The following is a 53,069-nucleotide window of genomic DNA, read 5'->3' on the forward strand; positions in this document are numbered from 1 at the left end:
GGTTGCTGAACTCCATCTCCACACACCTAAAGGATCAGATCTGCAGTCCAGAAGTGCTAACTGATCCAGCACTGACACATGATTAATAATAATAATAATAATAATAATAATAATAATAATAATATATTTATGCCCCACCCATCTGGTTGAGTTTCCCCAGCCACTCTGGGCGGCTTCCAATTGAGTGTTAAAACCAATACAGCATTAAATATTAAAAACTTCCCTAAACAGGGCTGCCTTTAGATGTCTTTTAAAGATAAGATAACTGCTTATTTCCTTCACATCTGGTGGGAGGGCATTCCACAGGGCGAGCGCCACTACCGAGAAGGCCCTCTGTCTGGTTCCCTGTAACTTCACTTCTCGCAATGAGGGAACCGCCAGAAGGCCCTTGGCACTGGATCTCAGTGTCTGGGCTGAACAATGGGGGTGGAGATGCTCCTTCAGGTATATAGGACTGAGGCCGTTTAGGACTTTAAAGGTCAGCACCAACACTTTGAATTGTTATGTGACTTGAAGCACCTTTTATCTGCTTTGGCTGATATATCAGCTTCAAACTGGGTGGCAGTAGCTTAGCCACAATTACCAATGCACTTCTAACTTCCTGCTTAAACTATTGCATGACTATTGCATGACGTGTTGCATGACATTTCCTTTAAAATGGTCTGGAAACCGTGGCAGAACCCAAGCAGGAACACAAGATTTTTATGAGTGCCCTTACTTTCAACCAGGAAATGATGGAAGGTTTGTACTCCTTTTATGTGATCAGAAGTTTACATGAACAGGACAACTAATGGCAAAGTTATGAACACACCAGGTTTGTTTTCAAATGATTTTCTTGGCTAGAATCATGAAGCTTCCTTAGAGATCATGGCAGTCATATTACAAAGGAGTGGAATGTGTAACCTGAGATATGGCAACCTCATATATTATCATCTGACTGTTCTTTTCCTCTCCTGAGGTGCAATATTCTAGGGCTGTACACAACTCCACCCAGGACAAAATGGGCATGCTGAACACACAGTGACCTAGCTTCAGAGAGAATAGCTGAAAAAGGCAACAAAAGTGGATGTTTTAAAGAGCTTCTACTAACGAATTAAAAGAGAGAGAGAGAGAGAACAGTCATCGTTTCTGCTTCTAACATTTATTCACATCCGTTTTTTCTTTTGGAAACCCATTGTGCACTTCATAACTAATGCAGTAATGTAGGGTTCATATATTTTGGTTGTAACTTTAGGTTTATCCATATATTTATCCATATAAGTGAAATCCCATCTCTTAACTACAAGCATTTATGAAATTAAAGTTATAAAACCAGGAGATTAAAAAATGTGTAAAAGTTACAAGTCTCATTTTAATCAGTTCATGACAATATTTAAATTAAAATGTGATGTGATGGTTTTGCAGGAAAGCAAACAAAATAGTTCAGCCATGGTTAAAAAGTTGATGTGGTCAGGATCATGGCTACAAATCAGTTCTTTGGTATAAATTTCAAAGAGAAACTGAGCTGACATCGTCACAGTAGCTCATGTCTCATGGATGGACATGGGAAGAAGGATGTTTTGCATGACTTGCGGCTATGCTGTCATGGTGAAAAAATGTGACCCTCCTGAGGCAGTAAAAAGCTTGGAAACCAAGACTCCTTTCTCTCGCTTAACGGCAAAACCAGTCAATGCACTGGTAAATCTGTCAGGATTATTTTGTTCAGAGTATCACAGTCCATTAGAAACTTGGCATAAGGCTACCTAGATATTAGAACAGAGATTGAGAGAAAAGAGGCAAATGAAGAGTGACGGTTGGAATTTCCCATAACGCTGGAAGGTTCCGCAAGACATTTTGACAGAAGAGTTTGGATTTGATATCCCGCTTTATCACTACCCCAAGGAGTCTCTAAGCGGCTAACATTCTCCTTTCCCTTCCTCCCCCACAACAAACACCCTGTGAGGTGAGTGGGGCTGAGAGACTTCAGAGAAGTGTGACTAGCCCAAGGTCACCCAGCAGCTGCATGTGGAGGAGCGGAGACGCGAACCCGGTTCCCCAGATGACGAGACTACCACTCTTAACCACTACACCACGCTGGCTAAAAGAACTCCCCATTTAGAAGGGGAAGTGGAGCAGCACCCAGGGGTGTAGGAAGGGGGGTGCGGTGGGGGCAGGCTGCGCCGGGTGTCATCCCAGAGGGGGGTGTGACAAAATCCCCCCTGGGCCAATCACGCCAGCGTGCCACGATCGGACTCCCACCGGGAGGATCACACTGCCACACCACGATTGGCCACCCCCTGGGAGAATTGCCCCACCCTATGGGCAGATTGCCTCGCCCCCGAGTGCACGGCATGTGCGCCACTCCGGGTGCTCGAGCAGCTAGCTCCACCCCTGGAGTGGCCATAGCATATGAAAAAGGGAAACCTACATCCGAATATTTTTCCATGCATAGGCTTTTCTGCAATCTGGAACCTTGGCAGAATCAGGGGTCCGGATCAGGTAGCACTATATATGTGTAGGCTTCTCTTATTCAATCAACTACACTCAACGTATGGAAGTTGGTGGTGAGCCAAAGGCACACTAAATGCAGCCCCACTCTGCTCATGGGGTCATCTTTGACATATAAGGCATTAAAGAGGCTTATTCGTTCTGTTTTAGCTTTTTTTTATTAATGGCATTGAACTTCATTATATTTCTCAAAGGGACACAGGATGCTACCTTATACTGAATTAGGCTGCATTCATATGCTAGTTTATTCTGTTTCCATAACTGTTCCCTTCTGCATTATATTTGAACTTTCCTAAAAGCCACTTCCAGGAATACAGTGCAAGTTTAGTGCTATTTTTTGTGATAGTTGAAAATTGATTTTTTTCCCTGGGGTTTTTGTTCACTAAAATATGAGAACTGGAAGAGATTTCCTCCCCCTGTCCTCATAGATGAGAATAACCAGGAAGAAATTCCAGTGCATGTATGGTAAGAACAGAGGAAGAATTTGTTTTGCAGTGAACTCAACCAATCTGACAAGGCTAGGGTTGCCATAAGTCCATAATTTCCCAGACATATCCAGAATACTGCAGTCACAAGCAGTGTCCGTGTGGAAATTGGCTAAATATCCTGGAAAATCCATGTCAGCAAGGTCATTTTTGCTGATTTCCCTCAGGAATAGCTCAAAACTTTGCCAAAAAAAGTTCAACAACTTTTCTGTCTGGATTTTCACTTTTTGAAACATGGCAACCCTAGACAAGGCTGGACTTGCTTGCAGATCAGAATACAACTCCCAGTCAGATCGCAGCTTTATAAGGATTCTGCAGTACATTATTGGTGCGTGTAAAGGGCACACATATTTTAAATTTAATTTTTTTACAAAATTCACATTTTACAGGCAAATGCATTGAAAAGTATTGGGAAATGCATATTTGATGAAAAGAGTGTGTCAGTTTGACATAAGAGGTGCATACAAAATGTGCCCAATTTAAATAGAAACTTTTTGTCCATCCTTTGAGCAACAAAAAAAGCTATACAACAACCGCATGGAACAGACCTATGATTTGAAGCCAGCGAAACTGAGACAGGACAGAATCAGATTGATCAGTCTATCTCTGGCTGAAGAATGCTTGAATCGCGACAGGTAGGTTGCTTTACAATGGGGAAGCTAGGACATTGTACCAGCAACAGTGGAGTTTCAAAGAGACATGCCTTCTTATTCCCAGGCCTTTCTCCCAAAACTATGTACATAACACAGCAGAGACACATCTGAAGTTTGTGATTGACTTGGCATTCCAGAAGACCTGAATTGGGTGTAATTGTTCTTAGGAATCTCATCTTGGCTTTTCTATTCTCCCTGGCTTGAGGGTTCATAGCACGGATTGGCATATGCTTCATAAGATGGAGGAGGACCTATTGGCAGAAGATTTCCTTGGTGTGGTATGACTGCATCTGGCACATCATATATTGCCTGGAAAGTAGATTACAATGAACAATTAGAAGGTCTCAGATGCTATTATTACGCTTTACATCCTTCCAGATGCCACCACTGACTTAATTTTCTCCCAGTAGCATCTCCTCCTCCTTTTAATTCTCTAGAGGCCACCTGGTTCCCATTTTCCCAAAGCAAACATCTTCCAAGTTTCACCCCCCTACCCCAGAAGAAGTCCCATGGAGATGCTTACCTCTTCACCTCGACGGAATATTGCTTCATACCCAAAACTTAGAGAGACCATTCCAATGAAGAACTCCAGGACGGCAAAGATCAAGATGACATTTAAAAGTCCTAGGGCTACTCTCTGCCAAACATAAAGCCATGCCGTCAGATCATATTAAGGTTACACAATTAAGGATAACTGAATCACCACAGAAAACTACTAAAGTAATAGATGATAAAATAAAAGACCCAGTGTTTGCCTTCAGATAGCAATACTGTTCAATTGTAATAGTAAATAATATTTTAAATATTAAACATTTTAATTTAAGATTGATCAGTATTTTGCCTTAAACATTGTTGCAACTTCAGATTCCCAGGTCCTATGGTTCTGAAACGCACTCATAAAGAGGTTCTGACAACACCAACATCTGGATCACCAATTTTTAGATTTGGCATTTGCTAATGTGTGATGAATCCGGCACCCAAAGGGAGAAAAGTAATTTCCTCGTTGTCAGGGTTGCTTCAAGATCCTAGCTCACAGAGGATCACGCTAGCCAACGGTCATTAAGTAAAAGTCTTTATTGAGTTACAGTTTCCATTCTCAAGCTGCTGCGTGCAACCCTACGTCTAGTAGCTAGATCGGCGAAGCTCCGTCTGAATCTCCGCCCCTCGTACACCAACTTAATATCCTAGCCCTGCTCCACCTTTTCCGCCTGACTGTTCTTCTCTGGGTCCCTCTGCCCCCCTGGGTCTCTTCCTTCCGGGATTCTTCGGACGCTGACCCCCCGGACTCTCCTGTCTCCTTGCGCCGGGCTTTAGGACCCGGCTCTCTTTCCGGGCTGCCTACTGCGCCTCCTTCCTGTGCATTTGAACTTGGCGCGCGCGCCCAACCTTCCACCTTCCGTCTAACCGTTTCTTCGCTCCCAGATGGAGGTGTGGCCACCCCTGACTCGTGCCCTCCCTCCTGCTGTGAGCTGCCAGCGCTTGCCCCCTGGCTCCTTTCCTCTTCCCTGCTCTCTGGCGGTGACGCTGGACCCGATCTCCAACTGCTCTCCTCTGATTCCCCTCTGGCTCTATCTCCCTGGGGTGCCCCCCTAAACTCCCCCCTTGCCTTGGCCACTGGTGCTCCTTTCTGTGAATCCTCCGACTCACTGGAGAGACTCGGAGATCTCGGGTCGTCGTCATCGCTCATCCTTTCTTCTGCCTCCTCCCCTTCGCTCTCTGTTTCCTCCCTTGCCCTTGCCTCTGCTCCTGAACCCCTGACATCCATCCCCCCCTCGAAGCCCCCCACTCCCCCTTCCCCTCCTTCCGGTGCTGGAGCTGGGTGCTGCTGCGTCAAGGAGACGAATGTCGGGTACCGTTCGGTTCCCGTAGCGGGCCTCCCTCCGAAGTCTTCCGGTTCTTCCTCCCTTCTCTCGTCGACGACGGTCACCTCTGCTTCCATCTCTGTGCCGCCGTGCTCGAAACCTGGATCGTCCCCGAAAATGTCCATGTCCGTCTCTCCCTCGCTTCCTCCAGGCGGCGTTGCTCGGCCTGGACCTTCTTGCCACTTCCTGCGCCACTGTTCCTCTGGTTTGTCGTCCCACCAATACGAGGGTTCTGAGGCAGATCCCGAGGGCGACCCCTCCGGGGAACGGACGTCTCGTATCGGGTCCTCGTCAGAGTCGAACCCCCGGAACGTGCTGCCCGAAAGCGTGGGTGTGAAAAGCCAGTCGTCGAAAAAGTCTGCTGGCATCGGTCTATGTGGGAAGAGGGCATGAAACTCGTCTTTGAGCAGAGGTTCGTCCAAGGCGTAGTCCGGCACCCAACTGTTCGCACTGGCCGGGGTGCCCTCCCTGGCGAGAAAGTATTCTACCCCTTCTTCCCCCCATCTGGAATCCAAAATCTCTGTGACTTCGTTGATGCGCTCCTTCTGTGCCACTCCTGCGTGCCCTGTTCTGTCTCTGGCCGGACTCTGCGCCGTTCCGGGTTCCTGAAACCTGTGCGGTGCCTTGTAGGGAGTGAGCACCGATCTGTGGAATACCGGATGCATTCTGGAACCCTCCGGAAGCGCCAGCCTGAAGGCCACCGGGTTGACCTGCTCTTCGACTTGATAGGGCCCCAGTTGCTTATGCCCTAGTTTCTTCTTGGCCAACGACCTGGCCGGCACTGCGTGGGCTGCTAACCAGACCCAGTCCCCCACGTGTAGCTCTTCGCCAACCCTTCTGCGTTTGTCCGCTTGTACCTTGTATGCGTGCTTGGCCAGCTCCAGGTGGCGCCTCAGCTGATCGTGGACTTCCTGCAGTTCCGACGCGAACGCATCTGCCGTCTGCGGCTCCCCTTCCCCCAGCCTTTCCAGTCCCGGGAAGGTTCTGGGGTGCCTCCCGTTGTTGGCGAAGAACGGTGTGACCCCCGTGGACACGTGCTTCGTGTTGTTGTAAGCGAACTCGGCGAGCGGCAGGTAATCCACCCACGTCGCAGGCTGTTGATTTGCATAGCACCTCAAGTACTGCTGCATGATGGCATTGACCCGTTCTGCTTGCCCGTTGGTTTGCGGGTGTCTCGCCGACGCCAGGTTGATCTTGACGTTCAGGAAGCCCATCAGCCGCTGCCAGAAATTTGAGATGAACTGCCGCCCCCGGTCGGACAGAATAGACCGTGGCAGACCGTGAACCTTGAACACGTGGTCTATGAACAGTTTGGCGGTTTGTTCCGCCGTGGCCACCTTCGCACACGGAATGAAATGTGCCATCTTGGAGAACAAGTCCACCACCACCAGCACTGCCGTCTTGCCCCTCGAGCTGGGCAGATCCGTGACAAAGTCCAGGGCCACCCTCTCCCAAGGTTCGGCCGGAGTTTGCAGCGGTTCCAACAGTCCGGCCGGCGGTCTAAGCACTGGCTTCGCCCTCTGGCAGGTGTCACACCTCGCCACGTAGTCCGCGACCTCCCTTCTCATTCCAGGCCACCAGAAATCCCTGGCTACTAGTTCCACCGTCTTCTCCTTGCCGAAGTGCCCTGCAGTGGGCGCGTCGTGCAGCTGCTGCAGCACCTTGGCGCGAAGTTCGTCTCCCGGCACGTAGATGGCCCCTTTACGGATGAGCAATCCATCTCTTAGCTGGAAACCGTCGGCCGCTGCTTTGCCCCTTTGCACCTCTGAGATCTTTGCTTGCGCGAAGGAGTCCCCTTGCAACGCTCGTCGCACCGCCTCCAGATCCACGGTTGCCGCGGCGCACGCCCACACTGTTGGTGCGAAGATGTGCATGGCGGCCGCTGGCGTTGCTTCCTCCAGATACTGTGGCTTGCGGGAGAGAGCGTCCGCCATGATGTTGGTGTCCCCCGGGACATACTCTATTCGGAAGTCGAAGTTCGCAAAGAACTCAGCCCAACGTATCTGCCTCTGGTTCAGGAACTGTGCCGTGCGCCAGTGCTCTAGGTTCTTGTGGTCCGTGCAAACCTGCACCGTGTGCTTGGCGCCGATCAGAAAGTGCCTCCACGCCTTGAACGCTGCATAAATGGCCAGCAACTCCCTGTCCCATATGGTGTAGTTCTGCTCGGACTTGCTGAGCTTCCTGGAGTAAAACGCTCCCGGTCGCCACACCCCCTGCGGGTCTTTCTGCAGCAGGACCGCCCCCACGGCTCTGTCCGAGGCGTCAGTCTCCACCCTCATCGGCTTGCTGGGGTTGACATGAAGCAGCTGCTCTTCCGACGCGAAGAGACGCTTGAGTGCCTGAAAGGACTGTTCCGCCTGCTCTGTCCAAATGAACTTCTTTTTCTTGGAGCTAAGCGTGTCAGTGATGGCCGCCGTCTGCATAGCGAAGCCCTTGATAAACTTGCGATAGAAGTTCGCAAAGCCGACAAACCGTTGGACCTCCTTCCGGTTGCGCGGGCTCTTCCAATCCAACACCGCTCGAACCTTGGCGCTGTCCATGGCGAGCCCCTTGTCAGACAGCTTGTAGCCCAGAAAATCCACCTCCGTCACGTCAAATTGGCACTTCTCCAGCTTGGCGTAGAGCCTATGGTGCTTCAGCCTGTTCAGTACTTCCTTGACGTGTTTGTCATGCTCCTGTTGCGACTCCGAAAAGATCAGGATGTCATCTAAGAAACAGACGCACGTCTTGTAGAGGAGTCCCGCCAACACGTGATGCATGAATGCTTGAAAAACGTGGGAGCCATTTTGCAATCCAAAAGGCATAACTCTATATTCGTAGGTCCCCAGTGGCGTGAACATGGCTGTTTTCCACTCGTCTCCCTCCCGCATGCGAATGAGGTTGTACGCACCTCGCAGATCCAATTTGGTGAACACTCTGCCCTTCCGCACCTTTGCGAGGAGGTCGTCAATTCGGGGCATGGGGAAGTCCGACGGCTTAGTCACACTGTTCAAGATCCTGTAATCCACTACGAGCCTCTTTTGGGGCGTATCCCGCTTCTTAACGAAGAACACCGGGCTGCCTCCCACCGCCTTGGACTCTCGGATGAAACCGCGCTCCAAATTATGATCTATGAACTCCTTGAGTTCTTGCAGCTCGTCCTCTGACATGGAATACAGTCTCCCCTTAGGCAGCGCCGCCCCTGGCAGCAGGTCAATCTTGCAGTCATATGGCCTGTGAGGGGGTAGCCTGTCTGCCTCCTTCTCGCAGAAAACTTCCAAAAATTCTGCGTACTTGTGGGGAATCGCTTGCAGCGTGCCTAGCAGTAGCTGTGACTCCTCTTCCTCTCCTTCCTGCCTGGGCACGATGCAGTGTTCAGCACAAAAGGAAGAGCCGAAGGTCAGCTGCCTCTGGTACCAAGCCAGCGTTGGGCTGTGTTTGTCCAGCCAACTCATGCCCAACACAATGGGCGTGTCCGACAATTGAGTGACGTTGAAGCTGATGACTTCTTGGTGATTCCCAAGTCGCATCACCATCGGTGGCGTCTGCTGCACCACTTGCCCTCCTAGCAGCTCCCTGCCATCCACCGTGACCACCTGCAGGGGCAGTGTGGCCGGCAGCAACTGTATAGCATGCTGGTTGACGAAGTCCTGCCCCATAAAGTCCGCATTGCTGCCTGAGTCAATGGTGATTGGCACGTCCATGGTGATGCCATTGGGCAGCTGGAGCGACGCGGTGAGCCTCACCACTGGTTTGGGCGGGAGGGGGTTCACGGGCTGTAAAATCTCTGGGGACTGCATCATTAATACGTCTGGCTGGGCCCCAGTGCCTCTTCCTCCAGCCAGACAGCGTCGTTTCCCTGCTGTGGTTCTCCTTGCTGCGTTGCTGCAGTCGCCATTGCTGAGGCTGCAGTGAGCTTGTGGAGCCTCTGGGGACACTCTTTCGCCATATGCCCTGGCTCCTCACAGACGTAACACTTCCTGTTCCCTCTAGGAGGCTTCGCTTTCACTGCTGCTGGTGCTAGGGCTCTGGTTGCTGACTGAGCCCTGGCACCTCCAACCTCCATCGGTTCAGCTCCTCCCCCTGGCGGAGGCGTGGATTGCGTACGTGCTGCTTCTCTGGGAAAGAAGGAGGAGCCCCTGGCTGGTTCGCGCCCTCCACGCCCTTCGTCCCTGCTCCACGGACGTCCTTCCAGCCGTACCCCCACTGCCAGCGCCCTCTGCACGACCTCCTGGGTGGTCCGGGGTCTCTCCCCCCTCGCAATCTCATCTTTTACAGAGCTGTTTAGTCCCTCCCAGAAAAGGTCTCTTACAGGGGTCGCATCTCTGTCCCATTCTAGGGCACTGGCCAAGGCGAAAAAGCGGGCATGGTACTGCCGTACGCTGGCCCTTCCCTGCTTCAGTCCATGAATCTGTTGCCGAGCAAGATCCACGTCAATGCTTGATAAAAAACACGCATCCATCGCTTTAATAAAGGCATTCGCATTTTGGAGCGCCGGATCGTTATCCCTCCATAAATTGCGCAGCCATGCTCTGGCATCCCCATGCAAATAAGACATGATGAACCCCACTTTCTCTTGCTCATCTCTAAAATCTTTACTCAGCAGTTGCAGTGCACACAGTACGTCTGCTTTAAAATTGGGATACTGTTGCAGGTTCCCATCGAAGTGAGAGACCAGACCGCCTGTGCGTCTCCCCAACCCAATCCCCTCTGGTTTGGGTGTCTGTTGCCCTTGCTTCGTAAGCACTTCCAACCTGACCTGGAGATCCCTGTAGGCGGCAGCTGCGTCCTCCTCTCTCTTCCTGGATGCGAGAGCCTCGGCATTCAGCTGTGACACTGCTTCTCTGAGTTCCGCTATCTGCTGTTCAGCCGTCATGTCGGCTGCCGTTCGTGAGCTCACTAGTAGGCACCTGCTTCTCTCCTCTCCTCGAGGCTGTAGATGCCCACAATACAGGAGACGGAGCTTACTGTCAGGGTTGCTTCAAGATCCTAGCTCACAGAGGATCACGCTAGCCAACGGTCATTAAGTAAAAGTCTTTATTGAGTTACAGTTTCCATTCTCAAGCTGCTGCGTGCAACCCTACGTCTAGTAGCTAGATCGGCGAAGCTCCGTCTGAATCTCCGCCCCTCGTACACCAACTTAATATCCTAGCCCTGCTCCACCTTTTCCGCCTGACTGTTCTTCTCTGGGTCCCTCTGCCCCCCTGGGTCTCTTCCTTCCGGGATTCTTCGGACGCTGACCCCCCGGACTCTCCTGTCTCCTTGCGCCGGGCTTTAGGACCCGGCTCTCTTTCCGGGCTGCCTACTGCGCCTCCTTCCTGTGCATTTGAACTTGGCGCGCGCGCCCAACCTTCCACCTTCCGTCTAACCGTTTCTTCGCTCCCAGATGGAGGTGTGGCCACCCCTGACTCGTGCCCTCCCTCCTGCTGTGAGCTGCCAGCGCTTGCCCCCTGGCTCCTTTCCTCTTCCCTGCTCTCTGGCGGTGACGCTGGACCCGATCTCCAACTGCTCTCCTCTGATTCCCCTCTGGCTCTATCTCCCTGGGGTGCCCCCCTAAACTCCCCCCTTGCCTTGGCCACTGGTGCTCCTTTCTGTGAATCCTCCGACTCACTGGAGAGACTCGGAGATCTCGGGTCGTCGTCATCGCTCATCCTTTCTTCTGCCTCCTCCCCTTCGCTCTCTGTTTCCTCCCTTGCCCTTGCCTCTGCTCCTGAACCCCTGACACTCGTTTACTTGAATGCTTTTTTATACAGGCAATGGCCGATTTACATGTGTCCAATTGATGTGCAACCGCAAGCACATGCATCATAGCAACCCGGAAGTGGCCAGAAAGGAGGCGGGGTGCGGTGGGCTTATGTGTGCTCCGCCAACATGCGTGGGAGTCAGGAACATAACCCCCACACTAAACAATCATTGCCTGTATATATATAAATATAAATAATGGAAACAAGTTAAAATTAGCTCTGATCTTAAGAAATCACCACTGTGGGCTTTTACACACTTCTGTTTGCCCTGCAGCTCCCCCCATGGTTCAGTGCTGAATCAGAGCACATGGCAATCAGGTTTTCTGCGGATTGCCATTTGTTCCGATTTATCACTAAAGAGTGGGTTTTCCAGGGGGTGGGGAAAACACAAAAGCACTCGGACCCTTGCCTAGAAAGCACAGGCCAAGCAGAAGCACAGATGAGCCCTCTGTCATCTATTAACGTCCGTGGCTGATTCAGGCTCCACACAGGTATTAGGAAGTCAGGTTTATTTGCAGAGCTTGTTTTTTTTTAACACACCAGCCTGTAGCAGGGTTTCTCTGCAGTCCAAGTGATGTCTGAGGGGCTTGGCTGTACCTGAGAGCAGGGTACACGGTTAATTCACTGTCCCTGGTTCCAATATATTTGCCATTGAAGAGCCAAACTAGTCCCTATGTGGCTGAAATGTTAAATTCAATTGTTGCTAGACGACTTATTAGCATTAGCATTAGCCTTATTAGTATTATTAGTGCAGTCAATGATATAACTCTACCTCTGCATGGTCTGTGCAGTAGTGTTGGTGCTGGGATCTAGTTCATCTTGTGAACTCCTTTCCTGCCCCATCTACAAGCTGGCAGTGGAAGGAGACACAGCCTTAAAAAGTTGTGAGGTTGCCGTTATATTAAATCAAGCTCCGCCTGATTCCTTTATGGCTCAGGTGACTAAGAAAGGCCTATTTTATCTCCCTGGCTTAAACTACCCTCCTGCCAGATCCTCCTATCCAGTAGCAGTTTTGCTTCACACCACTTGGTAAATGGCAAGGGATATAATGAGGGCAGAGCAAATAAAGGATGAGGATTACAGTGGAAAACAAAAAAAAATCTCAGGAGTTTGGCAGCCAACCCCATCCAGGTTAAGGGAGCTTTCAGATGCCGCCCATTCAACTGCTGCTAAAATAAGTTCAGAACTCAACATTCCCCAAAACAGGCTTACCTGGCGTATTAAGTCAGAGGGCGTATAATAAACAGAAAAAACATTTTCATCTATGAGGAGAACAATTATCCCAACAGTTGCAGCAAGAGTGCTCACAATGTTCAGGCATGCGCTGACTTTCATCTGTAAGAAACAAATACACCCTTAGGGTACAAGCTATTCTGGTCATGCTGCATAGCAACCTGACAAAAGCCTTATTCTAGGGATAGCCAATACTGTGCCTTCCAAGTGTTGCTGGCCATCCCAGCATCCCTGAGCAATGGCCCTGCTGGCTGGGGCTGATGGGAGTTGTAGTCCAACAACATCTCAAGGGCACCATGCTGGCTACCCCAGCCCTATTCAGATATTCTTAAACATGGTTTGGGAGGTGGGCTGTGCACACTGCTCCCAGCCCCACCACCCGCCCCACATCTTCCTGAGTTGGGTGGGAAGGTTGAAAGGAGGAAGTGCTTTGACCGGATGCAGTGACTGTCCTCCCTGTGAACAAGAACCTAGGGTTCCTTGTGGTGGAGAGAATTGCAAGCATGCAAGCCAAACATGGTTATATCCCACTTCAGATCTTCCTGTACACTTCCCACTACCCTTCCACAGATGCAGCTTTAAAATGCATGACTAGAACTTTTGGCACCATCTCTATTAATGGAATTGCAAGAGTTTGGCCCTTTTTTTTTTTACCTCCTTTTGACTATGTGAAAACTAGGGCTGTCTGAAAATGGCGCCCCAAAATTCCCCCATGTTATTTGTGAGCATTAAAAGAAGTGGGAATTTTGCAGGTATTATCCGTGGGTGGACTGAAATTCTCCAGGTCTTCAGGAAGAGCTTGGAAAAAGAAAATGTGGGGTTTTTTTAAGTATCAAAAAATTGTTTTTTTGATAAATTTTGGACAAGGCTACTTCCTAGATCAATTATGCAGGGATGAAATACTGCTTCAGTCCAAGGTCAGACCTTAGAAACAACTGCCAATAGAAGTCAGATTATTTCCAGGAATCTCTCTAAGAAAACGCCATTTTATTTTATTAGGATATTTGCACAGTAACTGCAGAGAAGGCTCAATGATTAAAAGAGTCTCAGCTTTTCCATGCTATTCCAAGACCTCTCTGAGAAGTCCTCTGGAGGTTTGGGACTCCAATAAGAGTTGGCTGCTCTTATCTGGGGGGAAATTCAGAACAAGGAGGATGCTACAGATTCTGTAGCCCTGAAGTCCTGACAGGAGGATTTTTAGAAGTCTTGTGTAAGCTGTACTGAGCTCCCAAAGAAAGTGTGCAATATATGTGCAGTAAATGGTGGGTTGAGAGGCAGGGCAGGATGTGAGGAACCAGACTCACCTGTAGGGATGATCTGTTATGCTCAGTTATCGCCAATGCAAATCCGGAAATGATGAACTGGGTCACACAAGAAAAACAAATCAGGATTAGAGTAAAACTTCACTCCAAATTCAGGTGGGAAAAGACTTATGCAGATAAAAGAGGATGCTGACAAATGGGGCAGGCTGTCTACAGGAGTTATGAGGCAAAAGTAAGGGGCCAGGGGCAAGATAATTAGGACAGGGAAAAATGCACTACGTGCATTTCCTGAATGTGATTTTTTTCTGTTGTAGTTACCATTCCTGTCTTTGATGCATAACCCACCATCTCCTGGAAAGCATAGGAAATTGGAGTTCAGCCTTGAGCTAATAAGCTGCGATTCCTCAATGTAGTGTCTGAGCATCCAAATAAATTGAACACACACATACACATGTTATATGTTGGTATCCCTATCTGCATTAAATTGTCTGAACTCAACCTGGCAAATTATCTGAATTCAGTTTGGTATCCCTAAGAGAAACCAGCAATTTGGGTTTCTTATACAAATGACCGCTAAATTTAGGCTCAGCTTCAGAGCTGCTTCCATGTCCGTTCCAAAATGCACAGAAAGCATTTGATCCCAGAAACCATGTGGACAAGGCCAATTTTCCACCTAGTTGGTACCTCCCTGCTGGTCAACTGTTGGATGTAAAAAGACTAGGCAATTAGTCATCGAAATGTCACATTCAAGTGCTATTGAATTCATATAACATCTAACTGCTATTTAATTCCCTATTCTTAGGGTTTCTTGAATGGTGAGGTTCTCTTTCCCTTAGAGGAAAGGTTGCCTGCAGCAATCACTTGTCAAACGGGGAAGTGGCTGGCATAGTTTGAATTTGTTTGAATTGAACTGGTCCTACTTACAATGAGTCCGCCCCAGTACACGTATCCAGAGAGCACAGTGTATGATCGGCTTCTGTCCAAGAGAAGGGTCAAGAGGCTCCCAAAACTAATGTGAACCAAGCCAATCAGAATCTGGATAGCCTGTAATAATACAATTGAATAGAATAGGTGAGATGAGTCCCAGTATCTTCGACAGTCCTTGTTTGGGGAGACAAATTCTGTCAATTTGAAACTGAAGGAACTGTCCAGAGCGCTGACCAACTTATGTGTCTTCATAAAACACCCTCCCCATTCCCAAAGAGCAGCATTTCAGAGTTTCAAAAATCCATTTTTTAGACACGCCCTATATATCGTGCAAATGTATGGTTGTAAAAACGACATTTAAAACAAACGAAAAGGTACGCAGCCAAAAGAGGAGTGAGAAAATTGCCACGGGTTGGTTTGTTTATTTTACAGTTTCATATCCTGCCTTTCCACCATTTAGGCTTTGCTATTGAAACAGCTACATGTGTTGTTTGAGGGGGGAGCTAAGCTCACCCGACCCGGGCCAAAGAGGTGCTACCAGCTCCTGGTTTGGGGTACATCCACCCCACCTAGTGCAGCAGCAACTCTCACACAATGCCTCATATAAAGTTCCTCCCTTCCTAACAGCAGCCAGAAGAAGGATTGTGGAAGTGCGGCGAAAGGGTGTGTGTTTATATAGATGTAGATATAGATATAGATAACTTTAACACACTTTGGGAAGAAGTGGCATTCAGAAAACATTGTTTTGTGTGTCTGTGGGGTGGGGGAATTCCACTGCAACTCAGTTTTTAAAAGTACTGCTGAAAACTGGCGGGGGTGAGGGGAAGAGGGAAACCTGGATTTCCCCCCAAAGCAGATGTTTCAGGTGTTAAGCTTAGTAAAGGTAAAGGGACCCCTGACCATTAGGTCCAGTCGTGGCCGACTCTGGGGTTGAGGCGCTCATCTGGCTTTATTGACTGAGGGAGCCAGCGTACAGCTTCTGGGTCATGTGGCCAGCATGACTAAGCCGCTTCTGGCGAACTAGAGCAGCACACGGAAACGCTGTTTACCTTCCCGCCGGAGCGGTACCTATTTATCTACTTGCACTTTGACGTGCTTTCAAACTGCTAGGTTGGCAGGAGCAGGGACCGAGCAACGGGAGCTCACCTCATCACAGGGATTCGAACCGCTGACCTTCTGATCGGCAAGTCCTAGGCTCTGTGGTTTAACCCACAGCGCCACCCGCATCCCGCATCTGCATGAAAGCAGATATTTCAGGTGTTCAGCTTAGATGGGACCATTTTTAATTTCTCTCCGTTTCTCACTTTTCCAATCTTAATTTCAGTTCTCCACATTTCCCTACAAATCACAATTTCCCTCCCTCCCCAGAAAGTTTTCCTTCAGGGTGAATTTATCTTACCACACACATTTCAGCATGCAGTTTTGCCAAACACACACATATAGCACAGCAATTGTACCCAAATAGAAAACATTTTACGGTGAAGCCTATTTCAGAGAAGTGTGCATTTTGAAAGATGGCTACATTTTGGTGCGTATAGTGTGCCAGAGAGTGTGAATTAGATGAGTTGAGTTCACCTTTCAATGCCGAATTAGTTCCCCACATCCCTTGATGTGAATCAGAATATCAGAGCTGGGGTGGATGAATTGTGACAGAGAGGCAATGCTTGGTGTATAAGCTAGTCCACAAAGAAACCATAGAGGAAGATACTTCTGTTCTTTACATAATTATTTTTGCTATATAACTCTTTATTGGTGATCACAATAATCCCCAGAGACCATAGTATGAGATGGGTCACTTACCCCTAGCACCCTGGGTTCTCCATTGCGTTCTGTACGTAAGTTACCAGCTGGCTCAGTTCCTACATAGAGATTGCCCCCTGGATAGCCTGTTCCAAGCGGCTGGCCACCCAAATGCATGGCACCAGTTGGGTACAAAATCTGGTTTGGGTGGCTGGCCATCACACCATGGTGAGGAATAGCCACGAATGCTTGGTTGTCCATGCTGAGCAATGCAGCTACTGTAACAGAGGGGAAAGAGAAAAGAATCCATGAATTCGTTCATGAAAAGTGCACATTGTTTTTCCTTGCTCTGAGTTTGATATGGGCTCCCTCGGGCATATGCAATGACAGGAGACAGTTCTATGTTGCTGGTAGAAACAAGCTGGCTGGGGCTGGTAGGAGTTGTAGTCCAAAAACCTCTTGAGGGCATCAAGTTGTGGAAGACTGGTATACAGCAGGGGTGGAAATACTTTTTCAGCCACATTTGTAAGCAGCCTTCTGGGAACTGCATGCTACTGGCAGGCAGGGCCAGAACCACAGAGCAATGGATGTGGCTTTTACCTTTGTACAGAGGTTTGTACACACACACACACACACACACACACACACAGTCTCCACTCAGGCAAATTAAAGGCATTATCACCTTTCATGGCCACAGTCTAGCCAAACAAAAGTATTCAGGGAGAAATCACAAACTGATGCAGAAATGGGACAGAACAGGTTTATGAACAAATGAATGAACGAATGTACAACTGACACAGACTGGTTATAGACTGTTCTCTAAATACATCAGAATTGCACGCTCTCCAGTGCAGTAGTAGTAGCTCCAGTGATTTTTACAGATACACTTAATGCCGGAATCATATATATACAGTAGATTAGGGATGGGCGGTTCTCTCAATTTCATTCTCTTGGTTTCTCGTTTTCAAATTTCAAATTTAGTTATCCACATTAGTTTGCCATATTTTTAAAAAAGTCCTCATGAAAATTCATCAGCATTGTACAGAGAGGCAATGCTTGGTGTAGAGGCAAAATTGCTTCTAGTAAGCACATTTTGGGTTCAGTTGTGCCTAACGCACACAGTTATGGAAAGCACTTTCGCCTTATATTATGCATTTTTTTACGTTATTTTCATGAATATATGTTAACTGGCTGGAAAACTACACTGCAAAATTTGGAGAAGTGTGAATTTGGAAGGTTGATTACATAATGCGTATTGTTTTCGAAAGTGTAGATTAGGTAGGTAAAGGTAAAGGGACCCCTGACCATTAGGTCCAGTCGTGGCTGACTCTGGGGTTGTGGCGCTCATCTCGCTTTATTGGCCGAGGGAGCCGGCATACAGCTTCCGGGTCATGTGGCCAGCATGACTAAGCTGCTTCTGGCGAACCAGAGCAGCGCACGGAAATGCCGTTTACCTTCCCGCCGGAGCGGTACCTATTTATCTACTTGCACTTTGACGTGGACATGCTTTCGAACTGCTAGGTTGGCAGGAGCAGGGACCAAGCAATGGGAGCTCACCCCGTTGTGAGGATTCGAACCTGCCGACCTTCTCATCGGCAAGTCCTAAGCTCTGTGTTTTAACCCACAGCGCCACCTGCATCCCGCAGATTAGGTAGATTCACCTTTAAATACAAACAATTGAAATTCTCCCCCATCCCTAAAAGAGAGTAAGAAATAGGGGTGGGATTTAACTATGTCGTTGTATGGGTGAGATGAGGTATATGTGTGCAGTTCCCTCCTTTCCCCTGGCCCATCCACCCTTATGCCCCTTAAATCATCGTTGGAGGGTTAAAGGAACCTCCAGAACTGGTTCAGGGGATGCAAGGGAGGAAAAGGGGTGGGATTGTTCCATTGTGTGAGTTGAGCTTGTTCCCTATACCCCACTTAGTGCTACATTGAATCTCACCCTAGGTATTCTATTGCCTGTTTCAAGGGCAAATGGGTTCGCATCCACTGCCACCTCCACCCCACCCCTGTCTTCCCCATTTGCCCTATTTCTAGCAGCATGAAAAAGATCTAATTCTTTACCCTGGAGACTCTCCCTCCCTGTCTTTCTCCGTACCCCTCCCTCCTTCCTGCGAGAGGCCTCGGCCACCAACAGTGAGCAATGATCCTCCTAATAATGACCCAAGCTACCGAGAGGTGATAGGACTCACTGTATTTCCCGACCCTGCAGATTCTGCTTTCCCTCTCGGGTGTTCGAGTTCTACTCAGTCAACCAGGAAGCTTGCTCAGAATTTTAAAGAAGTGTCATTCGTTGCTGTTGGACCTTTGATCTTATTTGCTTGGTCATATCCATCCACCCCGCCCTTCTCCTGCAGGTACGTCCCAGTTCTACCTTCATCAGGGTTATGGTTGCCATGGTCCCTTCTATTAAAGAGCTTCTCTATACCCTAGAGTTTTCCAAACTTTTCATATTGGCGACACACTTTTTAGACATGCATCATTTCACAACACAGTAACCCAGTTTTACTAGCAAACCAGAGGTTAACTAATCCCTTTCCAGCCCCGGCAGCAGTGCGAAGAGCGTTTGGGTGACACACCTACATACTGCAGCCGACACTAATGTGTGTCATGACACACAGTTTGGAAAGTTCTGCCCTAGAGCATTATTTTTATTTCATTTAAAATATTTCTATGCTGCTTTTTTAGTCGCTGGATGTTTTCCAGCACCTCCTTAAAACACTGTTGTTCAGGCTTACGGTAGCTTAGCTAGACGTCTCCTGTCAATTTGTCTTTTTGTCTACTGTTGATGTTTATCATGTCAATGTTTTAAAATGGCCGCTCACCCACTCCAGCGGTGGGCATCGGTTGCAACCCAGCATGGGGCTTCCTCATCCTCCCGCAGCCATGCCACGTCCCCCTGAGCATTGCTCCTGTCCCCTGGCCATTGTGGTGCCTGGTGGGTTCCCGCCAAAACCAGATTCAAATTCTGGCCTATCTGTGGCAGCCTGGGGGCGGGGCAACAGGAGCGGACTGCATTTGGTGAGGCTTCTCTCCAGTCCACTCCCAGAGCTTAAAAGGGGGGGTCTGAAGCAGCCACATTTATTAAGAATTAAAATATTTGAGGTGGGGTGTAAGCTGCCTAGAGGTTTTGTTACAATCAGAGCTTTCACTCACTTACACACACACACACACACACACACACACACACACACACACACACAAAAACACACTAACCGTGCCTTAAGTAGTTTACAGCAATTCAGAATAGCTGGAGTGGGGACAAGGGTGCCAGCTTGAATAAAATATTGGGGGGGGGGAGCCCTGCCCTGCATAATCAATCCCATGACACAGTGCACACGCCCCATTTTAATGGCAATGCCAATCAATAGGGGGGATGAGCCCCTCAAATATTTTAGTGGGGGAGCTGAAGGGACCTTGGCTCCTAGGAGTTGGCTCCTATGTGTGGTCACAAGCCCTTGTAGGAAACCTTCTGAGCATGGCAGTGGATTGTGGGTCAAGAGCAGAAGTAAATAGAGAAAATGACGTGGCTCTCATTTTTATACAGCAGGCTGGCCAGGTTTTTTGCCCTGGGTGAAGAAGAGAAGAAGAAGAGTTTGGATTTGATATCCCGCTTTATCACTACCCTAAGGAGTCTCAAAGCAGCTAACAATCTCCTTTTCCCTTCTTCCCCCACAACAAACACTCTGTGAGGTGAGTGGGGCTGAGAGACTTCAGAGAAGTGTGACTGGCCCAAGGTCACCCAGCAGCTGCATGTGGAGGAGCAGGGACACCAACCCGGTTCACCAGATTACGAGTCCACTGCTCTTAAGCACTACACCACACTGGTGAAGCCTCCAGAGGGGTGCCATTGAAACTCCCTGCTTGTGTGTGTGTATGCAAATGCACGCGGGTGGGTGTGTGCCAAACTGGGTCTTTGACCCAGGTGAAATAAAAGCTAGTTTTGCCCCTGCAGAAAGCCACAAGTTCCATCATGCGGAAGTCAGGTTTCTATACACAAACCACCATGCATTTCTCTCAGTTTTCCATCCAAACAAGCAAAGGGCATGATCACTGCTCAAGGACACATTTCAGCCTGGTAAAACCACTCAAGGAGCATGGCCAGTGAGGGGTCCTGGTCTGGGGCAGAAGGGTGATCCTAGGAAGAGTCCCAGGGCCCAGATAGAGACACCTAGAGAACATATTCACCGCTCAAGGCTGAGGAGCCCCACCCTTGGAACACATCAATAGCAATAGCAATAGCAATACACATCATAGCGATTACAGTGGTACCTCGGGTTACATACGCTTCAGTTTACAGACTCTGCTAACCCAGAAATAGTGCTTCAGGTTAAGAACTTTGCTTCAGGATGAGAACAGAAATCGTGCTCCAGCGGCGCGGCAGCAGTAGGAGGCTCCATTAACTAATGTGGTGCTTCAGGTTAAGAACAGTTTTAGGTTAAGAACAGACCTCCGGAACGAATTAAGTACTTAACCTGAAGTACCACTGTACTACTACACTCTTTAGAACACTGTACTGTATATCCATAGAAATGGGTGAGCCCCAGCTGCAATTTAGAATGGAACTGACACAAATGAGTTAATTTGGGCCTCACTAATTAATTTACAATTGGGCCTCCTCAATGGGACCCTCTACTACCCCTTCCTTTCCCTAACATACGCAGCGATGAGAGTAGTGAGGTTTGCAGGAGAGATTTTGTCAGGCCCACATACCACTGGAAGTGTCGTTCCTGTGGTTCTTTATTGACAACTCTGGATGCTGATGCAGCACACTTGCGGCAGCATTTGGGATCCTCCTGAGAGGGCTTGATGCCACCGCATAAGTTTGAGTAGGCAGTGGAGCAGTGGTGAGGGCATGACAAACTGGGTGGACCCAGACCTTCAATGAGTCTGGGGCTGGCTCAGCAGGGGCTTGCAGAAGCCAGAATGCAAAGGTTGGAATTCAATGTCACGCTAAGGTGACAATTCCGTCAGCCCAAGCATTTCTGCTGGCCAAACCGAACAATCTCCCTGCCCTCATGTGCTGTTCTGGGGGTTCTCCTGACCCTCCTGAGCAGATTTGGAGAGGACATGAGGATCACATGGGGTTTGGGTTCCACAAGGGGCTCCTTGTGCTGGCTTTGCTCTGCCCATTAAGGCAGAGGGTCATCATCAGTAAGGAAGATGCACGGGGTCATCATCAGTAAGGAAAATGAACCAAAGTGTCAATGTCTTATAGTAAAACCTGCAGGCTGCTTCACCTTAACTTTTGCCAGCTCCAGGCTTAGGTTACCATTGCGTGGACAGGCGGAGTCCCCCAAACCCTGGGCGGCCCCCATGTGGAAAAATGACTCAACACAATGTGCTATGCGATTAAAATTGGCCACACCTTTATTATGTTTCAGATGTAGGTAGACCTTGGCTCAGGCATTGGGCGTTTAGCCCTCCCAGTCCGCCGCCGGGGATCTGGGGAACATCAGGGTTATCCAATGTGAGTGGGGGATGGGCTGGCTCTGGAAAACATTTGTTCAAGCAGAGAGAGCCCGCCCCCATTACGCCGCCACCGCAGGGGAGAGCAATGATGACCTCTAGGCGTACGGCCAACACCTCCCCTCAAACAACCCTTTAACGGGGAACCGCCGTGAAGAGGAGAGGGGCGTGGGTCACCGCTGCATGCCCCGCCCCCATTTAGGGAAGATAGACTAAAGGATTCCGTCCAAGGCCTGATACCGCCAAAGGTGTGACATTTTGCTACGGGAAAGGCAAACCTGCCAATGCAGGAGAATTCCTTTCCGGCCCTTCAACAGCGACCTTGACGTAGCAGCGCCCGCGTGCCTGTGGAGAAAAGGTTAACCTGCAAAAGAAGTCTTAACTGAGGGTGGGTAGGGTGGGAGAAGCTCTGGAGCCAACTGATGATTCCCAGGTAAGATCCTCCCCCTATTGTGTGGGCAGGTAGTCCCTCCCCCTACCTGGCCTGATCACCTTGGCAACGCCTCCCCAGGCGGGATTGGGCAACTGGCTGAGGTAGGCGGAGACCTCCAGGTATCCCACCTGGGGGAAGGCGAAGCCAAGCATGTGCTAATGGTGCCGCATAGGGTCCAGGGGGCTGCGTGTGACCATGCAAAGGGCGCCCCCCCATTTAATGTGGGGAGAGGTCATTGTCACATGTTATCATTCTCTGTGGCAGCTTTTTCAATATCTGAAGAATGATATAAAATTATTTCTTTACACTGCTTGCTCCAGCTTTCCTGCAGCTAGCTGGCTTGTATCCTAAGGCCACTTTCAGTGATGAAGCAATTTCCCACCGTTAGTAGGAGAGGCTGAGTTAGCACCATTTATGTGGCGAAGCTTGTCTGAGTGATAAGAGATGAGTGCCAGAAACAGAAACATCTCATTGGGATTTTAATGCAACATTTCACAGTTCTATCTCTGGAACAGCAGAGGGCAGAATATCGTTTTCTTTATTCACGTATCTGCATGAGAAATGCAATGTTAATAAACACGTTTGCCAACAAGTACCCTTTTTATCAACCAATGTAGACTTTTATCAACCAATGTAGGAGAATTTCTACTGTATAAAGGTCACAGACCATGGAGAGAGACCATAGCATTTGCAGAGCCCATGGCAGAGCAGACACAGACCCATTTTATGCATGTTTACTTGAAAAAAGAAGTCCCACTGTCTGATTGAAAATGAAAATGGCCTCTTCAGGAGAAGGCAATTAGAAGCTTGGGCTTTAGAAATTCTGTAATAAGTAGATGGATCAGATATTATTGTCCTTTTGAACATAATTTATGATAAGATTTGATAGAGAGCTTAAAAGCTAAAGTTTTAATAACCTCTTTGTCTCAGAGGTTCTCATTCACAGAATGTGAGAAATAAGGGGGGGGGGGAGGCTATGGTTTTTATAATGCCTTACTTATTGTGATACAAAAGTTCTTTTACTGTCTCCCAACTTTATTTCATAATTCTTTTCCTCCTGCTAATGGGACTGATAGGGCAATCTTTGCAGTTTTCAAAAATCACATTGCATCTTTAACTGGATTACCAGTGCCAGGATTTATGCTTTCTCCAAAACTGCTTTGTTAATTTGTAACAATGTCAATAAACAGCAACGGAATTCACTCTTTGCATTTTCCGCCTTTCATTTCCTTCTGACCTCACTGTTTACAGTTCCCTCCCAGCAGCCATGCCTATCTGAAATCACATGAATGTGAAGAATAATTACTGAGCTTTTGGATTAGATGTTACAGTTTTGGCTAACAGCAGGGGCACTCTGCATTAACATTCAGTGCAAGTCTACACACGTCAGAGTCACAAGTTAGAGAATGCATCCTTCAGATGGCACTGGATATCCATTTCAATGTTTCATTGACAAAGAACTATCTGGATGGGCACAGAGTAGGGCCATCCCCATATGAGAGGAGGGGAAAAGCTTAATGAATCACACAATTGAATTGAACAATCTGTTAATCTGTTTCTACTGTAAGTATTTGTATGGTTTTAATAAATTTTACATTTTATATCATTTTATTCTACCAATATTAAATTGTTTTTAATGATTGTTTTGTCTATGTTTTTAGCAGTTCTTGTTCTTATTTGTAAGCTGCCTTGGGTCTCATCAGGGGGAAAGGTGGGGGGGGTCATTCCATGTCAAGTGATCCAATGACTTTTACCTTACCATTTTATATTGCTTTCAGTTTCCTAAAAGTAGTATAAGAGAAGGTCCCAAATCTCAGTTTTTGATTTTTTATCTCATCCCGTTTTTTAATTATGGGGGTTTGAAATTTCAAAAAAAATGACGATTTTGGCCTTGCCGGACTACACAAACACCTTAAAATCTCAGCCCATAATTGAGATATTTCAAAACTAAAAATGCCAATCTCTTCAGAATGCCATGGGCTTTAATATGATACAAAATATTAAATTTAAGTACAAAAATTTTCATCTTTATGCGCCTGGTAATAATAATAATAATAATAATAATAATAATAATAATAATGGGGGCAGAAAGGAGGCAAGTATCCAGGAATAAAGACTTTGGCAATCCCACCAACCATTGCACCCAATGTGTTTTGACTACATGCAATTTTGGCTTTAAGTGTGAAACGTAACCCTCATTGAGGGCTGGCTGTACATGGCTATCACTCCCTAGTTTTTTTCTGCATTTCATTTCTTTCTGACTCTCCCGTTTACAGTCCCACACCTAAACCATGTGTGTGTGTGTGTGTATACCTGCAACTCAGGATAACACTTCATGCATCTGATGAAGTGGACTGTCATTCACAAAAGCCTCTGTCATAACAAATTGGTTAGTCTTTAAGATGCCACACGACTCTCTTGTTGTTTTGATTTTGCTATCACTCTGTATTTGGATTTAGTCTTCAACTACATCAATGACATGTTCTACATTTTGTGTTAAACGGTGGGTGAAAATACAATACAAACAACTGTAGCTTAACATTTCATTAAGAACTTGCATGCCTAAAAGCCCAATAATGAATCTTGAAGATCTGTAAAAACATCAATGCCCAGAAGCCCAATAATGAACACTCCCTTGTCTGAAAACCTTCTATATATTTACCAGCTGAAGTTAGCATAATGAAAGGTATTGCCTTACCATGTTTTTGTCACTGGAAACCAGATGCAATTTCAAGGCAGAATGGGACAAGCAGAGGGTTCTGCATTATGCATTAGGGTATCACAGCACTGACTGGGGAATGAAGACCAAGACACGTGGGCTAAACACTGTTTGTTTCATGTGTTTGGCACCACAATCGACAGAAAGCACTGTGCAATATACCACTAGAACTCAGGTGTTTGCATACATGTGCAACATAATGAAACAGGTGGGCCTCTCCCCCCCCCCCACCTCCAGTTTAAATTATCGTCTGAAGCCACTTCTCTGCATATCCCAAATTAGAACCCACACACCCCATGGTTTGTCTTTCCTTCCATTCACACCTTGTCATCCCTGCAGGTCGCATTTCAACCCCTTCTAGACTGCCGGCTCTGCAAAGAGATTAGATTGCGCCGCAGTGGCCTGCTGCCGCACAGCTAAGCTTCCATCTGCTTCCCTTCTTTCACCAGTGTTGGTGGCAAAGTCAGCCATTGAGAGAGAAATATGACCATGCACACGGAACACCAGCTGGGCTCTGATGAGATCTCAGGTGAAGAGAGATCCCTGCAAAGAACCCAGGGCAAGTTCTGAGGCCAGAGGAAGGATTTCCTGTATCGGGCACGGTGTTGGAGCTCCAGATGGTCCACGAGGCCTCCTCCAACTGGATGATCTGAGTTTATTTATTCTAAAAAATATTTACATCCGGCCATATCATAAAATATCAGGGCAGTGTGCAGCAACAGGTATACAATAAAACATAAAACACCATGAAAAATGGTAAAAAATAATCACTGAAACGACCACGTTGGCCTGTCAGCATTAAAAGATCTACATTAAAAGAGATGGCTGAACATCAAAAGAGAGGGTGCCTGTCAAATCTCTGCTGGAGAGTCCCTGGAGCGTCAGGTGTGGCTAGGAGAGACTTTTAGCAGCTATGGCTGGTAAATACATTCATGGCCATTCCCTGATCAGGATTGTTTGAGACCACAGTTGTCCAGGCATTGGTAACCTCATGGCTGGATTACTGCAATGTGCTCTATGTGTGGCCACCGCTGTGACTGGTCCAGTGGTTGCAGCTGGTGCAGAACAGAGCAGCTAGGTTGTTTTTGTGGGCAAACTACTACCACCACAACAACACTTCACTTGCAGGATTTGCACTGGCTGCCAAGTTTGCTACCAGGCCAAGTTCAGGGTGTTGGTACCAACATATACTGGTAAGTCCCTATACAGCTCTGGACAAGGTTGCTTGAGAAGTGCCTTATACACCCAGTAGATTGCTGTGTTTTGCAGGAGAGTTTCTCCTGTGAGTGCCACAGACCTCAGTAGCCCTCTTCACAGTAACTCAGAGCAGGGCTTTTCATGTGGCTGCCCCTGTTCTGTGGAGCAGCATTTCTGTCAAGATACAGCAGGCAATCACTAGCTGCACTTTCCAGAAACAATTGAAGATAGTTATTGTTCTGACAGGCTTTCCTAGCTGGATAAATGAGCATTCAGCATAAGTGTCCACTAGTTAGGATTTTAGTCTTGCTTTAAATGTTGTTTTTGTGTTCTTAACTGTTTTTAATTATCTTATGTGCACATTGCCGCGAGACAGTGGGTTCAGAAGGCAATTAATAAAGCAATACAGTGGTACCTCGGGTTACATATGCTTCAGGTTACATATGCTTCAGGTTACAGACTCTGCTGACCCAGAAACAGTACCTCGGGTTAAGAACTTTGCTTCAGGATGAGAACAGAAATTGTTCTCCTGCGGTGCGGCGGCAGCAGGAGGTCCCATTAGCTAAAGTGGTGCTTCAGGTTAAGAACAGTTTCAGGTTAAAAACGGACCTCCGGAACAAATTAAGTACTTAACCCGAGGTACCACTGTAATAGTAAACTTACAACAGGCTCTTGCTGCTGATTGTAATAACCAGAGAGAAGCGCAGCCAAGATATGAACACAAGCAGCAATAAACAATACCTGAGCCTAGATCAACAAAAACGTAAGCCATTTTTAAATCAAAGTCAGCAACTGGTGTTGCTGCTGTTTTTCAGTTCAGGTGAAAGAAGAGCAAATTATTTGAGATCACAAGGACTGAAGGAGAAATAGTCTTATAGGTACAATGAAGCAGGATGTATACTTTTTCTCTTAAGCAGTGGCGTAGCGTGGGTTGTCAGCACCCGGGGCAAGGCAAGTAATTTGCGCCCCCTAACCAGTGGATTTGCGCCCCCTAACCTGTGGATTTGTGCCCCCTAACCCGTGGATTTGCCCTAACCCCAGATGTTGCGCCCGGTGCGGCCGGCCCCCCCTGCACCCCCCACGCTACGCCACTGCTCTTAAGTAGTAAATGAGGTACATGAAAGGGGCCAGGGCAGAGACAATGTGACCCCCCCATGAGGAATCTCTGGCAGCCCCATATTTCTCCTTTTATCCCCAGAATGGTAGGCACACACCTTAGGAAACTTTAGCACCACCTGTGCAACTCCAGCACCATATTTGCACCAAGTTCAAACCGTAAGGCTGTGTAGAAATGCATCGTCAATGTCTGGTTCAAAGTGTGGCAATTCCCTTTTCTAGGGCATTCATCAAAACCTCAAGCCAGATGGAACACAAGATCTTCTTGCTCATCTTGGCATTCAGCTAAGCTGGGAGATGTATTTTCAATTACTATAATAGGATGCAGCACAGCCTCAGCACTAAATGATGTTAAATAGTTTTAGCAATGATAGCATTATATCCTGATCTTCTTTTAAAACCTGTCAACATATGGCTGGAGCCTCCAGCAAAATACAAGCTGAAATCGATACACAGAAAACAATTCAGTTGGGGTTTGTTTTCCCCTCCAGCATTTTAAAGCAAAAGAACAACCGATAGGAGCACACTGCAAACCTGTGTCCCTTCTTCTTTCAGGCCTGATTCTACAGCATTGCTAGGAAGACCACATCTAATTATGGGTTGAAAAATTTCCATAACAACAACAAAACACCTCCCTCCTACAAACCATATGTCCAAACACAAATAATAAACCAAACACAAATCATATAGCATGCCTCCTCACAGGACCTTTGCTTTGCTGAGACTGGTTCAGGTGCCCAAGTGTGCTTTCCTGGGTGACAGAAGGTCAGTTAATCTCTATTTAAAAACTGCCTTTTCACATTTTGCATGCACAGAAATTCCAGTCAAACACTGTATTTGACTAGAAGGCTGAACAGAATGTTTCAATCACTAGGCAACGGGCCTGTTAAAATTTATTCGTACCATCTGGGCAATTGACATCAGGACAATAATAGACTTTGATTTCCAGAAATCTGCTCCGTGCTGAGTCCAGTTTCCTTTTCCCTTAAAGAAGAGGTGGAGAACCTGCAGCCCAAAGGCCACAGATGGCCCACAGCCCAGGGCTGGCACTACGACGAGCCTTTCTGATTTGAGGCAGTCACCTCAAGCAGCACTCTGGGAGGAGTGGCAGGTTTGGGTCTGGGTTCTGCGCCCACCCCCCCGTCTCCTGCCTGTCTGCATAATCTTCTACCCGGGACAGTTTCTTCACACTTACAAATCCCTTTCTATCCTTTCTCTTTCCACTCTTTCCATGCCTCCTCTTTCTGTTCCACCGACCAACCTCTCTCTCGCCTTTGCACCATGCCTTACTAGCTGGATGCTGAAGCTGCTGTCTTGCAAAGCTAGGAGCCTGCCTGTCAGAAGGCAGCTGCACATGCAGCTTGGAACATGAGTGGGACTCTGTGGCAAAGTGATTTGACAGATGTATGGAAAAGAAGGGACAGTAAGACACCATGAAATGGGGAGGGTCAATGCTGTGGTGAAGCAAGGGGGACAAAATGCAGGACGAAAAGGTGGGGAGGAGAATGAAAGCGTTTTCCTGGTACATAAAAGCACTTTTAAGCTCTCTGCCTTGCTTACTACGCTCTGGGAAACTCTCGTGCAGGCTCTAGTGGCCTTTGTGAGATCTCGAGGAGGCCTCCAAAGCCTGAGAGAGAGTTCCTAGAACTCAGTAGGAAGGCTGAAGTTGTGCTAGTTAAAACTGCATAAGTTGCAAGTTAACGGTACCCCAGAGACGCCACCATCTCCAGTCACCCTCATTCCAAGCAAACCAAATCCAAAGTGTGCCTTGGCATCTGTGAAATCTCTCACCACTTTGAGATCAGGGTGCATGTAACAATGTTAAGGTCCATCTCCAACAAGTTCTGGTTACCCTTTTCCTGAAAAGTGGTTCACTCAGGCTGAAGGTACTTCATTCCCTCTCAAACCTTTTGGTCAGGTTAGATATTATATTCGGCCATCCTCACCTGGTTTGCAAAATATACCACTCCATTCCACGTCACAGACAGATTCCTAAAGCATTGTGCTCTCTCAGGGTCCAGAAAACTGTAAAACTGGGAGGGGAATTACGAAGAGAATCTCATCCATGCTGCATTTCATATGCTGTGTTGCCCTACATCAGGTTGTTATGCAATGTTGCCTCAGAAACTGCCTTGCTGCTTGCCTCATGCAAGTTCTGTGTGGGCTTATTCTGCTGAATTGTACAATGGCAGTTTCCTATTGCTTTAGCTTATTGGTTCAGTAGATATACATCTCTCTCTCTCTCTCTCTCTCTCTCTCTCTCTCTCTCTCTCTCTCTCATACACACACACACACACACACACTTGCTGTGAGATTTTTTTTTTTTAAATCAGCCTTGTTTCGTTATAGACAGGAGACAGAGTCGATGCAGTGCACAGTAAGACCAGCTAAAACTCTGTTGCCGTATTAAGCAGCTAACCTACTATTACCTCAGATTAAGCTCTTTCAGTGCATTTTTTACAACCTTTTACTCTCCTCTGACTAGCTGCTTCAGGCAAGGTTTTACGTCAAATCAACACTTTCAGGATTCATCTACTTTACACTACAGTTCATACTCGTCCACTTTAAAACCAGTCATTGATATTATCTACACAGTGGAAAAGTAGGATGCGCGCTCAGCATCACTGTGGGCAGGTGCAGAATAAATGCATGGGTTAAGTCTGAACACTGAATTTTAAAATGCAATGTTCAGATACTGAGACCTGGGTTTGGGGGCGCATAGACAAGAAGTTAGACGCTAGAGGCATATTTGAGTGTTTTATTACTATTACACTGAGTGTTTTGTTATATTACATTCTAATAGGTGTCTTGTAAGTATGGTGCTCTTTATCTTTGAATATTATTCCACTTTGAGCATTCACAGAAATAGATGATGACTATCTCGTGCCCGCCCCCTGTCCCCCAATTCATAGGAACTCCTTCTGTGAGACAGCTATCAGGCTGCAATGAAGAGAGCAACAGGATGGTGAGTTAGTTCACCATTTTGCTCTGGGTGGAATAAGAGCAAGCATCTGCAGGAGGATGAATCTTCTGTTAGGGACAACAACAAAAAGTCAAAAGACAGGTGCATGTTGTTTCAGGTACATAATTTATTTTCATTTTAAAAAATCATACCCATGAAAAGCAAGATCAGACCTAGAAAGAGTGAATCAGCTGCAGACTCTAAAACCTAAAATTGTCTAGGACCATATAAACAGCTACAAGATTCAGACCTCGGTGAGGCCACTCAGTATTAGGTATCCCTGTTTCACAGACAGGCATTAAATAGTCAGTAGAAATTCCCCATGAAAACATGCTCTGAAGAAACATTAACCAAGATGCTCAGAAGCCAGCGGAATGGATTCCGACCTAGCCATTCCCAGTTCCTTATAACAACAATACAAAATATCAAAAAACACTACTCGCTACTTACACAGTATGCAGTCAATACTGAACAAAACCCACCCTGAACAAAACCAGCAACCACCCAGCCCAGCACTCTTGGAAACCAAGAGCACGATCGACCGGGAATCTCTCTTTCTCAAGCTTTCTTGAAATGAATGGATGCCGCTCAAGAGCACTGCACATCTTCTCGTGCAGCTCCCATTCATTTCAATAGCGCCCAAGCAGGAGGATTTCATGTTTGACTGTGTTGCAATCCTTCATTCCATTAGGCACACTGACGCTGCAGTCAGTTCAGTGGGACTCTAAGCACATCTAACTAGGTTCAGGGCTGCCACCTAAATGCCACCCTACTTGCTGCACATCCTCTTGGGTCAAAAAGTTAATTTATTTTAAACCAACAGGGCTCACCCCCCTCCAAGTTACCAATGTAGGAGCAGAGATTAGTCCCACTTGCGCCTCTTGTTCCTGGGCCTGCCTCAAGTGCCATGGCTGACCTTGAAGAGTGTGAGGAAATGCTAGAGGTCTACCTTGAAAATCAATCTGTGCGGAATGCTGCCAAAAGTTGTCTGATGTCCGCTAACAACAGACATCATATCTTACCTCCAGGTATTAGATGGCAGTTTCCAGCTCCAGAATTACTAATGCTAGGGGAGGAGCCAATAATCCGGAATGTATACCGTGTCTGCTTTAAGCTCATCATACCTGCAAGCTATACAAAGAGAGTGTGAAGGATCCCCTTAGGGAACAAACTAGGAGAAAATTTCCCAGGAGTTGTTCTATGGATATTCTTAATGGATATGTATGTACACTTAACCGAAATGAATGCAGTAGTATGCAGCACTCAATAAAACTCAGCATTGTTGATGAAACTTCCTATGACCAATCAGCTTTCCAAATTGATTCCCATGAGCTGCTTTCTACAATGCGCCCATGCTTTGGAGGTGCAGAGGGGGACAAATGTAGAGATTGGGGCCAAGGCAGTCCCATATGCTGGCTACTTCTCAGGAGGCTCAACTTTGGAAGAGAGTCTTTAAGAACCAGCTGCAGCCCTGAGCAGTGAGCCATCCAAATCAACACCACATACTGTTTTCTCTTACATTTTGCACCAGGGTCACCGATGGAGCCAGCCAGAGGCAGAAAAAACGCATTAATGACTTGCCCGTGCTCCTACATGCTTCCCTTCCGCGTTCTTCTCTGGGTCTCCAGCTGTCCTGTGACCACCCCCCAATACTACACCGTCTTCAAGCACACTTGAACATGTTAATAATCCATGTGCCAAACTCATGGTGAGCTCCATAAACGGCCTATGCAAAAAAGAGGAGTCCAAATGTTACCTCCTAGTCCAAGGCAGAGCATATCAAGCCACATGCTTCTTAGCCACAGTCTAAAGCTGAGACTGTACTGGAGAAAGAAGAGAGATGGTCCCTTTGGCCTCACTGGCCTGGCAGCTGGAATACTGGCAGTAATTGACGGAACTCTGTCATGCAGGAAAGGGCCAGCGTTGACACCTCAAAAGAGGTGCAGCTGGTGTGATTTCTCCATACAGATTCCTCCTCTTGAGTCTTCTACACAGTCTCTACTTTTAAATCGTAACTTACATCATTGGAATTTGGCGGATGGGTTACTGATGATTCTACAGATGCGGCCTCAGTATCTGTCCTGATGGTGTTCGGTTCAATCAATATGGCCTAGAAAACAGAAGAAATTTAAACTTGATTTCATTAGCTGGTATTATCACATTTCTTATCCCTATCCAACCAAAGCTATATTCCTATCAGCTAAAATATATACCCCAGGGACAGATGAAACTATTAATTTCAATTTTCATCAGTTTCTCATTTTTTTCCATTCTTAAATTCAGTTTCCCACATTTCTGCATCAGTTTGTAGACACTTTTTGTAGAACATATGCATTTGTAAGCACGCTTTCCCCTAATACATGCAGTTTTAGTGCTCATTACTTGGTTTGAGAACTGCATCACAAAATTTGGAGATGTGGATTTTGAAGGATATTATTTCAGAAAGTGCAAATTAAGGAGCTTTGCATTAAAACGTGAACCAATTCCCCCACTATCTGCCCAACCTAATTGGGTCATCTTCCTCACCCTAACGTCTGGCGTATGCATTTGCCTATGCAGCTGACTGAAGTGCAACTAAGACACTCTGTATCTGAAGAAGTGTATCTGAAGAAGTGTGCATGCACACGAAAGCTCATACCAAGAACTAACTTAGTTGGTCTTTAAGGTGCTACTGGAAGGAATTTTTTTTGTTTTGACTATGGCAGACCAACACGGCTACCTATCTGTAACTAAGACACTCTGGTCCCCAAACAGAGATGCAATTGCAGTTCTGGTGAGAATTATGCACTTACCTCATTGGAATCAGAACGGGTTGCCCGGCACCAAAAATATGCAGTGGCAGATGCGATGCAAAATTCCACAATGGTGAATGTCAGCAATACAATGGCAATCCTGTTGCCTGTCTTCTCCAAAAAGGAAACAAACACAATGTTACAAAGCTGATCACCAAACTGAACTTTATCCATTTATCTTCTCCCGTGAACCTGCCTAGATTTGTACCTTTCCCCCCTCTATTCTGTGTGAATGCAGGAAGAAATTACGGTATTTGAAGCTGTCGACCAAATGTCAGTGAAGGCTTGTTTTTTTGCAGGTAATAAAATGTAAAGGAAGGAATTCAAGTTAGGGTATAAATCTGCTTTGATCTGGCTGTGGCATGGGCGTCTAGCTGCTAATAGGAAATGAGACTTGCCTAGGAGTAACCCTTATTGAACACAGTAGGACTTACTTCTGAGTAAACATGCATAGGATTATTATCAGGTTGCCTGTGTCCTTGGTCTGAATGATTTAGCTTGAGAAAACACCCACCGCTGTACTTTCATGCCAGCTCTTTAAAGCTTTTTGGCTTTCTGTGTGTGTGTAAGGGAGACAGACAGAGAGAGACAGAGAGAGAATGTGAGATGGAAGGGGGATGGGGAGAGAGAGATGTTCCCTGCACAGTCTGGCTCCAGTCTCAGCTGGAGACTTTCAAGATTCATGACTAATAAATAGCACCACAATGTCAGTCACCTTAGGTTCCCTCTTAACCAGGACCTGGAATCAAGATCTGAAGCTGGTTAGCAAATGCTACTTAAGATCAGGGCCAGACCAAGACATTTTGCTGCCTGGGGTGAAGGACAAGATGGTGCCCTCCCACATCCCTCAAGCCCACTCACCTGGCAGTCGAATCTTACTTCAGCACTGGCAATGGGACAATGCCCTTCATCACACCTGTGACTAGCAAGCAAATTCAAGGGGTGAAGAGAAGGCTGTGTTGCACAAACATCTCAAGCAGCTCACCACCATTCCAAACCCATCAGTATCTGCTGCCTGAGGCGGCTGCCTCACTTTGACTAATGGCAGGGCCAGCTCAGATGGAATCCTGCTTGCTAGCATTTACCATGGTTCATTGTGCTGATGCACTACCTAACAGCGGTAAAGGCTAGCAGGGGGAAGGCGGCAGAATGAGATTTATGTTAGAGAGAGCTGGGCAGCTTTTCCCATAGCGAATTTCACATTGTTATGCCAGCACAGAAGTGGGGCAAGCATCACGACAATAATGTGGTTCCTGAGAGTATAGGAGTATAGCATCTAGATCAAGGGAAGTAATAGTGCCACTGTATTCTGCCCTGGTCAGACCTCACCTGGAGTACTGTGTCCAGTTCTGGGCACCACAGTTCAAGAAGGACACTGACAAACTGGAACGCGTCCAGAGGAGGGCAACCAAAATGGTCAAAGGCCTGGAAACGATGCCTTATGAGGAACGGCTAAGGGAGCTGGGCATGTTTAGCCTGGAGAAGAGGAGGTTAAGGGGTGATATGATAGCCATGTTCAAATATATAAAAGGATGTCATATAGAGGAGGGAGAAAGGTTGTTTTCTGCTGCTCCAGAGAAGCGGACACGGAGCAATGGATCCAAACTACAAGAAAGAAGATTCCACCTAAACATTAGGAAGAACTTCCTGACAGTAAGAGCTGTTCGACAGTGGAATTTGCTGCCAAGGAGTGTGGTGGAGTCTCCTTCTTTGGAGGTCTTTAAGCAGAGGCTTGACAACCATATGTCAGGAGTGCTCTGATGGTGTTTCCTGCTTGGCAGGGGGTTGGACTCGATGGCCCTTGTGGTCTCTTCCAACTCTATGATTCTATGATTCTAGTATGGATGCGTGGGCTGTGCAATGGTTGCTCTTTGAGACTGCGCTACCCACATCTTGATCCTCATCTACCATTTGGGATCCTGACAGTCCCCATGCAGCTGGCATGCTGACTCTGTATGCTTGACAGTATTTGGAGGCACCTTAAGCTCATTGTAAATGCTAGTCCATTTATATTAAAATATGCATGCACTAACCCCTCTGACTCCCCTCCCCTCGTTAATCTCAAAAAGTTATGTTGTTGCTGAGGTAGGGAAACTTACCATAACCAGAGAATAGTGATGATTATCATCGTAATGAAATGGCCCATTTTTGCTCAGGTCTACTATAAAAGTCAATATTCCAAGTAATGCAAAGATGGCACTGATGATATTCATGGCTTGGGAGCCTTTTACCTGAAAAACATAAAACACTGAATGCAGGCTATTTGCGAGGAGGTATTCTGCTATTTAAAGTGGTAGCAAAGTGCAGGAGCTGCCATCCTCTTCTATAGTCTTTGCTTAGGAACTCCAGTCTCTCAATTCCAGTGTCAAGTGAGTCTCATGATGTCAAGTGAGACTCATGATGTGAAGCACCCAGAGAGTGGATCTGGCAGCCACGGAAGCTGCTTAGGCTGAAAGACACAAATGGCAGCTTTGGAGGGAGCTGAAGGTGGCATGATAGAGACATCACTGCCTGTGATGTACACTCTTTTTTGTCTCACTGTGATCTCTGCTCAAATAGGTTTTCTGAAACACTCCTCACCCTCCGTGCATCCCTGAAGAGAGACAATAGGGGTATATGAATGCCGTCAGCAGCAATGCCTCTGTTGTGTGCTATTGTCTGCCTCCAGCTCTGGATCACCCAAGAAGAATATATCAACTTTCCTCTGCTTGAAACTCTCACCCACACCGCAGCAGCTTCATCTGGGTTCCCGGAGATTCAAAACCTCACTACAAAGGCATTCTTCAAAGTTCTTCCCATAAGACTAAGAACAACTTCAGATGCAGCCCCATCATCCTCTGCATGCTTAGTCAGTTGAATTCAGTGAGGGTGAGTCCTGTGGCATCGAATTTAAAGTGCAATCCTATGCATATTTACTTGGAGGTAAAGAGTGGGACTTACTCTTATATAAGTGGATATAGGACTGCAGCCCTAATCTAGTAGATCTAAGGGAACCAGCAGCCCTCCAGCTGTTACTGGACTCCAGTTCCCATCAGACCCAGCCAACATGGCCAGTGGTGATGGATAATGGGAGCTGTAGTCCAACAGCAGCTGGCGGGCCATTCCCAATTTTCCACTCCTTACCTAAAGCTTTGTATTTACAATAATTCACAGGGATAGACTGAAAGGGCCTTGGAAGGACATGGCAGAAAGCAGAACAGTGCTTCTTGCTCTTGTAGGAAACATGATATGGAGAAGCTGTAAGGAAGATGACTAAATACTGGGCCACAGGAGGGCAGATTATCCTCCACACCCTCCTCCTCTAAGTGGTACAAGCCTCTCACTCTGTCCAATTTGTGGCTAGTCCATATGGAACACATGGCAACCCAAAAAGGAGTGCAATAATGCCACAAGAAATAGCCCCATTCCTGCCCTGCCCTGCCCTGCCGTTTCACAAATATCTACCACAGTATCCTTTGCACATATTGCATAGCTCTTGCTAGCCCTACTCCCCATTATAAAGCCAAGCTTCAGCAAGGCGGCTGCATCATCTACCCTCAGACCTGGGTAAATGTCCCTCTGTATTGTACTGAGCCTTTCAATGCTGTGCAAAAACCCTATATATAAAGCGGAGAATTCCCCTGCAATAGGACCACATATATTTCATGAAAGCCAGGTGTAGCAAACCTATGGCCACCAATATGCTTTTGGACTCTATATCCCATCAGCACCAGCCAACCTTGCTAATAGCCAGGCACAATGGGAGTTGTAGTTCAACAGTATCTGGAGGGCAACAAGTTCCACTTCCCTGATGCAATCTGATCAGGGCTGAAATCAGGCTCTGAATGGGACTTTCTTTAACCTCAGAATCTACTTTCACTTCAGATTATTGTTACAAAGTCTCCACTATTTTTTCATTGCATTTATATTCCATCTTTCCTCCAGGAAGCTCAAGTAGCACATATGGTTCTCTCCCCCGCCCCTCCTACAACCTGTCCTCACAGCAACCCTATGAAGTAAGTGAGGCTGAGAAATAGTGATTGCCACAAATTCTCCTCCTGAGCTTCATGATTTGAACCAGAGTCTCCTCAGTTCTAGTCCAATGCTCTTAACCGCTACGCCACAACACACTGTTGCTCAGTTGATCCCAGAAACATGCCAAACCTTAGCTGTTCATCTGAGGTGAGCAGAGTTAGACTACAGTTAAAAGAACGGCTGACTTCAACTCACTGCACACTCTGTAGGGCTCTTCTCAGCACCAATTGAGAGGCATCCGGAGACAATGAACTGTTTGGGAGGAAGGAAACAAGTGTGTAATTGATAGTCATGTTAAAGGCAGTTACCCTTCCCACAATCACTGGACCCACCTTAGAAGGCTGTGATAGAAATGAAGAGGAAGATTGGTACCATCCTTGCTGGCTTTTTATTTATTTTTAAGGATGGTTTGCTCAAGGGAGAAAGCCTGTTATAGCCTCTTAACCACATGTAGCAAGGCTGCCCCATCATCTGGCCAGGTCAGATTTCCCGCAAGTAAAAGATCTCTACTGTCTGGGACAGCTGATCTTCTTACAACTCACTTAACATCCCCATTGTCTACTTCAATGTTCCATTCTGGGCCTCAAAACTAAGACTATTTCTGTACTCTTGGCAGGCACCTCATACCTCCAAAAGGAAGTTGGAGGCACAAGATGAATGAGGCCTGACACCTCTGAGCCTAGGCAGAGCCACCCCCCAGAATGATGGTTGATCAAGTGATAGCTCAAGTGACTGGGGTAATGCGGAGCCATGCTATGGATTCTCTGCTTCGGAGCCACAGAAAGAGTGTAGTGCATTTGATGCTGTTGATTTTAGAGCTGAGATGAAACTTTTGGTTTTGTGAGTGTCAAAAATAAAACAAAGTAAAGTCAAATAAAAAGAAAGAGAAAAAAGAAGCCTCCTATTTTTGCAGTTTTCAACACTTGTGAACATATCTGACATTAGCCCTCTTCAAGTGGCTTATATTTGAGTTAAGTGGCCACAAAAAGGGGGAGCTGAGGGTACAAGCATACTACCCCACCCCTGTTGCCTAGCCTTCTGCAAGTCGGATGGTGGTGGTGGTGGTAAATGTATGAACTGAAGAGCCTGCTTTTTGGCTCTGTTAGGATTCTATTTCACACACAGGAGGACTCCATGAGTACAGGAGGCCCCTCACTTTGTACATTCAACTCACGGAAGGTGATGCGAACAGCATCAGGGGTGTGGAATTAGTGCCCTATGCACACCCATCGTGAGTTTACCTAACTCACATACAGAATATTCGAAGAGGGCTATTGTCTCAATGCTGAACTTCTCTGAGCCATTTCCCTTTTCATCCGTTGCCCTCACAGTCTTCTTTAGCCTCTTTCCCCCACACTGCCGCTTATTCCAATGGTGAACCATTTTATTTTGTCAATGGTTACACAGAGAAGGGGTGCGACTCTTATGCGATGATGTCAAGGAAGCTTGAAAACAAGAGAACCCATTGATCACCTCAGACAAAGTGGCAGCGGCTGAGGACTGTGAGGGCAGAAAGTATCAAAACAATCTGATTACTCAGTGAGACAAGTATCCTTAGCAGTCCTTTGTCTGGCTGTGTTAATTTCAAGGTGAATGTTTGTCGGAGCCCTAATCAGAGCAGGAGTGAGGAACAAATGCATCTTGGGGAAGTGGTTTTGCAGAAACAACTTAAGGGTGATTTCGTACGTGAGGCTTAAATAATCTTTGAACCTCTCCATTGCTCAACCATGGCCAATTTTAATCAGGCTATGCCAGCACTTTCAGACTGCTACTAGGGTGCCAGTGCATAGGCCAGCAATGCAAAAGCATTTTAATTCTCCACAATGCCCCAGAGTAACATGATATCAGGGGAACGGCAGGCAATTTATCATGGGGGCTTGAAGCTGCCCATTGCCACCAGCAGGTAAGCCAGAAGCCAGGGGCACCCTGTAAGAGGAGGAGGGGCACCAGAAAGCCCTCTGCCAAGGGCCCCATCAGATTTGGAGATGGCTCTGTGAGAAAGCAGAATCGAGGCTTTTACAATATACTGTATTTTTTGCTCTATAACACGCACCCGACCATAACACGCACGTAGTTTTTAGAGGAGGAAAATCCGTAGGCATGCCACCCGTAGGCATTCCCTCCATAACACGCACAGACATTTCCCCTCACTTTTTAGGAGGAAAAAAGTGAGTGTTATGGTGCAAAAAAATACGGTAAGTGTGCATTCTGCCTTAGGTTTCCTATTCGCATCCCATCGCAATTTAAAGCAAGGATCACTTTAAGCCTCACACACAAAAAGGTAAAAGACAACACAGAAGGACACCAATAAACAGCAAAGGAAAATTGAGCGATCGAATAAGACCACCCAGGGCAAGTAAGTTGTATGAAGTGGATGGAGAATGGAAGATATGTGTGAACAGACTGCAACGTGAAAAACGAGATGTTGATGAAACTTCTCAGAAAAGACAGTCACAGGTTAACAGTAGGAGTGAACGTTGGCAGTGCACCCCACCCTCACCTCACCCATTGCTAGGCAGCCATTTCCCCATGCACTTGCCCTAAAGTAAGGTCAGGATGCACCCACTATTTTCTATATGATCTGCTGTGGAAGGTAACTTGATGCGGCATTTTCAGATCACATTTCAGGAACTGCATTTGTTTAGCACTCACTCCACACTTTTTTCTTTTTTTAACAAAAAAAAGTGTAAACATGTGGGTTTCAATACAGAAGCAAAGACTTATCATCTGGCCAGAATTCTCATGCAATTTCTTCCCTTTCCAGAGCCCTCTGCCCACCCCTACCCTGATCCTAGTTGCTGGTGTATTTTTAGTTTCCTTGTACAGTGGTACCTCTGGTTAAGTACTTAATTTGTTCCGGAGGTCCGTTCTTAACCTGAAACTGTTCTTAACCTGAAGCACCACTTTAGCTAATGGGGCCTCCCGCTGCTGCTGTGCCGCCGCATGATTTCTGTTCTCATCCTGAAGCAAAGTTCTTAACCCGAGGTACTATTTCTGGGTTAGCAGAGTCTGTAACCTGAAGCGTATGTAACCTGAAGTGTATGTAACCCGAGGTACCACTGTACTGCAAAGTTTGTGTCCACTGCATCCATGCAACTTCCGCCAGAGACACCTTAGCAACCCATCTGCTCCTCAAACTGGTTCCTTCCCAATTCTTCCTTGAAATTGCAGGAGTGCAATCTTGTGCAGTCTGCCATTAATAAGGAACAACAGCTTAGGCTCACAAATCCAGGAGGAGGAGGAGGCACATGTGTACAGGAGCATAGGGAGGGAGGGAGAATTTTGATTCAGTATGCATTTAAAGCTGAACGTATCAAATTCATACGCTATCCTTCAAAATTCACACATCAGAATTTTACAATGCAGTTCTCCACCCCAAAAATGCTTCCAAGAACACATACATTAGGGATAAGAATGGAGGTATTCTTGAAAAAGAACATACAAAAATGCATTATATCGGAGTGGGGGGAATTGCTTGACAAAAATGTGTACATTATTCAAAACTGCATATAAAAATGTGTTTAATGGGAGAAATTGGCACTAAAACACTGGTAAATTTCCAAGAGGATTTTAAAAATTATTACTGCAAAAAGCAGACAAATGAGTTCAAAATTAGAAAAATGAGAAACTGAGAGAACCAAAATTGACAGATCCTTCCATCCCTATATGGGAAATTTGTACTGAAGCAATACAAGATAAAAATGAACCAGAAATGAACTGGGGGGGGGGGATAAAATGCTGCTGCCACACCCCTGGAAATAAAAAGGAGTTGCTTTTTGACTGGGATAATAAGAGCTTAACTAAACATCACAGGGAATGCATTGTGGCAGACCAATATCTGCCCCCTTCATCTCCTTGATGATGTCACTGTGATTAGTATTTTCCCACTCCAGTTAACTGGCAGTTACAGAGGATGGGGAAATAAATGCTTGACAGCATGATGTCATTTCACATGTTTATCTGACATGTTTATTTGACATTACTGGTGACATGCATATGGCAGGGCAGGGCGAGTCATGTAAGCTGGCGGCAGCTATGTGTCCTATTAACATCTGATTAGGCCCTGAAAGTGGTAAATATATCAGAAGAGCAAAATTCTCTCTATATTTGAATACTGGATATTCAAAATATTGATTGAATTTCCCCAAACTTTGTCAAATGATTTGAAGCATAGAATTTATGCATGTTAAGCAAATAGCAGGAGAGTCTCAAAATGCATTTGCTATCCCTGATCCTAAACCATTTTTTTTTAATGAATGAAGTCCAATGGGACTTCTTCACAAGTATGCTTAAGGCTGCACAATAAGCAAATGGTTAAGTAAGAATTCTTGCTGTCATTCCTCTTCCATTAGAGGGTGGCAAGCTGGCAGAGAGGAGGAAGATCCACAAAGAGGCAGGGCCACATGGTGGCACTTTTCTGGGGCGGTTGCACAGTGACATCGTAACAACCACCACAGAGAAGCCATACTGCATATCAGCTTGTACAGATGGTAACCCAACGTGGATCCTGATTAAAGTATGTGCTTGCTGTCTGCATGCGGGTTAAAACTGGCACTAGCTAATCCTGTGCTGTCCTTCTTCAACGCTCCTTCTCTCATGCAGCAAGAGAAGGTGTTGAAAAGCCACAGAGAACTCTTGTCTTTTAAAACACCTATTATGATGTTTAAGTGGGAATAGACAGGGCCAGAAGGCAGGCTAGAATCAGTGCTTGGAAGGAATGAACTAATTCAGAATAACTAATTCACTGAATTTAAAAAAATCTCTGAATTACATCTGAAAGAAGCTGTGAACACGAATTAAGTTCCTTTTGCTGTGGAACTCTGGGCAATTTCTAATTTGATGAAATTTCAATTCTTATAGGGTTTCATCACCCCTAACTCTGTTTGTTCATGGCCAATGCATTGACCATTTTCACCTATTTGAAAAGCGATACTGCTATTTAAGCTTAAAGAACACAATTGTTAGGGGTAATAAGTAAAGCAATTGCTGACATTACACAGTGCGTGCTTTCTTAGACTTTTTGAGTATGTTTTACATTTTAGCAGAGCAGCTTGTAAAACTCTGAAGGCTGGGGGGAAATGCCAAGGATGACGTGAACAAAATATCAATTGAAGGGATCATAAAATCATAGCACCATGGAGTTGCAAGAGACCTCAAGGGTCATCTATTCCAACCCCCTGAAATGCAGGAATCTCAACTTGAACTGTATGTACTTGATTCCTTTTGGGAGGGGTGCAATCCTTTTTAAAATGAACTTTCCAAGTACTGGCTAGGATTCATTCACGTTATTGATAGAGCACTACTGAAAACACCTTCCTGAGGGGCCGGCTCTACTATCAGGCAGGGTGGAGTCATCGCCTCGGGCAGTAGAACCCCTGAGCCCCTCAGCCATTGTTCACTGTTGGTGATCAGAGCTAAATTTGCCACAGGCCTGTCAATATACCCCCTGAACTAGCCTGCTGCCCTCAGGTGCACTGCAGGATGCTATCGCATCGACAGCATTGAAGTAAGGTTCAACTGCCAATCTAATCAGCATCAGTACATAGAATGGGTGCAGACGCCATCTTGTGTTCTGTCTCAGAAAGGGAAAAGTTCGGGGCTGGCTCTGCCTTCCACACCATCAAAGTCTTTATACCCGTGAAGCGTTTTTTTGTTGTTGTTGTTTATTTTTAAGCAGAAGGGTTTTCAATCTAACTGCTGATGTTCTGCCATGTCACTCTGAAGATGGCAGCTCTGCCCAGCCAGTGAACGGCGCCCTTCAACCCAACAAGATTAGGTAAACAGAGAATCCAGTAAGATCCCATCTGGACAGTTTTGGCAATAGGTGGCATTGGATTTAGTTGTGGCTGGATGAAGTCTGCAGTTGCTGCTCTGGTCTTGTTGGAGAGAGACAGGAAAGCTCTTGTCTAGCTCACTGGACTCTGTCTCCTCTAAGCCAGTGATTCGTAAACAGCCTCCTCACTTGCCTGCTCCATCCCTCCTAGCAATAGCCTTTTAGTTGGACCCATTAGCAACTGCTTGCATGCTGAGTAAAGGTGGCCAGGAGTCAGAGAGGGCGGTGGGGGGAGAAGGTCTCCCTCCACCAAGGTGAAAGGGTCAGAGGAGAGAAACCGGGAATAAAAGGGGAATGCATAGCTGAGAGAAACTGTTCTGGGAATGAGAAGTGGCTGTAAAAGGACCAGGGAGAATGGGTGACAGCAGTGGCGTAGTGTGGGTTGTCAGTACCCGGGGCAAGGCAAGTAATTTGCGCCCCCTAACCCATGGATTTGCGCTCCCTAACCCGTGGATTTGCGCCCCCTAACCCGTGGATTTGCCCTAACCCCAGATGTTGCGCCCGGTGCACGCTACGCCACTGGGTGACAGAAACTGGAAACTGGGGGATATGGTACTAGTGTGAAAGGAGTATGGGAGAAGAAATTACAGGAGATGTTTTGGTTTTTTTTAAAAAAAAAAAACATTGAGAGGTATGTGGGGATGGGGAGAGAAAAATATAAAAGAAAAAGCCTTCTTAATGGATCAGAGAGGCTGTCACAAATAGCTCCAGAGCAAAGGTCTGTACTTGAGGAAAGCTTAGGTACGGAACCCTTGCCATTAGGAAAATGCTGGAGCAAAGAATTTAGGAATCTCCAAAGATGGATTAGATATTAGTAGGAAATGATGTCAGTAATTGCCAGCTGATTGTGCCAAACTCTTCCTCCATTTGCCACCATTTTGTGACTGTTGGGGCTCAGTAATATGAGCCCTGAGAGCAGAAAAGTTGAGAACCTCTTGCTGTAGGCTTACCATGGTTCTGGATGGGCTCCTTAATGCTAGCTGGAAGGCCTGCACAGGTCTAATGAACTTTTAGCCTGTCAATGGACTTTTTAAAAATACTTCCATTATCCAGAGACAAAGATTACCGTACTTTTTTATGCCTCCCAAGTCTTAGGGTCACTCCTTCAAAAAGAATGAATTCACTATCTAATACTGAAGTTATTTTGGTTGCCTCAGGAGATGGAAAATAGGTGGCAAATGTACAGACATTCACTGGGATTTTTTATGTTATCACAATTCCAACCATACCACAACAACCATCTCACTTTGGTTTGGTTTTTCAAGGTTTATGTATGTGAATTACTTGCTAATCTTCTACAAAGCTTTGGAGGTGACATTTTGTCATAATATAACCAGATGCTTGATTCTGCCATAGACAGAAAGAGATTTTTTAATATAAAAAAAACTTAGGGTTGAAGGCACATTCTATCCTTTCTGTAAAAAAAAGAACTAGTTGTGAGACTTGGAAACGTTTTATATAACTGTGTGTTTTCACTTTATTTCAGTTACTGAAAATCTGAAATTACTGTTGTTTTTTCAGCATGAACTGCAACAACTAAGTTTAATAGGCTATACCGTTCTGCAGTCTTACATTCCCAAAGCCCTTTTACGTGTTCCATGTTGTTGGAAGAGAGGAATATGAGTTGACGTTGACGTCACTTAGTGTGGACAGTCGCTACATTATTGAAGATAATGTAGCCACCCTTTGGTACAACAATCAAGGCTGTTAAATGGTAATTTAGACAGCTGCAGTGGAAATTATACCTGCCTGTCATCTGGTGATTGATTCTATGTTCCAGGCCCCAACCCCTGAAATCTCACACCACTTGGAGATTGAGGTGGCATGTAACAATATCCTAAAAAAAAATACCCTCAGATAAGGCCAAACCCCAAATAAGACCAATGTGGCTCTCAGACCTGAACCCCTGAACCTTTTACAGAAGGTGCTTGTAATTTCCAGTCTGGGACATAAGGAACGAGGGCAGGGTGTCCCTCTCTCGAAGGCAGCCACTCACTGTATAACATTTGATAGAACTGCTGCATATCTTCTTTTGAGTAGTTCAATGTTCATAATTTCAAATTACAGTGGTACCTCTGGTTAAGAACTTAATTTGTTCCGGAGATCCCTTCTTAACCTGAAACTGTTCTTAACCTGAAGCACCACTTTAGCTAATGGGGCCTCCCGCTGCCGCTGCCGTGCGATTTCTGTTCTCATCCTGAGGTAAAGTTCTTAACCTGAGGTACTACTTCCGGGTTAGCAGAGTCTGTAACCTGAAGCATCTGTAACCCGAAGCGTTTGTAACCTGAGGTACCACTGTATGACTCAGGAAAACTACACACATTATACAACAGTGTGTAAAGAAGCCCTGCTCAGTGTTTGTTTGTTTGTTTGTTTGTTTGTTTGTTTGTTTGTTTGTATGAAAAGTTGCCTCAGGAGGCTGTGATTTTGAGGGGAGTAGCAAAGGTGGTGTTATGCTTCACTCTTCCCTTGCTGGCTAATTTTCTGTTGCAATGCAACATTGCTCCTTCCAAAGCTGCTTTCTCCCTATTCCCCCAGGGAAGAAAAATCCCATTTTGATGTCTGGAAACCAAGGGTAGCACATCCTGTTTCGCTGTTTGAGAAGAAATGGGGAAGGCCACCCTGCCTGCGCCCCACTGCCCCTGCCCAAGCATCTCTTACCTAGGTTGTGCAGTGGCAGTGTGAAGCAGCAGCGGCAACAGTAGGTTCCAGCAAGACCTCTCAAGATCTTGCCAAAATCTCGCAAGATCTTGCTGGAAATCAGCGCTGAGTCCAGCACCACTTCTTCACCTGTAGTGGAGGCAGCAGGGCAGGTGCAGAAGGCCTACCTTGAACCCTTCCACCACCTGAAGCAGCTTCTTCTCTTTGCCTAATAATAGCCTTGCTGGAAACCTGTGAGGGCAGGTGATTTTGTACACACACACACTGCTTAGCATCCGTTTCCCCCTGCCACTTCCCAACTTGAAATTTAAGCCTTCCAAGAGTGCTTTTCATTTCATTTTAGTCAGAAATTAATTAAACCCATGTTCATATAGCGGGTAGTTTGCACCTGAGGGTTCATGCATTTCTCTGTAATTCTGCATGGAGACCCAAATAAGACATCTTTGGGTGACAAGATGTAAAACAGACTTTTCAGCATAAAGGGCATTGTGTCTTTGGAGTTTTTGACATGTTTGTTTAAGTTTTGCACAGATTTTGTGTGAGGGGGGGGGGACCACACACATTCTAGACAGTGTCAGATTTCTCTAACATAAAATTTCCCAGAAGTAAAATACTAAATTTATCCCCAGGAATTTAGTCCAAGGATTTCAGCACAACACAAACTTTACATATACAATCATTTATGGCTTTGCTCTCTAGAATGAGAAAGAGAGCATCTGAAATGGTTTGATTTTCATTTTTGATTTTTAAAATGTAAATTGGCATCTCCTCAAAATAAAAATGTTTTCATTTTTAGTTGCACTACGCTAACAATACATTATAACGAAAAGAAAAGAATTCTGAACACTTCAAAACAAAACTGAAGAGGGTGGGAGGGAGGGAGGCAAGGAAGTCCAAATTTATAACATACCTTTTGAACATAAAGGACATTTTTAGGCAAAACACTTAATGAGTTTCAAAATGGATTACACACTTTTGAAAGATGAAAAACATCACCTCTGTTGTCATTATAAACCAAGAGAGTATCTGATGGCTTCACTCCGCAGCATTGCCTGAAATCTCCATTAGGGCTGTAATCCTACACCCACTTACCTGGGAGTAAGCTCCACTGAACTCAATGGAATTTACTTCCGAGTAGACAAGACTAGGATTGCGCTGCAAATCACTCTAGTCCGGGAGTTTTCTGATGGCTCTGCAAACTTTTCCTTCAACAGCTGATGCCCCTTCCAGGATGCTACTATCTGTTTCTCACACTTGGCATGCCAACTCTCTTTCCACTCTTTCCTTCCTCGCTCTTCCACCTCACTCCCCATCTTCCCAGGGGGGCTTGTCCAGTCCCATGTGCGATACTCACGGATGCTCCTCCCAAGAAGGGGATCTCTCCAGACACAAAGTATGAGGTATATACACTGGTCAAGGTGCTGAGAATGATCCCAAAGCTAATGTGTATGAAGCCAGTCATGATCTGGATGGTCTGTGGGAACAATCAGGGGAATAATACTCGGCACTTGATGGACTAAATTAACATTCACACACACACACCCCTTAATGATTACACCAACTTCGAAGGACTGATGCCAGAGAATCTTCTGAGTTGATCTTTTTAATGGTAAGATCACTATTCCTTACATTCTAGGGCATCTTTCTGCTGAGAAAGTGCTTCACAATTTTCATCTATTTCACTTGACTTTGTGTATCAGGAGATCTTTATGTTCTAAGCACTTCCCGACTCTTCACCAGTATAGTTAATGTCATCTGGTAACTAAATGGAAGCTGACATTTACAAAATCTGCTCTAATTAACACTTCCGTATTGTTCGGATGTTGGCAGAGGAGGAGGACATCCCACTAAAATCTACTCCAAGCCAGGCTGAGCTGATCCAGGTGCACCTATGAGCAAGTAAGAGAAAGTGAGATTTGGAGGAGGGGGTTCGTGACCACAGCAAATCCTGTTGGATGATTGTTTGTATTGTTCCTAGGACTCCCAGCAGGCAATGTTTCCTGGTCTTTTGGTTAACTCAGAATCAGCCAGATTATGGGAGATAACAGAGGATGTATGCAGAATGTATTCAAATAAGCTGGATTCAGGTCACCAGCCATTTATGAGAGGGCCACATCTATCTATCTATCTGCAAACATCCTGGTTTTACTACCTGCCTGGCACAGCAAAAATGGGAGGTGGCTGAAATTTATGTCTGATGGGCTGTGTTTAGCTGGGTCATAAATTACACAAGGCTATTCTAAACAAGGCAGTGGAGAATATCAACTGAAATGTGTTCTTCTGCCCTGGCCTGTACACAGGGGACCACGTTTATCTGGTTTGCCACTGCTCTGGATTTTGTGAGGCATGTGTAAAAGGACTCGGTTAAATCCAGTTTTCAACTCAAATTGCTGTTGGTTGTACAAATATTAACAATTTGGGCAAGAATAAACTGCCACCATGTTACAGCCAAAGAAACCGCAGCAATGTTGTAACATAAGCCTCTTGCATTTTAGTCAGCTGGGTAGACACTGATCAGGGCTCATAATATGTGGAAGATGCTTCAATTTGGAGCCCGTTTAAAGGCAGAAGAAGCAAAAATGATTCTTAAGGACCACCAAGCTTGTGTCTGCCTGCCTTCTGAGATCTAGTCTGTTTTAGGGCCATTCTTCTGTCCTGGCATTGGCTGACAAGCAGCTGAAGGAAGAGGGCCAGGGAAACTTAGACAGGTGCAAGGAGGAAAAGAAGGTAGCAGCTCAGAAGGTAATTGACAACATTACACGTTGGGGCTGAGTTAGTCAAAGTGGTTCCCTCTAGATGTCGATGGATTACAATTGCCATCAGCCCTAGCCAGCTGTGGCCAATGATCAGGGATGATAGGAATCATAGTCCACAATATATGGAGGGAACTACTTTGGCTACCTTTGGGAAAGGTGCACATGAGAATAGTGTTTGTAGGGGTGGAGAGACAATATTTCTTCTGCTAGATATCCTCACAGTAACAAGTAAGAAACAACAACTCTGTGAGCATAAGCAAAGGTGCCACTAGGTGACAAGTCTGACACCTTCAGAGTCGCTAAATCACTTTTTCAAAGTTAAAGGACACTGTTGAACTATACTGATTCATCTGGTGAAAATGGCAGGTGTCTGTGAAATTACAGGCTGGGCCACATCTTCACTGCTGGTGAATCAGGTCCCACCTGGTAGAGCATCAGTTTCACTGGCTCAAAACCAAGTAGAATTTGCCATCCACAGGAGATTACCACTTGCATCTACTTCACACACAGTAGAATTGACTGGGACAACCCCTGACCAAGGTTTCTGAATTTGCTTTACAAATAACCTGATATTTACTAGCCGCCTTTCTTCCTTTTTTAATGTCTGTCTGTCTGTCTGTCAGCTGGGGGGGAATTGTGCGCCTCTCATTTTTATCTGAACATAATCTTCATCTCAGTGCATTTGTGCTTCCATGCAATTGTGCAGATTGTGCGGCTCGGTCAGAGAGAACAAGGCACACCATATGAATTGCATTTGTGCCAACAGATGGGCAGGAAGAGTAGGGCTGCAATCGCGTGCCCACTTTCCTGGGAATAAGCCCCATTGAATGCAGTGGGACTTACTTCTTAGTAGGCATGTGTAGGATTGCACTGTAAATGTGGTTCTTTTCAGCATGCTGCAGCCTAGCACAGCAGTGTGCTGACATCAGTTCCTCTGACAAGAGGCTATTTTTGTGGTGACCCAAAGCACTCTTCTAGCATATCTGCTGCCTCACAAGCCCACACGCTCTGGTTGGGAGCTGGGCTGTGTTCATAAAGGGAGTCAGTGTTGCTGGTCTGGGGAAATCCCAGCACAGCGGCATACCTATTTTTAGAAGGTAGGGAAAAGTCTGTTTCCATGCTTTCATAATTCACTGTAGCACTAATGCATCGAATCAGCCATGAGATTCCCTTTGTAAATGTGCTGGACTCTCATTTATTCTGAACCTGTGCAGGACCAGTACACGTGAGTGTGTAGTAGACACAGCAGTTACTTTCTATGCAGATTCCAACGGATATGGCCGTGTGCTTAAGCTATTGTCTTAAAGGCAGCCCCATGCATTTTGTCTTCTTACAACTGCAGAATAAGAAACCTTTTCACGTGCATAAAGAGAGTGGCATGGAATCTGGGCTTTATAAAGTCATTGTACTGAGCAGGTCCACTCAGTAATGTGGCCCTAAAGCCTTCTCTTTCCCCAAAGTGTTGCCCTATGTTTTGCTATCTTCCATCAGTCTGTAAAGAGGCAGGAAAGGAAAGAGGGGAGAAGGCTGCTGGGGGGCGGGTGTACTGCTGCTCCTTATTATCTGCAAACCATTGCATGAGTGTTCTGACTCTGCCCTTAACATTCAGAACAAGGCAAGGCTGAAAAACTCACTCTGCCTCTAGGATCAGTGCCAAGGCTTGTTTTGAGTCACCACTCACCAAGACTCAGCCATGGAACCCATTTTAAAAGCTAGTTCTGAGCTCTGGCAGGAGTATGTGGATTAATAGTGAGGAGAAGGCCTCTGGGCATGTGCAAAGTATTCACACCTACACACACACACACCATATCTGGAATTAGTGTTCAGGGCCCCAGGTCAGGTTTGTAAACAGTCCAATTTCCCCCATCAGACTGATGCAAGGATAGACACCTGTGCCTCCACTTCCCCGATGTTGATGGACTCCAGCTGCCAACTGACCCAGCCAATGGTCAGGGATGAAAGGAGCTGTTGTCTAGCAAGATCTGTAGGACCACAGGTTCCCCACCCATGGTCGATCTAATCCAGTATTCTGCTTCCAATTGCAGTCAGCCCATTGTGTCTTGAAAACTCAGAAGCAGGGCATAAAAGCAATGGCCCTCCCTTGTCTGTCCCCAACACCAGGCATTACGAGGTATACCGCCTTTGAACATGAAGGCTCCATTTAGTTGTTGTAGCTAACAGTGATGGACACAGCAATTCTCTCTCGCAAATAGTGGTGCTAGGATTTGATCATGTTCCGCTGCCTAATTCTGCCTTTTGTGCTGTGTTGCTAGAGCGATGCTGCTCACTTCCTTCATGTACCGAAGCAGGAATGCTCATCTGTCCCCTCGCCTAAAATTGATGCTGAAATCTGCAACCCCGTAGCACACACCAGGGCACCGGGCATTTTAGAGGTAGCGACCAGCGGGATCTTTTCCCACTCTCCTTTCTGGCTTCACATTTAGTTATTGCTCCTTGGGGATATTTAGCATATGAATACACACACATACACAAAACCACGTCCTGACGAGCTGCTCTCAAGAAGCTATTCCCTTTCATCTGAGAGGCATAATAAATTCCCAGGTTAATTTAAGGGACCATAATGATTAGCCGTCCTGATGTTTCTCCACCATCCCCCGTCCTGCTTCTCTCTCTTTCTCTCACACATGCTTAATTCAGAAACAGGAGAGATCTAGAATACCACTGCCCCCTAAGTTAGGAGATCGGCTGCCATTTCAGGGGAATCCACCCCAGTCCTCTCCATCCTCCTCCTCCTCCTCCCTCAATATCCCAGCTCACCTCCCTCCCCAAAGTGCCTCCCCCACCGTTCTGTCACTCACCCCCAGCACTCGATTCTTCCCTTTGGGAATGGTTTCCACTGTGTACATCACTGTCCTTCTCCCCAGCCGGAAGGTCCCCATTCCCTGCATGGGAACTAGCTGGCGCGTTTGCTCCCGAGCCTACTCGGTCCCTAGCAACTGAACACTCAGCTGCATCAGCCCCACGCAGGCTGAGCATGGATGGCAGCTCGCTTGGCCTGGCTGCGCTCAGCTCCAGCACTCTCTCTCTCTCTTCGAGGGAAAGGAGAAAGAGTGGTCTTATTGGCTTCTGTCAGTGGTGATGTCACACACAGTCGGATATGCTGCAGAAAAGGCAGAACGGGGTGGTGGTGGGGGGATTCATTCCCTCTTCCTGATGCTGTTGTTGCTGCTCATAGGTAAATCCTGCTTCTGCCAGAACTGCTTCCTCAGCAAGCACAAAGGCAAAACCAGGGGTGGGTGGGCGGGTGGGTGTTTTGCATGATACTACCAAATTCCAGGGGAAATACATGCTTAGTCTGGAGAGGCGACACTGATGAAAATCCCTGTGACAGGAGTTTGCTGCAAACAGAGATGGAAAACTGGGAATGTGAGGTACCAAGGAATTGGTCAGAAGGCCCTCCTGCACCAAAGGAAAAGATTCTTGGATCTTCTCCATGGCAATGCAGAATCTACCTTGAAATATCGCTTTTGTTTTATTCATTTGCCACATTACATTTATATAATGCTTTTCCTCCCAGACACTTAAGGCAATGTGCATTGTCTTCCTCACCCCAGTTTTATCCTCACAAAACTCTTGTGCGGTCGGTTAAGCTGTGAGGTGGCAACTGGTCCAAATTCATCCAGTGAGCTTCATGGCTGTTGAGTGTTTTGAACCTAGATCTCTGTAATCCTTGCCTTGAGACACTAGACCGCGCTGGTGCATCTCACCAGCAATGATGGTGCAATCTTATAAACGCCTACCCAAAAGTAAGTCCTGCTGATTTCAGTGGGGCTTGGTTCCAAGTAAGTGTGCGTAGGATTACAGCCTGAGTTGTCCCTTTCAGAGTCATTGTAGCTTCCGACTCAGTCCTGCCACAAAGACAAGTTTGTGTCTTTGTTTGTGTTGCCAAAAGAGATCTGCAGAGCATCTCATTTCTGCTTGTGGCATCCTGTAGCCTGGATTCCATTTGCTGAGGTTGTGTGGATCTAATCAGCCTTTGGGTGCTGCAGGGAGTTCCAAGAATTATATTTCATTCTAAAGCCAACCAGGGATTCCCCTTTCCCCCTGGCAATGTGCCAGAGGTATTAACTTGTGGTAAGTAGATACAACCCCTCCACCTGATTAGGACAGGTTAAGGCATTAATTTGGAAAGAATCAAGTGAACATTCAAAGTTAATCAATTTTAATTTCAGATTGTTTATTTCCAAACTAAAGCCCTGCTGTACTACCAATGGTCCTGCCGGAGCTTGATGAGGCCTAGCAGCAGCTCCTCCACCAAACTAGGGTGCAAGCCCTTCCTACTACCGCCATTCCCATAATCTTTCAAGTTGAGGGGCCAGTGGGGAGGCCTGACAGCAACTATAAGGCACTTTGCATCAGCCTAGACTATGGAGGCGCCTGGGCCCAGTACAAAATGGATCTGGAATATGTACCGCTAAGATTCTGTGTCTAACACACCCTCCAGATTATGGACTCCACATGCTGGATTCTTGTGTGTGGACTGAAACAAGCAAAATAAAACTACACAAAGATAACAGAATAAACAACACACAGAATCTGAGATAAGGCAACACTGCAATGAAAGTGATGGTGATGATAGATTAGATAGATAGATAGATAGATAGATAGATGATAGAGAGATGATAGATAGATATAGATGATAGATAGATATAGATGATAGATGATAGATAGATAGATAGATAGATAGATAGATAGATAGATAGATGATAGATAGATAGATA

The 53,069-nt window shown here is 46.3% G+C and overlaps 2 protein-coding genes across 5 annotated transcripts; both read right to left on the reverse strand.

Annotated features, from left to right (window-relative positions):
• Nucleotides 1–2,626: 2,626 nt before the first annotated feature.
• Nucleotides 2,627–18,727, reverse strand: LOC114600886 (membrane-spanning 4-domains subfamily A member 15-like). 2 transcript variants are annotated; one of them, XM_077932738.1, is made up of 7 exons: nucleotides 18,581–18,727; nucleotides 16,433–16,650; nucleotides 14,630–14,749; nucleotides 13,748–13,804; nucleotides 12,423–12,545; nucleotides 4,149–4,262; nucleotides 2,627–3,934 (listed from the first exon to the last, which is right to left on the reverse strand). In XM_077932738.1, exons 2-7 carry the CDS (start codon nucleotides 16,631–16,633, stop codon nucleotides 3,812–3,814), a joined length of 738 nt encoding a protein of 245 aa, XP_077788864.1. In that variant the 5' UTR covers nucleotides 16,634–16,650; nucleotides 18,581–18,727; the 3' UTR covers nucleotides 2,627–3,811. The 2 variants fall into 2 exon arrangements, with proteins under 2 accessions (XP_077788864.1, XP_028593515.2); XM_028737682.2 differs by having other exon boundaries at nucleotides 18,568–18,713.
• Nucleotides 18,728–30,378: 11,651 nt separating this feature from the next.
• On the reverse strand, nucleotides 30,379–51,530 carry LOC114600891 (membrane-spanning 4-domains subfamily A member 15-like). Of its 3 annotated transcripts, none has more exons than XM_028737695.2 (6): nucleotides 51,147–51,524; nucleotides 46,926–47,045; nucleotides 37,273–37,329; nucleotides 35,163–35,294; nucleotides 33,064–33,177; nucleotides 30,379–32,381 (listed from the first exon to the last, which is right to left on the reverse strand). In XM_028737695.2, the coding sequence occupies exons 1-6, from the start codon at nucleotides 51,234–51,236 to the stop codon at nucleotides 32,259–32,261; spliced, it is 636 nt and encodes a 211-aa protein (XP_028593528.1). In that variant the 5' UTR covers nucleotides 51,237–51,524; the 3' UTR covers nucleotides 30,379–32,258. The 3 variants fall into 3 exon arrangements, with proteins under 3 accessions (XP_028593528.1, XP_028593539.1, XP_028593549.1); XM_028737706.2 differs by having other exon boundaries at nucleotides 33,064–33,174; nucleotides 51,147–51,522; XM_028737716.2 differs by lacking the exon at nucleotides 46,926–47,045 and having other exon boundaries at nucleotides 51,147–51,530.
• Between the last annotated feature and the right edge of the window lie 1,539 nt (nucleotides 51,531–53,069).

This window comes from Podarcis muralis, chromosome 1, assembly GCF_964188315.1.
Source record: "Podarcis muralis chromosome 1, rPodMur119.hap1.1, whole genome shotgun sequence".
Classification (NCBI taxonomy): Eukaryota; Metazoa; Chordata; class Lepidosauria; order Squamata; family Lacertidae; genus Podarcis; species Podarcis muralis.

What these genes read in the sequence shown, in the direction of transcription:
- LOC114600886 (XM_077932738.1), bottom strand. Translation starts at nt 16,633, where the DNA reads ATGGACAACCAAGCATTCGTGGCTATTCCTCACCATGGTGTGATGGCC. An exon ending in CCTCTGACTTAATACGCCAG is followed by an intron (nt 4,263 to 12,422) that starts GTAAGCCTGTTT and finishes TATGTTTGGCAG; the next exon opens with AGAGTAGCCCTAGGACTTTT. An exon ending in TATTCCGTCGAGGTGAAGAG is followed by an intron (nt 3,935 to 4,148) that starts GTAAGCATCTCC and finishes TCTACTTTCCAG; the next exon opens with GCAATATATGATGTGCCAGA.
- LOC114600891 (XM_028737695.2), bottom strand. Translation starts at nt 51,236, where the DNA reads ATGCAGGGAATGGGGACCTTCCGGCTGGGGAGAAGGACAGTGATGTAC. An exon ending in GGAAGAATCGAGTGCTGGGG is followed by an intron (nt 47,046 to 51,146) that starts GTGAGTGACAGA and finishes TTGTTCCCACAG; the next exon opens with ACCATCCAGATCATGACTGG. An exon ending in ATCACTATTCTCTGGTTATG is followed by an intron (nt 33,178 to 35,162) that starts GTAAGTTTCCCT and finishes TCCTTTTTGGAG; the next exon opens with AAGACAGGCAACAGGATTGC.